The following is a 71,365-nucleotide window of genomic DNA, read 5'->3' as shown; positions in this document are numbered from 1 at the left end:
GTAAACCTGGTTTCACGAGGCTTACCTGTGCCGATGAAGAAAGGCTTCTTTGTCGGCGCATCGCGTCCAGACTGCCCCGATCTGCCGACAAACAGCTGATCGGCATATCGGGGCAGCCATTTAAATTTAAATGAAGCCGCGATTATTTTAATCGCGGCTTCATTTCCCTCTTCCGATCTGGCTAATCTACATGCCTCCGTCGAAGGAGGCATGTAGTCTAGACACACCCTTAGTCTTCCAGTCATGTCATCTGACGAAGTGGGTCTTTGCCCACGAAAGCTTATGCTCCTACACTTCAGTTAGTCTATAAGGTGCCACAGGACTCCTCGCCACTTTTGCAGATTCAGACTAACACGGCTACCCCTTTGATACATATCCTTGAAAAGGATTCCTCACTTTCACAAGCTTTGGGAGACAGGCCAAACCTTGCCTACATTCAACCCCCAAACACAGAGGTAATTATTTCTAGCAGCAACATATCATGCCTCTGAAAAGCTCACCCAGGAACCTACCCCTGCAAGAAACCCTATTGCCAACTTTGCACACATCTACACAAGTGGCACCAACACAGGACCTAACCACACAAGTCACAACATCAGAGACTCATACAACCGCACATTCTCTAATGTGATCTGTGGCATCAAGTGCCAGGAATGCCCCTCTGCCGTGTATATGGGCCAAACTGGATAGTCTCTACAACAAAGGATAAATGGACACAAGTCAGATATGAGAAATGGTAATGCACAAAAAACAAGGCTTGAACAAAAACATGAACTATTCGGGCCAGTTAAAAACCAGTTTTTCTTTCATTCAGCACAGCTAAGCATGGGATATTTTCATCCCACTGAGCCCACTGGGTCTACAACTGACAGGTATCCCCCCCTTCTTTTTCTGTTATAAATTGAGCAAGTCCCCCTTTTGCCTCCACTCTACTCATCTGAAGAAGTGCATATTACCCATGAAAGCTCATGATACTCTCTATATTTGTGTTAGTCTCTAAGGTGCTACAGGACTACTTGTTGTTTACTAAGGGACTGTATCATACCACTGTTTCCTGCACAAAGAGTTCATAGCACAAAGTATTTGGCGGGCAGTATTTGGAGCACTTCTGCTACATTTCCGAAACCGAAACTCATCAAGAAGTAAAGTTACCACTTCTCCTACCTGTAGAGATTCCAACCGTTCCGTGCTGGCTTCCAACATGCATGCACGACATCAAAGCTTGGCTTATAATATTTGTATCATGGTGACAAGGTTTTTTCACATCTGTCCATTAGCACACACATGTCAACCCATTTCCCCCTCTGATCTCTCAGAGATGATTTCTCCGGGCAGAGAGGGATCTTAGCAGTAGACTTTTCTAAGCCTGTTTGGATTTGGGGGTTGACTTTTAATACTTTTACATCCTGACTAATAAGTGTGGGCTTTTAGTACAACAAGATAGATAAGGAATGGAACTAAAAGTATTGCCTGTTGGGGGGAGGCTAACGTATGAGCATACACTTGATGACTGTGGCAGCTTCTTATTTGAAATCAAAGTCAAGCAAATGGGACAAGGGGAGGGAACAGTGGATTGCCAGATTACCGAGTCCTTGAGTAACCACGGTGAAGCATGGCACCACTTGAGAAATCCTGAGACAGGGCATCTGGGTTTTAACTCTCTGAGCTCTGGTTGAGAGCCAGATTTCTGTGTAGCTTAAATAACCTACAGTCAATCATGGACAGAGGTAGAGGAGGGTTCCCAAGATGCCCTCCAGCCCCATCACTGAGTCACCCCACCAGCCCAGCTGAGTCCTCTGCCGCTGCACAGAACAGCTGTCAGTGCAAACAGCCTGCAGCCTTTGCCCTGCACTCGGCATGTTACAGACAGTGACACCTGCCAACGTACCCAGTTCCTGCTAGAAGGGAGCCGCTGGCACCAGAGGTCTTCACCCTAAAGCACAAGGAGTCACCAGAGAGGTTGCACGGGCAGCAGGCAGTGTGTGTTCAGATAGGGAGGGAACTGCTTTTATGTATCATGTTTGTACCTTCCCTTGGGGCCACTTGACCATCAGGGAGTCTCAGCTGTCTGGCTTTGCCTGCTCCAGCTTTAACCCCGTCATGTCTGATAGCAAACTACAGAGGCCAAATCACAGGAGATGAATCTTTGTAGCAGGCAACATTTTTGGAATCCGGGCTTGTCATCACGAGTCTTATGGTTCCAATAAGACACATCGCTCCCTTGTAACTGGTGGGTGGTAACGAGGATGCTGTCGCACCTCTGACCTTTCTGAATTAAAATACAATATAATAATTATTATTAATACTACTAAGATACTGCGAAAATACTACTATTACTCCTACTATTATAGATGCAGATTTTCTCCCCAGCATCCTCATTTTCCTGCATTACAAACCCAAGGTGTAGGCTGGGGAAGGGAGATTCTACAAGGCTCCATACATGGAAATTTCCATTGGATGGTTCCAGAAGGGGACATCCTTTCCCTTCTTCCTGAAGAATAAAACAGAGGACTTAGGACCCAAGAGTCCCCAAAGTTAGGCCTAGGCTTCAGTGATCCACTTGCAGCTATGATCTTCCCTCCATCCCCCCGCATTTCTCTGTGTCCTTCCCTTTGCTAGGACTCTCTCTGGCTCTCTGCTAGCACAAGCTCAGCAGACATGTGCCTGTCACAGTAGCCACTGCCTGCGGGACTGCTGAATGGGGATGTGCAGGTTTGGGAAGAGTGTCTAGAGGAGCTGATGGGCAGAGGATCCCAGCCAACGACTGGGGGAGTTATTGTCCCTTCTCCAAATGCATCCCTAGGGTATGTCAGTGCAACCTTCATTTCTCTTGACAGAGGGAAGCAGACCAAAAACTTCCCATTTCTCTGGCACGTTGAGGAGGCTGCTGGAGGGTAGCAACCTGGCAGCTGAGCTTTCAGAGACAAATGATCCTTCTTCCATTAAAATGGACCCCCCCAAAATGGATGAAAAGGAAACACTTGAGTACAGTCATAAGTTTCTCTAGTGGGAAGGTGGAACTCTCTGTGGTCCAGCCCAGCTCTAGCTGAAACCATGAGCTCTGTCACTGGCATTATCGGACCCTACCCCTTAGTGCTACCAGACCACACTCCTGTCCTGGTCCCGGTGCTACCAGTCATGGTGCTATCAGCCCACACTCATCCTCCATTAGCCTGCCACTCACCAGGCCCTGCATATCTGCTATGGGGTCCATGTCAGCAGGGGTCACTTGGAACAGGCTTCTCTGCAGCAGCCTTTCCAGCAGTGGAGAGAATTAAGAACATAAGCATGGCCCATGGTCCGTCTAGCCCAGAATATAAAATGGTCCTCTTGGGTCAGACCAAAGGTCCATCAAACACAGTCTCCTGTCTTCTGAAAGTTGCCAATCTCAGGTGCCCCACAGAGAATGAATAGAACAGACAATCATCAAGTGACCCATCTGCTGTTGCCTGGTTCCCGTCTTCTGTCAAACATCTGCTAGTGATAACTTCCCTGCCCATCCTGGCTAATGGCCTGTTTTAATCTTGGCCTTCACAGTGTTCTCTGGCCAAGAATTCCTCACGTTGACTCTGTGAAGCAATATATTATTTAGTTTGTTTTAAACCTTCTGCCTATTAATTTACTTGGTTGAGATCTAGTTCACTTGCTGTGAAAAAGAGTAATTAAGACGTCCTTCGCTATATTCACCACACCAGTCATGATTTTATAGCCCTCTATCATATGAATCACATCATATGGCTGTATGAATCATTGCCCGGAGTGGATTGGTATCTTGGATGCAACTAGAAAAAGTTGTTACTCTCAACATTTATATGCACTCAAAACCTGCATTTGCTGCCTAAGAAATGGGATTTTCACAGAAAAACAGGATCTATGGTCTCTTTTTCTGCAAAACCTAGTCCCTTCCTGTCATTGGGGGAATATCACAATTGTTCTATTCCTTGAGCAGGATACAACACCCCATATGTGTTATATGATTATCACTAGACAGGTCTGAATGGACACCTCATTCTTTTCCGTTAGAGTGCTTGTGATCACAGATACGCAGTCACCCGTAGTCTTTTTAAAATGAGCAGGTTTATTATTCTGGGAAACCAAGGAGCTGTTGGGACCCAGGCTATCTTCCCGTCTCATGGAAGCAGCCTTTGTTAACACCTGTAGGAGTCTAGGCAAAGTCACCAAGGTGCTCAGAATCTGCATATTCTAACACGGCTACCCCTCTGATACATGGTGCTCAGCTGTGTCCGTATTACAGGGCCAGGCAGTGCAGCTGACCTTTGCCTTGACACTGCTTTCTCTCAGTCAAGCCATCTGCGATGAGGCCCCTGTGGCCATTGCTCCATTGCTATCACAGAATGCCAACCTCCCATTACACTCAGCGCCACCAATTTCCACACTTGGGTCTCTTTTCGTTACCTGGGAGCTCTTATGAATCAGAACTTGTCTTTGGATGAGCCGTTGGTCACGCCTATTGGGAAGGCAGCCACCAAAGTGGGTTGCCTCACCAAACCTGCAAGGGAAATCAAGAATCATAAAATGAAGGCTAAAATCTTGATTTGCGGAGTCTACACAGTCAGCATCCTCCTTTACTGCAGTGAGACGTGGTCTTCAGGTAGCAGGCAAGAAAAGAGACTCAATAACTTCCACCTGTGGTGCTGGAGATCCATTCTAGGCATTTCCTAAGAACACAAAATCATCAACCAAGACGTGCTAAGGAGAACACAAGTCTCCTTCCTGACAGCACAACCATCTTCATTGTTCAGAGGGTGACAGACCCAGCTGCATTTGTTGCGGAACTAGCAGATTCATCCTACCCCCCTCCTCCCATGCTGCAGGTACAGTGGTATGGCAAGAAGCCAGTTGCAGGGTTAACAATACCACTCACCTCCTCCAAAATGTTTCAGAGTTCAGGGAAAATAGCCTGCTTTTGGATCTTGGGCTCAGCATACCCCCAAATCACCAGAACACATGGCCCTTTGGGAAGTAGTTGCTATCCTGACCACTTGGCATTATGGAGAGAGCCTTGCAAGGATACAAAATGGCTGTGTCTAGACTGGCCAGTTTTTCCGGAAAATCAGCCACTTTTCCGGAAAAACTTGCCAGCTGTCTACACTGGCCGCTTGAATTTCTGCAAAAGCACTGACTTCCTACTGTAAGAAATCAGTGCTTTGCAGAAATACTATGCTGCTCCTGTTCGGGCAAAAGTCCCTTTTGCACAAAACTTTTGCACAAAAGGGCCAGTGTAGACAACTGAGATTTGTTTTCCTCAAAAAAGCCCCGATCGCAAAAATGGCAATCAGGGCTTTTTTGCGCAAAAGTGCGTCTAGATTGGCCACGGACGCTTTTCCGCAAAAAGTGCTTTTGCAGAAAAGCGCCCATGCCAATCTAGATGCTCTTTTCCAAAAATGCTTTTAACGGAAAACTTTTCCGTTTAAAGCATTTCCGGAAAATCATGCCAGTCTAGACATAGCCAATGTGTATTCAGCTCTACACCCATGTCCACCAAAATGATCTGCAGATAGCCACATGCATAGCCGTGGATGCGGATATCTGCGGGTATAAAGAGGATCTCCATGGATTTGTGCGGTTCTAATTACGGAGTTGGGGCCCAGCAAGATGGAAAATATTGGGCCAGACTCTAAAACTACCACACCCAGTTCCAGGCGCTTCTTGGATGTGGAGTGTTAAATCTGCCTAGCAACAACGACCCAGACACATCTTAGGGTCCAGCTCCAGGTCCAGGCCTGGTCACAGGGTGGAGCTTGGGGGAAAATGAAGATGGGGGGGATCAGGAGCCTCAGGGGAAGAGGAGGTGTAGGGAAAGAGCAATGAAGGAAGCAGAGGAGGGGATAGAGAGTGGACGGGGTTCCTGCATTTGTCCTGCTTTTGCCTTTTAAAAATGAGATCACCCTCCTCTGAACGGGCTGGGAGAGGACCTAGAGGGGCCTCTGTGGGGGAGAAAAGGAGCATTTCCAACCCTTTGCAGTTCTGGGGAAGCACAGACAGAGGGGTGGGCAGGGAATCTGCTTGAGTCTCCTGCCAGGACTCCTGTGTGTCAGACCCTCCCTCCCACCTTCTGCTCTCCCAGTGGGGAGCAGGCTCAGCAGGTGCACTGTGTGCAGAGCCATCAACGGGGATCCCTGAACGGCTTGTCCTGCAGCTCGTGAATTAATCCCGTTCCTGACTCGACACAGTCGCAGGCACCTGGCTGAGAGCGTAGGGGAAGGGTGAGTGTCTGTGCCTTTTGAATAGCCCCTGCCTACAGTGGGTGCAGCCATTATGGATCACGTAGCTCCCCCCCCCCCCCCCCCGAATGCTCAGAAAGGGCCAGGACTGTGACTGTACAACAGCTCTGTAGGTGTTTCATAGTCTATAAATCAAATTCACAGCCGGGACTGGACCAGGCCCAGTATCATGGGAAACAACGTCCACATCCCTTCTCTGTAGTACTGTATCAGGAGGAGTACTGAGGTCAGAGCACCCACCAAGATGGCTTATTGCAGGCTACACACCTAGCTGTCCTCTGCCTCTCCTGGAATGCTACCACTGTGTAAATGCTGCTGTTTGCCTCAGTAAATTTCCCCCATTGCAGTTTCCACCCATCCCTCCCATGGGTCTTGGCCCTAGAGCCCATCTGAACCTCTCTCTACACAGTGCTCAGTAGCTCATGTCATCTTTGATGCAAGGGCCAAGGAAGGAAGAGGTGCACAAGGACCATATTTTTCATCTCCCTCATCACCAGAGCTGGATCCATGTGATGAACTTCACTTGACTTAACAAACCTTCACTTGACAAACAGCCTGATGATCCTCGCACGCAGGGGTTTGCTTTTCACGCTGTACACGATCGGGTTCATCAGGGGCGGAACCAGCAGGTAGACGTATTCAAAGAGAATCTGAAGCCAGTGAGATGAGCTATTTCCAAATCTGTGTATCACAGACAGACCGATCATTGGTGTGTAGAAGAGTAGGACGGCGCAGAGGTGGGAGACGCAGGTGTTCAGGGCTCTGAGGCACTCTGCACGGGATGTGATGCTCAGCACCATTTTGAGGATCATCACATATGAAAGGAGGATAACTAGAGAGTCCAACCCCACCGTGGAGAGCATTATAAACAAGCCATAGATGCTGTTGACTGTGATGTCCGCACACGCCAGCTTCATGACCTCATGGTGCATACAGTAGGAATGGGAGAGGATATTGGCTTGACAGTATGGGAACCGTTTCAAGAGAAAGGGGTATGGGAATGCTAAAGCCACCCCTCTTAGCACACACACGAGTCCCATCTTGAATATTCTTGGCAGGGTCAAGATGGACGTGTATCTCAGTGGGTCATGGATCGCGATGAAGCGGTCAAAGGCCATCAACAGGAGCACAGAGGATTCAATGTATGAAAGGGAGTGGTTGAAGAACACTTGGGCAAAACAGGCATCAAAGCCGATTTCCCTAGAGTGAAACAAGAACACGCCTAGTGTTGTCGGCATGGTGGTCATTGATAAGGCAAGGTCTGTGATGGCCAACATGGAAAGGAAAATGTACATAGGTTCATGGAGGCTTGGTTCTGTTTTAATAATGAACAGAATGCCAGTATTTCCTATTATCAAAATGGCATAAATAAGGCACAAGAGAATGGAGATACAGAGATGGATGTCTTCATGTCCCTCTATCCCAGTGAGAAGGAACACTGCAGGCATGGATTTGCTGTCATTGACAGCTAACATGATGTACTGGGTAGATTCAAGGAGTTTTGAATTTTCTTTCCTGTGTGGAAAAAGAGTAAAAGACTTGACATTATTTTATTAGATATCAGTCTGCTCTTAGAAAGTAGAGGGTAGTTATGACATGAGAACCCCAGTATCTCAAGGAAGATGAGTAGAAACTCTTGGATTGACACTTCTGATAGGAAGTTAGGGGCTGCCAGATTGGGTGAGACCTGTAGTCCAGGTAGCCCAGTGTCTGGTACTAGAAACTGCAGATGAAGTGGAAGAAGTACTGGAATAGGCAGCTATGAGATGACCTGCTCCCATAAAAATTCCCCTCTTCCAAGACCCAGAAATTCAACCTATTCTGGGGTGCAAATCATGACCTTTTATTGACTGTATTATTATTTATTTGTCCCTTCACTAGCGCTATTGATTATAAATATTCTATATTTTCTTCATCCTGAACCTCCAAATTATGCCTCTATATCTCTGCAGTACATGGGATTAATTCTTTGGCTCAGGTGCTGACACCTGACTCAATAACATCACATTCAACAGTGACAGATTTATACAGATAAATTTGAACAGACCCAGTGTCACAAGTTACCCCGTCACCTCCTCCTCGGGTGCTTTATCACAGGGACTGGCCTTTTAGACCACCATCCGTGGCTCCGCTCAGGACCGGCATGTGCCCACTCTGATATTGCCTAATGGGGGCTTGACTTCCGGTAGCGGAAAGAGGGTCCGGGCCCACCCTCACTCCGAACCCCAGCCCAGGGCCCTAAGGCGAGGTCATTTGACCTGGCTCAGCAAAGGGGGTTGTTGCCCCAAACCCTCCTCTCTCGAGTTTCGTGGCCCTGCCCTGGGCTGCTTCTTCCCCCAGATGTCTCACCTATTCCCTATCCTCCATGACAGGGCCGGCCTTACCCGGCTCTTTCTCCTCCCCCGGGTCACGATCCCTGGTCGCCTCTCTCTCTAGGGAGCCATCCTGGCCCCCTTTTGAATTCCCCGCCTCTGTGTCTGTGCTCCGCCCTTCGCCAGTGTCTTCTAGGCGTCGTGCCCCCGCCCTTTGCGGGGGGACGCCAGTGATGTCACCCGCTGGCGCTGGCGCTGGCTCGAGCCGGTCTTATTATTATTTTGGTTGCCCTCCTTCATTCTCATAGGACCTGCATCCAATCCCCATGCAAGGATTTGTAGATAACTGGCACGTTAACAAACTAAGAGAGGTGGTTACTTCAGCTGAGCGAGGATTGGGGGAGTGTCAAAAACATGTAAATAGTGCAAACACCAGATTTACACTAAAATCCAGTTGTGTGTGCAAGTTACTTAAACTAGGCGGCTGTGTCTACATTGGCACCCCTTTCCGGAAAAGGGATGCTAATGTAGACTTTGGAATAGGCAAATCCATGGGAGATTTAAATATCCCCTGCGGCACTTGCATTAACATGGCTGCTGCTTTTTTCCGGCTTGGGGAAAAGCCAGAGAAAAGCGCCAGTCTAGACGTGATTCTCCGGAAAATAAAGCCTTTTCCGGAGGATCTCTTATTCCTACTTTCAAGTAGGAATAAAAGATCCTCCGGAGAAGGCTTTATTTTCTGGAGACTCACATCTAGATTGGCGCTTTTCTCCAGCTTATCTCCAAGCCGGAAAAAAGCGGCAGCCATGTTAATGCAAATGCCTATTCCAAAGTCTACATTAGCATCCCTTTTCCGGAAAGGGGTGCCAATATAGACACAGCCGGCATGTTTAGAAGGGTGATGGGATTACATAACATTTAACCTCTGTTAGTCTATGTCTACACTGCACAGTTATTTCGGAATAAGGTATTCCGGAATAGTTATTCCAAAATAGCTTATTTTGAAATAGCATGTCTACACTGCAGGGAGGCCTCAAAATTAGTCTGAGGCCGGCTTCCCTAATATAGACAGGCTACCTAGATTTACAGATCTATGAGAAATAACTTAGAATGGCCCTGGTTGAGGGGCTATTTCGAAATGACAGAAGTAAAGTGTCTACACATGCCTTATCATATATAAAGTAGCCCAGTGTCTCTGAGTCTGTAACGCCGAAATGCTGGCTGTTCTTTCTGGGGGGCACTGTTGCCTGAAATGCTGGCTGTTCTCTCTGGGTGGCACTGTTGCCTGAAATGCTGGCTGTTCTCTCTGGGTGGCACTGTTGCCTGAAATGCTGGCTGTTCTCTCTGGGTGGTGCTGTTGCCTGAAATGCTGGCTGTTCTCTCTGGGTGGCGCTGTTGCCTGAAATGCTGGCTGTTCTCTCTGGGTGGCGCTGTTGCCTGAAATGCTGGCTGTTCTCTCTGGGTGGCGCTGTTGCCTGAAATGCTGGCTGTTCTCTCTGGGTGGCGCTGTTGCCTGAAATGCTGGCTGTTCTCTCTGGGTGGCGCTGTTGCCTGAAATGCTGGCTGTTCTCTCTGGGTGGCGCTGTTGCCTGAAATGCTGGCTGTTCTCTCTGGGTGGCGCTGTTGCCTGAAATGCTGGCTGTTCTCTCTGGGTGGCGCTGTTGCCTGAAATGCTGGCTGTTCCCTCTGGGTGGCGCTGTTGCCTGAAATGCTGGCTGTTCTCTCTGGGTGGCGCTGTTGCCTGAAATGCTGGCTGTTCTCTCTGGGTGGCGCTGTTGCCTGAAATGCTGGCTGTTCTCTCTGGGTGGCGCTGTTGCCTGAAATGCTGGCTGTTCTCTCTGGGTGGCGCTGTTGCCTGAAATGCTGGCTGTTCCCTCTGGGTGGCGCTGTTGCCTGAAATGCTGGCTGTTCCCTTTGGGTGGCGCTGTTGCCTGAAATGCTGGCTGTTCCCTTTGGGTGGCCCGTGCTGCATGGGCAGTGTGGGGCCTAAACAGCCACTTGCGCCGCTTGCTCCCCTGCAGCAGCCCAGCTGAGCAGTGCAGAAGTCAGCCAAGCGCCATGGTGGGAGGCGAAGGGGGGTGGGGGGGTGACATGCGGCGTGACAGCGGCTCCAGGCCCTGCCCCTTAGTTGTGAACGTCACCGCCCCGCCCCCCTTCACCTCATGCCGTGGCGCTCTGCTGACTTCTGCACTGCTCAGCCGGGCCGCCATGTGGGAGCAAGTGGCGCAAGTGACCGTTTGGGCTCCGTGGTCCCCTGAGTGAGAGGCAGGAGGGGGAGGAGAAGAGAAAGAGAGAGACAGAGAGAGAGGCAGGAGGTGGAGGAGAGCTGAGAGAGACGGAACGAGAGACCGGAGGCTCAGGAGAGAAGACTGACGTGGAGGAGAGACCTGAAAATCCTGTCTTATGATGGGCTAATTGGCTAGTTTCAAAATAGCTGTTTTGGAATAGGCATTATTCCTCATAGAATGAGGTTTACAGAAGTCGGAATAAGCAGTCCATTATTTTCCAATTATTTCAAAATAACGGAATTGATGTGTAGATGCTTGCATAGTTATTTTGGAATAATGGCCGTTATTCTGAAATAACTTTGCTGTGTAGACACATCCTCAGAGTCTTTCCCTATACCTCAGCTCCACTCTTTTTGAAATACGCACCAGTGGTTCTGTTCTCTAAGGACTTTTTGAAAAGCCTTGCACAGGAATTGCAGAGTTAGTGACTGCGTGACCCTGAAGGTCATTTGTAGAAATGGCTTCAGCTCAGTTACTAAGGGGACAATCTCAGAGAGGTAGCCATGTTAGTCTGTTACTTTAAAAAACAAGTAGTCCTTAGCGCCTTGGACACTACATATAAAGTACCGTGAGCTTTCATGGGCTAAGCCTACTTCCTCAGATGAGCAGAGTGGAGAGATATGGGGGGGACTCACAATTTATAACAGAAGGGAGGTGCGAAAAAGTACCTGCCAATTGTAGGGCTGGTGCTAATGAGACTAAGTGATGGGACTGGAAGTGTCCCATAATTAGCTTTTGGTGTCAGTTGGGTATTGAAAGTAAGAAAAGCTGGTTTTAAAAAGACTCATCCACATAGGCCACAACATCAGAATCTCATACAACTGCACATCCTGTAATGTAATCTGTGCCATCAAGTACCAGCAATGTCCCTCTGCCATGTCTATTGGCCAAACTAGACAGTCTCTGTGACAAAGCATAAATCAACACAAGTCAGACATCAAAAATGGTAATACACATAAACCCATAGGAGAACATTTTTACCTACCTGGGCACTCATTAATGGATTTCAAAGTACCAATTGTTCTACAAAGGAATTTCAAAAACCAACTACAGAGAGAGACTGTGGGAACTGGCCTTCAAATGCAAATTTGATACTATCTCTCATGGCTTGAACATAGAAATGAACCGGATGGGCCATTATATTTCACACCCAATTGACAGCAAAAGCCAAATATAGGACACTTCCAGCTCACTCAATTAGCCTCATTAGCACCGGCACCACAACTGACAGGTATTTTCCCCATTTCCCTTCTTTTTCTATAATAAATTAAGCAGGTGCCCCTTTTCTCTCCACTCTGCTCATTAGACAGTATGTCCAGACTTCAGAATTTTGTCAGAAAATGGCCTGAGTTACGTCCACACGGCAAGCACGTTCTTTCGACAATAAATTGAAAGAACAGGGGGGTTTTGTGCAATTGGTAATCCTCATTTTATGAGGAAGAAGCCTTTTTGGTGAAAGAGCTCTTTTGCAAAAAGGCGTGTGTGGACAGGAAAGAGGGAGTTTTTTCGGAAGACGAAGGAAGAGGAAAAAGGACAGGTTGCCCTGATGGCCGTTCTGTTTATAGCAATCACTGTTTACATGCAAGAGAGCGCTCAGGCAGCCTGGACGCTCTCTTTTGCAAAAGCACTTCGCTTTTTCAATGCACTTTTGCAGTATGGATGCTCTCTTTCGCAAGAAGATTTTTCAGAAGATCTCTTCCGAAAAAAGCTTCTTGTGCAAAAAGCCTGTAGTGTAGACATAGCCTGAGGAAGTAGATTTAACCCACGAAAGCCCATGATACTGTACTTTTTTTTTTACTCTCTAAAGTGCTATAGGACTACTCATTGTTTATGAAGGGACAGTATACAACTGTTGGCCGAACAAAGAGTTCATAGCACAAACCCATTGTAGGCAGTATTTGGAGTACTTCTGCAATACTTTCAAAACCAAAACCAATTAAGTAGTAGAATTACCACTGCTGCTTCCAGTACAGATTCCAAAAATTATGCTGCTGGCTTCCGATATGCATGTATAACATCAAAGTCTGGCCTGTAATATTCCTATCATGATGAAAAGGTTTGCATGAGATTTCATCTCTCTTCATGAGCACACAAATGTCGACCCATTTTCCCCTCTGATCTTTCAGAGATGATTTCTCAGGTCAGAAAGGGATTTTAGCAGTACAGCCTGTTAAACCTGTTAGCTACGTCTACACTGGCAGGATTTTCTGAAAATGCTTTTAACGGAAAAGGTTTCCGTTAAAAGCATTTTCGGAAAAGCACATCTAGACTGGCAGGATGCTTTTCCGCAAAAGCACTTTTTGTGGAAAAGCGTCCGTGGCCAATCTAGACGCGGTTTTCCACAAAAAAGCCCCAATCGCCATTTTTGCGATCGGGGCTTTTTTGCGGAAAACAGTACTATGCTGTTTACACTGGCCCTCTTGCGCAAGTGATTTGCACAAGAGGGCTTTTGCCTGAACGGGAGCAGCACAGTATTTCCGCAAGAACACTGACGATCTTACATGAGATTGTCAGTGTTCTTGTGGAAATTCAAGCGGCCAGTGTAGACAGCTGGCAAGTTTTTCCACAAAATCAGATGATTTTGCGGAAAAACTTGCCAGTCTAGACACAGCCGTCGGGTTTGACTTCTAATACTTCTGCATTCTTACTAATATGTGTGTAGAACAAAGTCACTGTGTGGTGCATATCCAACAAGCAGATGGGATATAGTATAACAAGACAGAAAAGGAATGGAAGTAAAAGTGTTGCTGGTGATGGGGGACAGTTTAATATAGGAACACACACTTGGGGTGTGTCCAGACTCAGGGGTTTTTTCGAAAAAAGTAGCCTTTTTTCGAAAAATCTTCCCCTGCGTCCAGACTCAAGCCGCGTTCTTTCGAAATTATTTCGAAAGAACGCGGCTTTTCTTTCGATGGCGGTAAACCTCATTTCACGAGGAAGAACGCCTTCTTTTGAAAGTTCCTCTTTCGAAAGAAGGCGTTCTTCAATGTAAATAGGGCTTCTTCAAAAGAGAGCATCCAGACTCACTGGATGCTTTCTTTCAAAAAAGCAAGCCTCTTTTTCGAAATTTCTCCGTGCAGTCTAGACGCTCTCTTTCGAAAGAGGCTCTTTCGAAAGATGCTTTCGAAAGAGCGTCTTTCGAAAGAAGCCTGCAGTCTAGACATAGCCTTGATGACTGTCTCAGCTTCTTATTTCAAATCAAGCTTAAGCAAACAAGGCAGGAGAAGGGAACAGCGGATTGTTAGATTTCTGTGTATCTTGACTAACACACTGGGGAGCATGAAACCACTTGAGAAATCCTGACTTGGTGCATCAGAGTTTTAACACTCCGAGCTTTCTTTGAATGTCCGATTTTTGTGTAGCCTACAGTAAAGCATAGACAGATGCAGGGGAGGGATCCCAAGCTACCTACTGCTGCCTGATCTCCAGACCCATCACTGAGTCTCCCAATAGCCCAGGTGTCAATGCAAACAGCCTTCAGCCTTCGCCCTGCACTTCGCATTTTAAAGCCACTGAAACCTGCCAACATACCCAGGTACCTGCTAGAAGGGAGCTGCTGTCACCAGAAGTCTTCACTCTACAGGACAAGGAGTCATCAGAGAAGTAGCACAGGCAGCAGGCAGTGTGTGTTCAGCTAGGGAGGCAACTGCCTTTATGAAGCATGTTTGCACATTCCCCTGGGGGCTACTTGACCATCCAGGAGTCTCAGCTGCTTGGCTTTGTCTGCAGCACCAGCTTTAATGCTCATATTCAATAGCAAACTACAGAGGCCAAATCACAGGGGTTTCAAACTTGCTGCAGGCTCCATTCTTGGAATCGGGGCTTGTCTTCATGTTTGTCATGGTTTCGATTAGTCATATGACTCCCTTGGGGGCAGCTGAGTGGCAGTGATGATGCTGTCACATCTCTGATCTTGCTGAATTAAAATATAGAATAATAAGAAGAAATAACAATATGGTATCAGATTTCTCCTCAGCAGCTGTATTTTCTTGCATTACAAACCCAACCTCCAGACTGCGAAATTCCCAGCAGATTCCACAGTGTTTGGAAATTTCCCTTGTATTGTTGCTGGGAGCAGCCAACAAGGCACAGATTGCTCATTAATTACCCTACTTTGTACATTGCCTCTGAGGCATCCTAATATAATGAAATCACTATGATGAATATGGGGTCAAAATAGCTTTGGAAATGTCTGCACAGGCACTGTGATAAGAGTGGGCTAGATGGAACATGGACCATGCTTATGTTCTTAATTTCCTCCACTAATGGACGGGCTGCTGCAGACAAGCTTGTTCCAAGGGATCCCTCGGTTTTAGAGCTGACATGGGCCCCCTAGCAGACGGCCAGGGCCTGAGGAGTGGCAGGTGGGAGGGAGATGGGAGATGAAGGCTTCCACCTAGGGGTGTGGTCTGGTAGCACCAAACAGAGAGGCTCATGGTTTCAACTAGAGCTGGACTGGACAAGAGAGAGTTCCACCCTCGCTCCAGGGAAACTTGTGACCGAAAGTAAAATGTTTCCTTTTCACCCATTCTGGGGGTAAATTTTCATGGAAGAGGGATCGTTTGTCTCTGAAAGCTCAGCTGCCCGGGTGCTGCTCTCCTGCGGGTGTCTCAATGTGCAAGAGGTTCAGAGACACGGAGATGCTTCCCTGCCCTTCGTGGCTAACAGCGTTTCATAGAATTCTCCTCAAAATGTGTGGTGTTGTTTGATTTGATCAGTTTATACTTCTGATTTTCACAATATCCCATGGCAATGAGTTCCACAGGCTCACTGCATTGGTTGAAGAAATGCTTCCTTTGGGTTGTTCAAAACTTGCTGCCTGTTAACTTTGTTGGGTAACCTGTGATCTTTTTCAAGGGGTAACCAACATGGCCTTATTCACTTTCTGGACACCGCTCATAGTTTTATTATCTCTTTCATAACCTGGGGTAGTCCCCTTTTTTGCAACCTGAGCAGTCCTCGTCTTTTCAATCTCTCTTCACCCAGACACATTACGTTTGGAAATGAGATATAAATTTTTAACAGCAAGAGTGCTTAACCAGTGGGAGAAAAACTCCCATGGGAGATGATAGAATCTCTCAGTTGGTCCTAATCAAGCTGAGATGCCTTCACTGGAAATACCTTTTAGAAGAACAAATGTTGAGCAAATAAAAGTCATTGAACTCAAAGAGGTACTAGGGATAATTCTGCAGCCAGTGATGTATAGTGGTTCAGACTAAATGATTTTAAGTTCCATTCTGACCTAAAATTCTGTGGCTGAATAAGAACATAAAATGGCCCTATTGGGTCAGACCAAAGGTCCATCTTGCCCAGTATCCTGCTTTCCAACACCTGCCAATCTCAGGTGAATGAACCGAACAGACAATCGTCAAGTGATCCACCTGTTGTTGCCCAGTTCCCGTCGTCCATCCAACAGAGGCTAGGGACACCATATCTGCCCGTCCTGGCTAGTAGCCATTGATGGACCTATCCCCCATGAATGTATCTAGTTCTCTCTTGAGCCCTGTTATGTTTGGCCTTCATGATTTGTTTTGTTTGTTTTAAACTTTCTGTCTATTCATTTCACCCTCAAAACGATCCGCTCCATGGGTCCAGGCCTTAGAGACCATCTGAGCCTCTCTCTACAGAGTGGAGATCAGTAGTTCATGTCACCTCGGATGTCGGGGCTGTGATAGGGTGCAGTCACAGAAGACCCCTTGGGGGTGCTTCCCAGTGGGTTGACAAAGCCACTGACATTTACCTTGTTCTCTGGGGCTTCTCACCACCCTGTCCTGCTGGGCCAGATCTCCTGCTCTCCCCCAGCCAAGGCACAGAGGTGAGATCAACATCCCCCGGAGGAGCAGTCAGACACTGACGGTCTTCAAGTCTGAGGAAAATGCAGTTTCAGCCCCAGCTTCTAGGGAAACCACTCCCCAAATGGGATCAGAACCCCAAATAAATCATTCACGTGAGCACCCTTTAACAATGAAAGGAGGATGTGCACACTGATTGCTCCCACAAGTAACAATCATTCACACTGGGCTTAATAGTAAATAAAAGTGATTTTATGAAGTGCAAAGAGTAGGGTTTAAGTGGCTGCAAATGAAAACAGGCAGAACAAAGTAGGTTACAAGTTTAAAATAATAGGACTAGCAATTCATTTTCTAACACAAGCAAAGTACAAATTTCCCCTAAAACTGTTCTTATTTCAGCTAAACCTCCATTCCAGGGGAGTTCCTTCTTTCCTGGGGTCTCTGGTTCATTCTCCTAGGAGGGACATGCCAGCCAAAGACCAAGAACTGAAAAACTTTGCATCTTAAATAATCTCAATTTTTAGGTGGGAATTCTGTTTCTACATTCCACCCTTCCATGGAAAATTATCTGGTCAGACCCTACCAGTTAGGTGGGATCATATAACCTCTTAAGACCAACAACTGCTTATACTTAAAGGACAAAAGAGGCTGTTTAGAGGTGATCACCCACACATAGAGGGAAACACCCTTTATGGCTTTCATTTGCATATTTAAAACCAGAAAGCATACCCTACCCTATATCTCTAACTTTACATACAAGAATGATACATACACCAAAATAAGATATACAGATACAGCAGACTGAGACGTTAATATTGATAGGTTAAACGATGCTTTTGTACAAAGCATCTTCGATTTATGCACATAGATATACATAAGTCAATTTCATACAGCAAACAAGGGGGAAGGGCAGTCCATTACAGGGGGCCAATGATGGAAGAGGTGCATGTGACCCATATTTTCCATCTCCCTCATCACCAGGGCTGTATCCATGTAATGAACTGACTCTTCACTTGACAAACAGCTTGATTATCCTCATGCGCAGATTTTTGCTTTTCACGCTATACACGATCGGGTTCATTAGGGGTGGAACCAGCAGATATATGAATCCGAGGAGAATCTGAAGCCAGTGAGAAGAGCTATTTCCAAATCTGTGTATCATAGAAAGACCAATCATTGGTGTGTAGAAGAGCAGGACGGCGCAGAGGTGGGAGACACAGGTGTTCAGGGCCCGGACGCACTCCGCATGCGATGTGACGCTCATCACCATTTTGAAGATCATCACATATGAGAGGAGGATGAGCAAAGAGTCCAACCCCACCGTGGAGAGCATTATGAATAAGCCATAGATATTGTTGACTGTGATGTCTGCACAAGCCAGCTTCATGACCTCATTGTGCACACAGTAGGAATGGGAGAGGACATTGGCTCGACAGTATCGGTAGCGTTTTAGGAGAAATGGATATGGAAATGCTAAAGCCACCCCTCTTAGCACAAACACCTGTCCCATCTTGGCCATTCTTGGTGCGGTTAAGATGGAAGTGTATCTCAGTGGGTCACGGATCGCAATGAAGCGGTCAAAGGCCATCGACAGGAGCACAGAGGATTCAATGTATGAAAGCGAATGGATGAAGAACAACTGGGCAAAACAGGCATTGAGGCTAATCTCCCGAGAGTGAAACAAGAAAACACCCAGTGTTGTCGGCATAGTGGTTATGGATAAGCCAAGGTCTGTGATGGCCAACATGGAGAGGAAAATGTACATGGGCTCATGGAGGCTTGGGTCTGTTTTTATAATGAACAGAATACCTGTATTTCCCATTATCAATATGGCATAAATAAAGCACAAGGGGATAGCGATCCAGATATGGACGTCTTCGTGCTCTGGTATCCCAGTGAGAAGGAAAACTGCAACCATGGATTTGGTGTCATTAGCAGTTGACATGATGTACTGGGTAGATCTGGGGAGTTTTGAATTTTCCTTCCTGAGAGGATAAAGAATAGAAGACTAGACAATATTTTACTAGATAATATTCAGCTCTCAGAACGTAAAGGGTGTTTATGACACAAGAACCCCAGTAGCTCAAGGAAGATGAGCAAAAATATAGTCATGGATTTACACCTCTGATGGGAAATTAGGGGCTGTCAAGCTGGGTGAGGCCAGTAGTCCATGTAGCCCAGTATCCAGTGGCTAGTACAAGGACCTGCAAATGAAGTGGAGGAAACCCTTAATTAGATGCTACGAGATGACCTGCTCCCAGGTAAAGCTCCCCCCTCCCGAGTCTCAGAAATTAGAGTATTTTAGGGTGATAATCATGAGTGTTGATAGATCTTCAAAAGCTTCTCAGAAAATCCTCACTTGTGAAATTTGATTTTCTGGTTATCCATATAAATATCCAGCTCCTTGCTGAATCCCTGTAAGCTCTTGGCCCCATGGAAATATTGTGGCTGGGATTTCCATGGCCTACTTGAATTCTGTGTGGTTTTATAATGGTAACCTTCCCAAACCCACACTCTCTGCTTCTGCATTTCTGAGTGTGGCCCATTTTATAATGCCATTGAAAATGAATGGGGAGAATTTTCATAGAGGTTATCTGTCCTTCAGATAAATTTATTATAGATATTCCATATTTTCTCCAGTCCTGAGACTGCCAATTATGCCTCTGCATTTCTGCAGTACATGGGATTCATTCTTAGGCCCATTTTCTGGACTCAATAACATTGCATTCAAGAGTGCCGAGCTTATATGTATAAATTAGATCAGAACCAGGTTGTATTAACTTTCCCTTACCAAATGCTCCCAGTGATACCCTCTGATCCCCAAGAACCCCTCCAAGTGAAGCTGAAGTGCTTTGCCTGGCCAGTTTTTACCTGTGAATAGTGCAAACACTAGGGCTACGTCTACACTGGCACCCTTTTCTGGAAATGCTTAAAACGGAACAGTTTTCCATTATAAGTATTTCCGGAAAAAGCGTGTCTACATTGGCAGGATGCTTTTCTGGAAAAGCACTTTTTCCGGAAAAGCGTTCGTGGCCAATGTAGACGCGCTTTTTCTCAAAAAAGACCCGATCGTCATTTTCGCGATTGGGGCTTTTTTGCGGAAAAGACTACTGTGCTGTCTACACTGGCCCTTTTCCGGAACAGTTTTTCCGGAAAAGGACTTTTACCCGAATGGGAGCAGCATAGTTTTTCCGGAAAAACAATGACAATTTGACATTAGATTGTCATTGCTTTTCCGGAAAAGCAAGCGGCCAGTGTAGACAGCTGGCAAGTTATTCCGGAAAAGCGGATGCTTTTCTGGAATAAGTGGCCAGTGTAGACACAGCCTAGGGGTAGAAATAGCTTTAGCTCAGTTACTAAGGGACAGGAACATACAACTGTTTGCTGAACAAAGAGGTTACAGCACAAACCCATTGCAAGCACTATTTGGCATACACCTGAAATACTTTATAAACCAAAACCCTTTAAAGCACCATTTACGTTAATAATGTTCCTTCCTGTACATATTCCAAGAATTATGCTTCTGGCTTCTGATATGCATACATGACATCAAACGTTGGCTTGGTATATTTCTATTATGATGAAATGTTTTGCCCATGGGAGCAGGGGACTGCACTCAACCTCTCGAGGTCCCTTCCAGTCCTAGTATTCTATGATTCTATAAGATACCACATCTCTACATTAGCACACACATATCAAACCATTTCCCCGCTCTGATCTTTCAGAGAATATTTCTCAGGTTAGAGAGGGATCTTAACATTAGAGACTGTTTCTTAGCCTGAGAGAGAATTTTGGGTTTGACTTTTACTACTTCTACACCCTTGCTAATATGTGTGAAGAACAAGGATGCCATATGATGCATTTCCCACAAGCCAATGGGGTTTTTAGTACAATGAGACAGATAAGGAATGGAGCTGAAAGTGTTGCAGGTGATGAGGGGGTAGTTTAATATAGGAACACTCACTTGATGACTGTAGCAGCTTCTAATTTCAAATCAAGATTAATCAAACAGGGCAGAGGAAGAGATTAGTGGATTGCCAGATTTCTGAGTATCCAAAGTAACATATTGTGGAGCATGGCACCACTTGAGAAATCCTGAATGAGGGCATCAGGGTTTTAACACGCCAAGCTTTGTCTGAGTGCCAATTTCTATGTAGCTCACACAACCTTCAATGAATCATGGACAAATGTAAGGGAGGGACGCAAGCTCCCCAGCACTGCCTGCCCTCCAGGTCATCACTGAGTCACCCCGACAGCCCAGCAGAGTCCTCTGCCGCTGCACAGAACATCTGCCAATGCAAACAGCCTGCAGCCTTCGCTCTGCACTCGGCATGTAACAGACAGTGAAACCTGCCCACGTACCCAGTTCCTGCTAGAAGGGAGCCGCTGGCACCAGAGGTCTTCATCCTACAGCACAAGAAGTCATCGGAGAGGTTGTGCGAGCAGTGTCTTTTCAGATGGGAAGGCAACTGCCTTTATGCAGCATGTTTATACCTTCCCTTGGGGCCACTTGGCCATCAGGGAACCTCAGCTGATTAACTTTGTGTGAGCCAGCTTTAACCCCATCACACCTGACAGCAAATCACGGGGGATGGAATTTTGTTGCGGGTTCCATCCTTGGAATCTGGGTTTATCCTCATGATCCTTATGGTTCCAATTAGACACATGACTCCCTTGCAAGTGCGGTATGCCTACATTACCCCGCTAGTTCGAACTAGGAGGGTAGTGTAGACATACCCTGAGGTAGGTCAGTGATGCGTGTGGTGTAATCTCCTCTCATGTTGGTTGATAAAAGGGCTTGTAGAGGCTAGCACTGTCACCAACAAAGCAGTGTAAGATTGGGCAGCCTAGCCTGAGATTTTGGGGGCACAGCAGTTCCATGGGCTTCCAGACTGCCCCCGTGGGTGTCACAGTGGCTGGTGTTCCTCAGCTTCCTGGTTTATCGGTACTCTGCCTGGAGGCAATGCATCTGGATAGTTGTGTAAACCTAGGCTATGTCTACACTGGCACGATTCTGCACCAGAGCTATGCAAATGAGACTAAGCATGGAATATCGCCAAGCCTCATTTGCATATCTAATGAGCTGCCATTTTTGCGGAAGAGGCTCTTGTGCAATAAGGAGCTGTCTATTTTGCTCCTTCTTGCGCAAGAAAAACCCTCTTGCGCAATGCCGTTATTCCTGAAAATAATCAGCGTAACAGCATTGCGCAGGAGGGTTTTTCTTGCACAAGAAGGGGCAGTGTAGACAGTGAAGTCTGGAGAAGTGTGTGTGGGGGGGGGGAGGAGGGGCGGCTCTGGTTTTCAGTATTCCAGGCTGAGAATAGATCTTTGCAAGGGTGACCTATGTTCCTAATAGGGAGATATCTCTTTAAGAGACCCATGCGGGGGAGGTAGGAGTGAGTTGTGCCTGGGTCATTGTTGCCAGGCAGATTTAGCACTGCACAGCCAGAAGCTTCTGGAATTGGGTGTGGCAGTTCTGGGTCTCTTGGAAAGGTTCCCTGTTGGTAGGATCTTTCTCCCTGAGAGCAGGTAAGAAAGGGCAGCTGCTTTGCAGGGAGCTACCTGCGGGTGTGAGTTGGGAGGGGCTGCGTCCCAAAGTAAAAAGCAGGTTATTTCCCCAAATGCTGCATTTTGCAGCAGGATAGTGCTATTATTAATCTCCCCAAAGAGAAGCACAGGTAATGTTAATTTTAGCAAGGGCAAATTGGAAGAGGATCATAATGTCTTCCCTGTTTAATTGCATGCTTTAAATGTTGAGCCAAACTGTTAGTTCAATTGTCTCAATTAGTGTAATTCATCAACTTGCCTTAAAGGAACTAATAGGGAAACAAATAGTTTATCTTTTGCTAAGGTCGGTTTTGTGTTTTCTTGTACCAATCTTTTTGGTTATCTATACGCTTAAATGAGTGGGGGTGAAACTGTTAGCTTACTGGCCAACAGTGATTTCAGCAGAAGAAGAATCTGCTTGGATTCCAAATAAATATTCCCAAAGCAACTGGAGGGAAAATGTTGATTTAGACTCAGCAGATTGGATAGATGCGGTGCTCAAATACTCTACTTGAGATGCAGGGGAATGCTACCTTATCTTTTGAGAACTCTTAGGGTGGGTGCATAATTGGCTGGATAACCATAGTCAGAGAGTTGTTGTTAACGGTGCTAAATCCTGCTGGAAAGGGATAACAAGTGGAGTTCCACAAGGGTCTGTTTTGGGACCTGTACTGTTCAATATCTTCATCAATGATGTAGATATTGGGATAGAGAGTACGCTTATTAAGTTTGCAGATGATACCAAACTGGGTGGGGTTGCAACTTCTTTGGAGGATAGGGACATAATTCAAAATGACCTTAGCAAGTTAGAGAAATGGTCAGAGGTAAACAGGATGAAGTTTAATAAAGAGAAATGCAAAGTGCTCCACTTAGGAAGGAACAATCAGTTCCATACATACAAGATGGGAAGCGACTGTCTAGGAAGGAGCATGGCGGAAAGGGATCTAGGGGTCATAGTGGACCACAAGTTGAATATGAGTCAACAGTGTGATGCTGCTGCAAAAAAAGCAAATATGATTCTAGGTTGTATCAACAGGTGTGATGTAAGCAAAACTCGTGAAGTCATTCTGCCGCTCTACTCTGCACTAGTTAGGCCTCAGCTGGAGTACTGCGTCCAGTTCTGGGCGCCACATTTCAAGAAAGATGTGGAGAAATTGGAAAGGGTACAGAGAAGAGCGACAAGAATGATTAAAGGTCTAGAGAACATGACCTATGAAGCCAGGCTTCATGAACTGGGCTTGTTTAGTTTGGAAAAAAGAAGATTAAGGGGGGACATGATAGCGGTTTTCAAATATCTAAAAGGGTGTCACAAGGAGGAAGGCGAAAATTTGTTCCTCTTGGTTTCTGCGGACAGGACAAGGAGTAATGGGCTTAAAGTGCAGCAAGGGAGGTTTAGATTGGACATTAGGAAAAATTCCTAACTGTCAGGGTGGTCAAATATTGGAATAAATTGCCAAGGGAGGTGGTGGAATCTCCCTCTCTGGAGATATTTAAGAACAGGTTAGATAGACATCTGTCAGGTATGGTGTAGACAGAGCTTGGTCCTGCCTTGAGGGTGGGGGGCTGGACTCGATGACCTCTCGAGGTCCCTTCCAGTCCTATGATTCTATAATTCTATGATTCTATGATCTAGACTACAGGCTTTAGTCGACAGAAGTTTCGTCGACAGATACTGTCGACAAAGCTTCTGTCGACAAAGAGCATCTAGACTACATTCTGTAGTCTAGACACAACCCTAGATGCAATAACGCTTTCTGTCGACAGAACTCTGTCAACAGAAGGCGTTATGCCTCGTAAAATGAGATTTACCAGCGTCGACAAAACTGCTGAGTTCTGTCAACGTTATGTCGACAGAACTCAGCGGTAGTGTAGACGCAGGTATAGTTTTGTCGACAAAAGTCCACTTTTGTCGACAAAACGCTGTAGTCTAGACACACTCTTGGTTTCTTCTCCCTGGCTACGTCTACACCGGCAGCTTCTTGCGCAAGAACTCTTTTGCAGAAGAGTTCTTGTGCAAAAACTCTTCCAGTAGAGAGCATTTACACTGGCATGTGCTTTTGCACAAGAGATGTGCTTTTGCACAAGAGCATCAATGCCAGTGTAGACACTCTCTTGCGCAAGAAAGCTCTGATGGCCATTTTAACCATCGGGCTTTTTTGCACAAGAAATTCATGGTACCTGTCTACACTGGCCTCTTGCACAAGAACAGTTGCGCAAAAGGGCTTATTCCTGAGTGGGAGCGTCAGAGTTCTGGCACAAAAAGTCCTGATTTCTTACATTAGAACGTCAGTTTACTTGCGCAAAAACACGCGGCCAGTGTATACAGGCAGCAAGCTTTTGCGCAAAAGTGGACGCTCTTGCGCAAGATCGCACCAGTGTAGACCCAGCCGCCATGTTGCTGAGGGGTAGAGATGTTCAGACTTAGCTTGATTTCTTTATTTATGTGTATAGATGTAAGTTTGGAGACAATGACTATGGATTTTAAAATAGTCAGGTTGTGCTATAAAATGGATTATTTGTTTCTTTATCATAAAATGTCATAGTTATCTAATTCATTTCTTTTGCTCCTTGTGGGCTTTGAATGAGGGAAGGCTGGCTCTGTGCAATCCTTGCTGAAAATCCTTAGAGACTGAGCTTAGGGTCTCCAACTGTTTGTGCAGGAGCTGGGTTTTTTTAGGCGCTGGAGAAGGTCGATGAAGTAAATTCTAGTCCACCCAAAAGTGACACAAACACCCTGCGCTTCCTTCCAAGTCCCATTACAAGAGATCACGCTGGAGTGACAATCATGTGCTCGGAAGTGGCAGAGCGGGCTGTGCTCTTGGAAACCATTGCCAATAGGCAGAAGTCAGCTCAACCCCCGGGCTGCTCAAAAGTCCATTGAGACAGGCCAGATAATTAAAATACCGTATCTGGCTACATGTTTTACATATCTGCTGGCATAATAGAGAATCCAGCTGCACCTGTCACAGCTCAGAGGTCTGGGCACTGGCCTGTCACTCAGGATAGCTTGGTTTGATTCCCTACGGTGCTTGGGGCAGCGAGGGTTAGACAGTGGATTTTTGAGGGGAGTGTTATGGGGATGCTAGAAGTTTCAGCACGGTCCCTGGGCCAGTGTTTGTAAGCCCTTATGTCTGAATGGCTACGTCTAGACTGGCATGATTTTCCAGAAATGCTTCTAACGGAAAAGTTTTCCGTTAAAAGCATTTTCAGAAAAGCGCATCTAGATTGGCACAGACACTTTTCCGCAAAAGCACTTTTTGTGGAAAAGCGTCCATGGACAATCTAGACGCACTTTTGTGCAAAAAAGCCCCGATCGCCATTTTCGCGATCGGGGCTTTTTTGTGGAAAACAAATCTGAGCTGTCTACACTGGCCCTTTTGTGCAAAAGGGACTTTTGCCCGAACGGGAGCAGCATAGTATTTCTGCAAAGCACTGATTTCTTACAGTAGGAAGTCAGTGCTTTTGCAGAAATTCAAGCGGCCAGTGTAGGCAGCTGGCAAGTTGTTCCAGAAAAGCGGCTGATTTTGCGGAAAAACTTGCCAGTGTAGACACAGCCAATGTGATTAACTGACGAACAATGGAGCAACAGCCACGACAGCTTATGGACGAGGATCCGCTTCACACTTTGGCCTTGTAACTTGGACATAGCTGAGCGTTATGGCAATTGGGCCCAGCTGGACAAAAGCTGCTTCCGCAAGAATGGAGCAAACAGATAGGAAGATGCTCTCAGAGCCACAGGGAAACTGAGCTGGGTCCCAAGAGCTCCTTCACTTCCCAAAAGGCTGCAAATTGGGCCGCTTCTGCTTTCTCTATCTCCATAGCAAAGTGTTTGCTATGCCAGATGACGGGAGATGTATGCAGTGCTGTTTGCTAATGAACATTTGTTTTAAGCAGGCTGGGAATGGTTGTATACCTCAGGACCAGTGTTCCCTCTAAGCTGTGGGGCAGCACAGCTTCACAGGTGATTAATCAGCCCCACCCAGTCATAGGCTCAGGGCTCCGTGCATGGATCTAACTGAGCATAGCTTACAGGGAACACTGCTCAGGACCCAAGCACCCAAAGGTTAGAGACTGAAATATGCAGTGTGACCTGCTTGGTGATAGGCATGTAACATAGACTGAGCTTTGTACCCTGCCCAGAGAGTGTAAAAATTGTGAGATTTACCCTCAAGACAGGAAAGAATCTTGGTTAGAGGATAAAGAGACCATATATCCTGGTTTTAATATGACAATCCTGATTCTTCTTAGCCAGCACATATTTTTATCCAGTGCATATAAACATTCAGAGTAGCAATTTTCTTCAAATGTCATCCAAAAAACCAGTACCTTCAAGACAATGATTCATAGTGCTATGATATGTTTCATGTGATAAAGGTCTGTGAATTCGTGACTGGTGTGGAGAAAGTAGATAAGCAAGTGTTATAAGAAGGAGTAAATAACACAAGAACTAGATCAAGGCAGGTGTTAGTAATGGGGGATTCAATCATTAGAAACCTAGATAGCTGGGTTCGCAATGACAGGGAGAACCATATGGTGACTTGCCTGCCTGGTGCAAACATTGCGGAGCTCTCGAGACATCTAGGTAAACTTATGTGTAGTTCTGGGGAGGAGCTGGTGGTCGTGATACATAGAGGGTGTGTCTAGACTACATGCCTCCGTCGACGGAGGCATGTAGATTAGCCAGATCGGCAGAGGGAAATGAAGCCGCGATTAAAATAATCGCGGCTTCATTTAAATTTAAATGGCTGCCCCGCTCTGCCAATCAGCTGTTTGTCGGCAGATCGGGGCAGTCTGGACGCGACGCGCCGACAAAGAAGCCTTTCTTGATCGGCACAGGTAAACCTGGTTTCACGAGGCATACCTGTGCCGATCAAGAAAGGCTTCTTTGTCGGCGCGTCGCGTCCAGACTGCCCCGATCTGCTGACAAACAGCTGATCGGCAGAGCGGGGCAGCCATTTAAATTTAAATGAAGCCACGATTATTTTAATCGTGGCTTCATTTCCCTCTGCCGATCTGGCTAATCTACATGCCTCCGTCGACGGAGGCATGTAGTTTAGACGTACCCATAGATACCAGTGACATAGGGAAGGGTAGCAGAAAGGTTCTGGAGGCCAAATTTAGGCTGCTGGGAAAGATACTGAAATCCAGGACCTCTATAGTAGTATTCTCTGAAACACTTCTAGTTCCACGCTCAGGGCCGGGTAAGCAGGCAGAGCTTCAAAATCTCAATGTGTGGATGAGATGATAGTATAGAGAGGAGGGGATTAGATTTACTAGGAAAGGGAAAACTTTGGGGATAGGGAGAGCCTATACAGGAAGGATGGGCTCCATCTAAACCAAAATGGAACCAGACTGCTGGCACTTAACATTGAAAAGGTCGTAAAGCAGTTTTTAAACTAAGGGCTGCAGGAAAGCAGACAAGTGTGGAGGAGCACATGGATCAGACAGAGACATCTATTAGGGGAGGGTCTATTAATGGAGATTCTCTATGTTCCAGTCAGGAGGAGAGGATGGAAGTACGGGTCAGATCAGATGAGACACAATCAAATGAACGAGTCTGTCACATCAGGAAATGGCAGACAGATAAATAGTGACAAATTTTTAGAGTGCCTATACACAAACGCTAGAAGTCTAAATAATAAGGTGGGTGAACTAGAGTGCCTCATTTTAGAGGAGGATATTGATATAATAGGCATCATGGAAACTTTGTGGAATGAAGACAATCAATGGGACACAGTCATATCAGGGTACAAAATATATGAGAAGGACAGAACAGATGGCACTGGTGGGGGAATGGCACTATACGCGAAAAAAAATGTAGAATCAAATTAAATAAAAATTTTAAATGATCCAAAATGTTCCATAGAATCTCTAGTACGTCTACACTGCAGGCTTTTTGCGCAAAAACAGCTGTTCTTGTGCAAAAACTGCACACACGTGCTTGCGCAAGTAAATTTACAGTAAAGCGTCAGAAAACAGGGCTTCTTGCGCAAGAGTTAGTCTTCTCCCCATGAGGAATAAGCCCTCTTGCACAAGAGCTCTTCCACAAGAAGGCAGTGTGGACAAGCAACAGGGGTTTCTTGCACAAGAAAGCCCTATGGCTAAAATTGCCATCAGAGCTTTCTTGTGCAAGAGAGCATCCACACTGCCATGGGTGCTCTTGCGCAAAAGCATATCTCTTGTGCAAAAGCACATGGCAGTGTGGATGCACTCTTGCACAAGACCTTTTGCACAAGAACTCTTGTGCAAAACAGTTCTTGCGCAAAAAGCCTGCAGTGTAGACGTAGCCTATGGGTATTAATTCCATTCTCCAATAATAAGAATATAGCAGTAGGGATGTATTATCGACCACCTGATAAGGACAGTGATAGTGACTATGAAATGCTAAGGGAGATTAGAGAGGATACCAAAATAAAAAAAACCTCAATAAAAGTAGGGGATTTCAACTATCCTCATATTGACTGGTTACACGTCAGGTTGGGATGCAGAGATTAAATTTCTTGATACCTTAAATGACTGTTCAGGGTCAACCTGTGAAGCTGACCTTTGTCTGACTGCTTTCTCCCAGCCAGACCAACTCAACCAGTGGTTCTCAAACGGCGGTCAGCAGTCCACTTCTGCAGCCAACTTGCAGGGGGTTTGGCGCTCCAGCCTTGCGGTCCTTCTGTGAGGTTGCAGCACCGGTGTTGGCTTCCTGCTGGAGCAGGGGAGGGAGCAGGAGAAAGCTCCAAGCTTCCCCGCTGGATCCGCCTTACAGGGACTAAGCAGAGCCAGAAGCAGCTCCACATACTGGTGCTTTCCCTCCTCTAGTTGGGGTTACAGCAGCACGTGGATGCGCTGCCGGGACTCTTTCCAAACTGCTACAATTGGCCGGATTTTGGCCAATGGAAGTGGTGAGAAACTATGCTTGGGACATGATGCTGGGAGTGGCTGGGGGTGCAAAGGCAAGCAAGTTCTCCCTCTTCCTCTCATGCCCAGAGTCTACACCCCCCACGCACGCACCTCCAGCTGAAACCCCATATCCCCAGCCCACTCCTGCAACTTCCCCTCCCCAGAAACTCTACCCCCATCCTGCTCCTGCACCCTCCCCCATTCAGACAGCCTACCCTCTGTCTACTCCTGAATCCTCCCCCTCACAGACATCCTACTCCCTCCCTGCTTCTGCACCCTCCCCCATTCAGACAGCCTACCCTCTGTCTACTCCTGAATCCTTCCCCTCGCAGACATCCTACTCCTTCCCTGCTCCTGCACCCTCCCCCATTCAGACAGCCTACCCTCTGTCTACTCAGACCTTTCACTCTCACCTCTCCTCCAGTCCAGATCCTGCACCCCCAGACCTACCCTACTTTCTGGCAACCTCCTCTGGCACACTGTATCACACCCTCCTCTGGCACACTTTTTTGTCCCCACTCCAGAACCTCCATTTTTAAATGGGAATTCTGTTTCTATTTGCCACTCTTCCATGGAAAATTACCTTGACATCTGAAGAAGTGGGCTGTGCCCACAAAAGCTCATGATCCCATCTACATGTTTTGTTAGTCTATAAAGTGCTACCAACCCATTTGTTGTTGTTTTCCTCCTATTTAGGCGGATCCCATGACTTCCCAAAACCAAGCTATGTTTAGACTTAAAAGACAAATGAGGATCTTTACAAAACATTACTCTGGTATTGAAGGAAACACCCTTGACGGCTTTCATTTTTACATTTGAAGCCAGAAAGCATTCCATACCCTATATTTTTAACTTTACACACAAGAATGATACATACACTGAAATAAGATACACAGATCTAGCAGATTGAGACATTAAAATTGTTAGGTTACATGAGATACTTTGGCCAAAGCATCTTTGAGTTATGAATATTCGTATTCATAAGTTAATTACATACAGCATGGGGGCAGGATAAATCACAAGAGCCAATGATGGGAGATGTGCATGTGACCCATAGTTTTCTCCCGCATCATCACCAGAGATGAATCTATCTCTTGAACTGATTCTTCACTTGACAAAAATCCTGATAATCCTTGCACGCAGGTGTTTGCTTTTCACGCTGTACACGATCGGGTTCATCAGAGGTGGCACCAGCAGGTAGATGTATCCAAAGAGAATCTGAAGCCACTGAGAAGAACTATTTCCAAATCTGTGTATCACAGACAGACCAATCATTGGTGTGTAATACAGCAGGACAGCACAGAGGTGGGAGACACATGTGTTCAGTGCCTTCAGGCACTCCGTGCGGGACGTGACACTCAGCACAGTTTTGAGGATCATCAAATATGAGAGAAAGATGAGCAAAGAGTCCAATCCCACTGTGGAGAGCATTATGACCAAGCCATAGATATTGTTGACTGTAATGTCTGCACAAGCAAGCTTCATTACCTCCTGGTGCCTACAGTAGGAATGGGAGAGGACATTAGCTCCACAATATAGGAAGCGTTTCAGGAGAAAGGGGAATGGGAACGCTGCAGTCACCCCTCTTAGCACACACACCAGTCCCATCTTGGCTATTCTTGGCAGGTTTAAGATGGTAGCATATCTCAGTGGGTTACGGATAGCAATGAAGCGGTCAAAAGCCATCGACAGGAGTACGGAAGATTCAATGTATGAAAATGAGTGGTTGAAGAACACCTGAGCAAAACAAGCATCAAGACTGATCTCCCTTGAGTTAAATAGGAAGACACGCAGTGTTGTCGGCATAGTGGTTATTGATAAGCCAAGGTCTGTGATGGCCAACATAGAAAGGAAAATGTACATGGGTTCATGGAGGCTTGGATCCGTTTTTATAATGTACAGAATTCCTGTATTTCCCATGATCAAAATAGCATAGGTAAGGCACAAAGGGATGGCGATCCAGAGATGGACAGCTTCATGCCCTGATATCCCAGTGAGAAGGAACACTGCAGTAGTGGATTTGGTGTTATTGTCAGCTGACATGTTGTACTGAGTAGGTTCAAGGAGTTTTGAATTTTCCTTTCTGAGAGAAAAAAAATAGAAGAGTAGACAATATTTTACTAGACGTCATTCTGCTCTCAGAACGTAGAGGACAGTTATGACACGAAAACAAGAACATAAGAATGGTCGTACTGAGTCAGACCAAAGGTCCATCTAGCCCAGTAGCCTGTCTGCTGACATTGGCCAGCACCAGTCTGCTCTCAGGTGCCCCAGAGAGGGTGGACCGAAGACAATCATCAAGCAATTTGTCTCCTGCCATCCTTCTTCAGCCTCTGACAAAGAGGCCAGGGACACCTTTTCTATCCCCTGGATAATAGCCTTTTATGGACCTAACCTCCATGAAATTATCTAGCTTCTCTTTAAACTCTGTTATAGTCCTAGCCTTCACAGCCTCCTCTGGCAAGGAGTTCCACAGGTTGACTACACGCTGTGTGAAGAAGAACTTTCTTTTATTAGTTTTAAACCTGCTACCCATTAATTTCATTTGGTGTCCTCTAGTTCTTCTATTATGGCAAGTGATAAATAACTTTTCTTTATTCACCCTCTTCACACCACTCATGATTTTATATACCTCTGTCATATCCCCCCTCAGTCTCCTCTTTTCTAAACTGAAAAGTCCCAGTCGCTTTAAACTCTCTTCATATGGGACCCGTTCCAAACCCCTAATCATTTTAGTTGCCCTTTTCTGAACCCTTTCCAAGGCCAAAATATCTTTTTTGAGGTGAGGAGCCCACATCTGTACACAGTATTGAAGTGTCGGTGTACCATAATTTTCTACAGGGGCAGTAAGATATTCTGTGTCTTATTTTCTATCACTTTCTTAATAATTCGTAGCATCCTATTTGTCTTTTTGACCACCGCTGCACATTGTGTGGAAGTTTCCAGAGAACTGTCCATGATAACTCCAAGATATCTTTCCTGATTAGTCAAAGCCAAATTAGCTCCCATCATACTGTACGTATAGTTGGGGTTATTTTTCCCGATGTGCATTACTTTACACTTATCCACATTCAATTTCATTTGCCATTTTGTTGCCCAATCACTCAGTTTGGTGAGACTTTTTTAGAGTTCCTCACAGTCTGCTTCTTTCTTGACTATCCTTAACAGTTTTGTATCATCCGCAAACTTTACCACCTCACTGCTTACCCCTTTCTCCAGATCATTTATGAATAAGTTGAACAGGATTGGTCCTAGGACTGACCCTTGGGGGACACCACTAATTACCCCTCTCCATTCTGAACATTTTCCATTTATTCCTACCCTTTGTTTCCGGTCTTTTAACCAGTTCTCAATCCAAGAAAGGACCTTCCCTCTTATCCCATGGCAATGTAATTTACACAAGAGCCTTTGGTGAGGGACCTTCTCAAAGGCTTTCTGAAAATCTAAGTACACTCTATCTACTGGATCCCCCTTGTCCGCATGTTTGTTAACCCCTTCGAAGAACTCTAAGGGTATGTCTACACTACAAAGTTAATTCGAACTAACAGCCGTTAGTTCAAATTAACTTTCATAGGTGCTACACATGCAAACTGCTAGTTCGAACTTAATTCGAACTAGTGGAGCGCTTAACACCTCTGATAGGAAAGTAGGGGCTGTCAGATTGTATGAGACCTGTAGTCCATGGAGACCTGTAGTCCATGTAGCCCAGTATCCAGTGGCTAAATTCTAGAACCTGCAGATGAAGTGGAGGAAGCCCTGCAATAGGCAGCTATGAGATGACCTGCTCCCAGGAAAACTCCCCCGTTTCTGAGATCCAGAAATTAGACCTGTTTCGGCTTGCAAATTATGGCTATTTAAAGACCTTCCAAGATTTCTCCGCTAATCTGCATGACAGAAATTTAATTTGCTGGTTACTAATAAAAATATCCAACCTCTCTCTGAATTCCAGTAAGCTCTTGACCCCATGGAAATATTGTGGCTGGGATTTCCATTGCCTACTTGAGCACTGTGTGACTTTACATTGTTGGCCTTCCCAAACACCCAGATTGTAGCTATCCATTTCTGATTGTGGCCCATTTCAAAAAGCCATGGAAAATGAATGGGGAGAACCTTCATAGTATTTATTTGTCCTTCACTGGTGCTATGTTATAGGCATTCCATATTTTCTCCAGTCCTCCCACTCCACAGTATGCCTTTGCCTTTCTGCAGTACATGGAATTAATTCATAGGGTCAGATCTGGACTCAATAACATAACATTCAACATTGCCAGGTTTATATGTATAAATTAGATCAGAACAAGGCTATATTAACTTTTCCTTACCAAATGCTTCCAGTGTTACCCTCTAAACCCCAAGAATCCCTCCAAGTGAAGCTGAAGGGCTTTGCCTGGCCAGTGTTGACTGAATCCAGAGCTTTCAATTGTCCTACAGGCTTCTCCTCATTCTCATAGGAACAGTATCCAATCCCCATGCAAGTATTTGTAGATATTTAGTATGTTAACATACTACAACAGACAGTTACTTCATTTATGTGAGGAACGGAATAGTGTCAAAAATGTGTGATTAGTGGAAACATGAGGGTTTACACTAATATCCAATTGAGTGTGCAAGTTACTTAAACCATGCATGTATAAGAGGCGATGGGATTAAATCCCAATCAACCACTGTTCGACTCTCCTTCCCTATACCTCAGCCTCACTCTTTCCTGAAACACAGACCAGTGGTTCTGTTCTCTGAGGACTTTTTGGAAAGACTTGCACAGGTATTGCAAAATTAGTGACTGTGTAACTCTGATGTAAGTGTCATTGCTTGTGATGGATACACTAGATTCATAACCCTAGAAATGTCAGATGTCCCATCATCTCAAATATCAGCACACTTAAGCAGGATGGTCTGGTGATGTTGACTCACTCCTCAAAGCCTATGCTTTCAGCACTGCTAGCTACCTTGAAGATAGCACTGACTTCCTGAGGAAACTACAGACTATCAGTAACCCTCCTGAAAACACCATCTAGGCCACCAGGGATGTAGAAGCTCTTTACACCAACATTCCACTCAATGATGGATTATTAGTTGTGAGGAGCATTACCCCCAATCATTCCACTGCACACCTGGAGACTGAACTCTGTGACTTTGTCCTCACCCAGAATTATTTCCAGTTTTGGGAACAATTTATACCTTCAAGTCAATGACACAGGTATGGGCACCTGCATAACCCCACAATATGCCAACATCTTCATGGCTGACTTCAAACAACTTTTCCTCAGCTCTCATCCCCTAGTATCCTTACTCTATTTATGCTACATTGAAGACATCTTCATCATATGGACTCACACCATGAAGTGTATGTAGTGGGTGCTGCTTCTGAACTCATTTACACTGGTATTACACCATTGTGCTCCTGCTGATTTCAGTGATATTACTACTGATTTACACTCAGGGGAGCAAGAATTCACATGAGATCCACCTTTTTGACATTGTAATACAATGAAATGATGGCCACATTACCACTACCCTGTACAGGAAATCTGAACATTGTTCTTACCTACATGCCTCTAGCTTCCATCCAGGACCCATTGCACAATCAATTTATTTATAGCCAAGTCCTAAAATACAACTGGATTTGCTCCAATCTCACAAAGAGAGAAACTCCTACAGGATCTTTCTCAGAAATTCTTAAAACTTAAATATCCACCTGAGGAAGTGAAGAAACATTAACAGAGCCAGATGAGTACCGTGGAATCTGCTTCTTCACGACAAGCCCAACAAGGAAAATAACAGAACACCAGTAGTCACCATTTACAGCCCCCAACTTATCACTGACAGTCTAAAACCTATCCTGGAAAATGATCCCTCATTCTCACAGATCTTAAGAGACAGGCCAATCCTCACATAGGATATGTCTACAGTAGCTCGTTAATTTGAGTTAGGTAGGCAAACGAGGGCAAGCGGAGTTCCAAATGAAGCCTGGGATTTAAATATCCCAGGCTTCATTTGCATCTTCCCGGGCGCCGCCATTTTTATATCCCCCTTAGTCCGAACTCCGTGCCCGCAGCTACTCGCAGCACGGAGTAGGTAGTTCGAAACAGGATCTCATGCATGCATAAGATTTCATATCTGTATATTAGCACACACGTCAGCCCATTTTCCCCTCTGAACTTTTAAAGATGATTTCTCACGTCAGAGGGACCTTAGCAATAGAGCCTGTTTCTTAGCCTTAGAGAGAACTTTGGGTTTGATTTTTAATACTCCTACATCTTTACTAATATAAGAACAAAGATGCTGTGTGATGCATTTCCCACAACCAGATGGGGCTTTTAGAATGCTGGGACAGATAAGGAATGAAGCTAAATGTGTTGCAGGTGAGGGGGGAAAGTATTACAAAAGCACCCACTTGCTGACTGAATCGGCTTCTTATTTCAAACAAGGTTAAGCAAACAGAGCAGGGGAAGGGATTAGTGGATTGCCAGATTTCTGAGTACCTTGAGTAATATATTGTGGAGCATGGCACCACTTGAGAAATCCTGACATCAGGGTTTTGACATTCAGAGCATTTTTTGAATGCCAGCTTTCTGGCTTAAATAACCTTTAATGAATCATGGGTAGATATAGGGAGGGGTTCCCAAGATAGCTAGCAATAGCTGACCTCCAGCCCATCAATAAGTCACCTGAACAGCCTAGCTGTGTTCTGAGTTTGCTGCCCAGAATATCTGCCAATGGAAATATCTTGTAGCCTTTGCCCTGCACTTCACATTTCAAAGACAGTGAAACCTGCCAACCAACATACCCAATTCCTGATAGAAGGGAGCCGCTGACAACAGAGGTCTTCGCCCTAAAGGTCAAGGAGTAAGCAGAGAGTTTGCACAGGCAGCAGACAGTGTGTGTTCACATAGGGAGATACCGGCATTTATGGAGCATGTTTGTACCTTCCCTTGGGTCCACCTATCCATCAGGGAACCTCAGTTGTTTGGCTTTGTCGGCAGCAGCTTTAACCCTGTCACGTCCGATAGCAAACTGCAAAGGTCAAATCACAGGGGATACAACCTTGCTGTAGGCTCCATTGTTGGAATCCGGGCTTGTCGTCATGGTTCTTCTGGTTCCAATTAGATGCATGACTCCCTTGGGGGGTTGCTGAGTGGTAACAAAGATGATATCACAGATGTGATCTTGCTGAATTAAAATACAAAATAATAACAATAAATAATTAATAATAAAAAGGACCAGATTTTGCCTCGGCAGCCTCATTTGTCTGCATTACAAACCCAATGTCCAAGCCGGAGAAGGGGGAAAAATTGTTCTCCTTGGCCTCTGATAGGACAAGAAGCAATGGGCTTAAATTGCAGCTAGGGAGGTTTAGGTTGGATATTGGATATGAGGAAAAACTTCCTGTCAGAGTGGTTAAACACTGGAATAAATTGCCTAGGGCGGTTGTGGACTCTCCATCATATTTAAGATCAGGTTAGACAGACACCTGTCAGGGATGGTCTAGACAGTATTTGGTCCTGCCATGAGGGCAGGGGACTGGACTCGATGACCTCTCGAGGTCCCTTCCAGTCCTAGTATTCTATGATTCTATGATGTAGATGGTGCTTGGTACTGCTGTGAGGGCAGAGAACTGGACTCGATGACCTCTCAAGGTTCCTTCCAGTTCTATGATTCTATGAGATTCCACAAGGCTCCATGTATGGAAATTCCCCTGACATGGTTCCAGGAGGGGAGGTGCCTGCCCTTATCTCCGAAGAATAAAACAGGAGACCCGGGAACCAGGGATCCCCAAAGGTAGGCTCAGGCGTCAGTGATTCACTGGCATCTATGTCCCTCTCCTAGTTTCTCTGTGTCCTCCACTTTTTTAGGACCTTCTCTGGCTCCCTGCTCACACAGGCTCATCAAGGATGTGCTTCTGCAGCCTCTCACAGTATCCACTGCCCACAGGATCGACTGAAGGGATCTGTACAGAGTTGGGAACAGTAGCCAGAGTGGCTGATGGGCACAGGACCCCAGCCATAGCCTGAGTAGGAGATTTTGCCTCATCCCAAAATACATCCATTGATTATGTCAGTGCAGCCTTAACAAAGAGAAGCAGATGAAAAACTTCCCATTTCTCTGGCACTCTGAGGCAGATGAAGGAGAACAGCATCCGGGCAGCTGAGCTTTCAGAGACAAATGATCCAAAATGGATGAAAAGGAAACATTTTAGTTTGCCACAATTTTCTCTGGGGGAAGGGTGGAACTCTCTGTTGTCCAGCCCAGCTCTAGCTCACAATCATAAGCCTCTGTTGTTGTTGTTACCAGACCACACCCCTAGGTGGCAGCACTCACCCCCATCAGCCTCCCACTCACCAGGCCCCTGGAAAACTCCTAGGCTATGTCTAGACTGCAGGCTTCTTTCGAAAGAGCCTCTTTCGAAAGATCGCGTCTAGACTGCAGGCGGATCTTTCGAAAGAGAAATCCGCTTTTTCGAAAGAGAGCACCCAGCCAGTCTGGATGCTCTCTTTCGAAGACGGCCTCTTTACATTGAAGAACGCCTTCTTTCGAAAGAGGAACTTTCGAAAGAAGGCGTTCTTCCTCGTGAAACGAGGTCTACCGCCATCGAAAGAAAAGCCACGTTCTTTCGAAATAATTTCGAAAGAACGTGGCTTGAGTCTGGACGCAGGGGAAGTTTTTTCAGGAAAAGGCTACTTTTCCCGAAAAAACCCCTGAGTCTGGACACAGCCCTAGGGAGCCCATGTCAGCTCTAAATCCAAGGGATCCTGTAGAACAGGCTTGTCTACAGCAGCCCATCCATCAGTGAAGAAAATTAAAAATATAAGCATAGCCAATGGTCCATCTAGCCCAGCGTCCTGTCTTATGACAGCACCGGGGCAGATACGACTAAAGCTATTTTGACCCTGTCCCCCATATACATCACAGTGGTGTCACTATGTTCGGATACTTCAGAGGGAATGAACAAAAATACTTATTGCTTATTCATGAGCAATAAGTATCCTGTAGTCTACTCCTAGCTTCCGAAATTAATGTTTCAGGGACATGGGTTTGCTTCGCTGCCCTTAGTGGCTAATAGCCACAGATGGAACTCTCCTCAAATTGTATCCAATTGGTTTTGATCAATTTTACTTCGGACTTTCACAGTATCCCGGTTCAATGAGCAGCGAGGAGTCCTGTGGCACCTTATAGATTAACTGAAGTGTTGGAGCATAAGCTTTTGTGGGCAAAGACCCACTTCGTCAGATGCATCAGTTCAATGAGTTCCACAGACTCACTGTGCATTGTTCGAAGAAATAGTTTTGTTGGTTTGAAACCTAATACCTCTTAACATTCTGGGGTATCCCTTACTCTTTTCCAAGCAATAAACAAAATCTCCTTATTCACTTTGTCCACAACACTTAGGCTACGTCTACACTGCCGAGTCTTGCACAAGAACATATGCAAATCAGGTGCAGCGATAAATATTGCCACACCTCATTTGCATACTTACTGAGCCACCATTTTGGGCAAGGGGCTTTTGCGCAAGAGCTGTTCTGCCTGAAAATAAGCAGCAGAATGGCTCTTCCACAAGAGGGGGTTTTTGCACAAGAAGAAGCAGTGTAGACTGCTCCTTCTTGAACAAAAAGGCCCCTTGCTCAAAAATGGTGGCTCATTAAGTATGCAGATGAGGCACAGTGATATTCATCGCCACACCCCATTTGCATACGTTCTTGCGCAAGACTCGGCAGTGTAGACGTAGCCTTATGGTTTTATTATGTCTGTCATATCTTGCCTTGATCCTCTCTTTTCCAAGATTAACAGCCCTGGTGTTTTCAATCTCTCTTCAGCCAGACACATTACATTTTGAAATAAGGCATCAATTTTAAAAAGAGAAGGTCCATGTAGCCCAGTATCCTGTCTTCTGACAGTTGCCAATCTCAGGTGCTTCACAGAGAATAAACTGAACAGGTAATCATCAAGTGATCCACCTGCTGTTGCCCAGTTCCTGTCTTCTGTCAAACAGAGGCTAGTGACAGCTTCCCTGCCCATCCTGGCTAATAGCCAATGATGGACCTATCCTCCATGAATTCCTCTAATTCCCTGTTATATTCTTGGCCTTCATAATGTCCTCTGACAAAAAAATTCCACAGGTTGACTGTGTGAAGCAATACTTTATTTTGTTTTAATCCTTCTGTCTATTCATTTCCTTTGTTGAGATATAGTTCATTAGTTGTGGAAAAGAGTCATTAATGATTCCTTCTCTATTTTTACCACATTAGTCTTGATTTTAAAGCCCTGTATTGCAGCAATCAGATCATATGGCTGTGTGAATTTTTGTGTTGAGTAGATTGCTAATATGGACACAACTAGAAAAAGTTGTTACTCTCAATATTCATATGCACTCAAAACCAGTATTTGCTGCCAAAGGAGAAATGGGATTTTCACAGAGAAACTGAGGGTATGTCTAGATTGCAGGGGGGTTTCAGGACACCGGAGGTATCTCAAAAAAACCTCCACCGCTTCCAGAGAACACGTTTGCTCTTCCGCTTTTTTTTTGTGGAAGAGCAGAAGCACTCATTTGGAAGCCCTGTTGGTACGTCTACACTAGCTCGTTAGTTCGAGCTAGGCAGGCAAATGAGGGCAACCGGGGTTGCAAATGAAGCCCGGGATTTAAATATCCTGGGCTTCCATTTGCATGTTCATGGAATGAGGAGTAAAAGTTAATTCGAGCTAAGGAGTTAGTTCGAACTAACGTTTAACTGCCGCATCTAGCTGTGGGCAATTAGTTCGGACTAAGAGGGATTTAAAAATGGCGGCGCCCGGGAACATGCAAATGGAAGCCCAGGATATTTAAATCCCGGGCTTCATTTGCAACTCCGGTTGCCCTCATTTGCCTACCTAGCTCGAACTAACGAGCTAGTGTAGACATACCCTCTCTTCCTCATTCCACAATCTTCTGAAAGAGGGTTTTTTTCCCCGAAATTTGGCCTAGCGTAAACAGACCAAATTTCAGAAAACCCTCTTCCCCCAAAAAGGCAGAAAAAGGTATGCAAAATGAAAAAAGGTGTAGTCTAGACATAACCAGAGATATATAGTCTCTTTTCTCTCAAAACCAGATCCCTCTTTGTCATTGGGGGACTATCACAATTGCCCCACTGTTGGGGCGGGGTATATCACTTCATCTGTGCTAAATGATTATTACTAGACAGGTCCGAAAGGACACCTCATTCTCATCCCTTCCAGAGCTTGTGACCAGAGAAACACAGTCACTGATAGTTTTCTTAAAACAAGTAGGTTTATTAATAACAAGCACAAAGCATTAGAGTAAATGGTTGTAAATAGCAACTGTTGCCTATCTCACCTATGACAATAAGCTAAGTTAGGCAGGCCTTGATCAGGCTATACAGAAACAGAACAGGCCCAGTTTACTTTCTTTTAGGAAAACAAAGAGCCCTTGGGACCCATCTTAGTTTCCCCGTGTCTCTGAGAGCATCTTCCCGTCTGTTTGCCCCTATCCCATGGAAGCAACCTTTATTGAAACATGTGTGAACCTTGACCCGCTCACAGTAGGGCTCAGCCATGTCCCTCTAGTGAACCATGGTGTGTAGCTGACCTTTGCCCTCAAACAACTTCCCCCCTGCCAGACTATCTAAGATACATCCCCTGTGGCCACTGCTCTGTTGCTAGTCAGTTAGACTCTTTAGAATATTCCCTTTAAAAACTTTCAGAGCAAGTTCCTTCTAATTAAGTTCCATATTGTCATGGAAAGGAGTTTGAGGAGCTTTGCAAGGCATCCAATTTATTGAATTACTCTGTACCGACTGGATCTACTAAGTGCATCACAAGCTTTGGTCCGGTCCAAGAAGGCAATAAGAAGTGGTTTCCCTTTTTCTCTACTTTTCCCCTGGGGTGTTTGAAATATTTGATTCAGTTCCTTTGAGCGAGGCATTCAAAAATGCAGAAGGTGATGTTTTTCTTCATACACGATCAGATGAGAAACTGTTCTACCTTTCTGCACTGATAACAGAGACCAAAGTGCAAGTGGTTGCTCTCAGAAAATCCCTTTATGCTGACTTTGCTGCTCTTGTGACGAGGAGTCCTGTGGCACCTTATAGACTAACTGAAGTGTAGGAGCATAAGCTTTCGTGGGCAAAGACCCACTTCATCAGATGCATGTCACGAAGTGGGTCTTTGCCCACGAAAGGTTATGCTCCTACACTTCAGTTAGTCTATAAGGTGCCACAGGACTCCTCGTCACTTTTGCAGATTCAGACTAACACGGCTACCCCTCTGATATTTGCTGCTCTTGTCTCTCATAGTGAAGCTCAGCTACAAGAGCTCGTAAATATCCTCTAGGAGGCATGTAGAAAGTTCTCACTCACCGTAAGTGTGAAGAAGACAGTATTCATGAGGCAAGGCACAGAATGCCAGCCTCTCATTACACTCCACAATACCAATCTCCACACAGTGGGCTCTTTTTGTTACCTGGGAGCTACTATTCACAAGAACTTGTCATTGGATGAGCTGTTAGACATGCCAATTGGGAAGGCAGCCACCAATCTTGGTTACCTCACCAAGGGTGTGTCTAGACTACGGACAAAACTATACCTGCGTCTACACTACTGCCAAGTTCTGTCGACATAACGTCAACAGAACTCGGCAGTTTTGTTGATGGTGGTAAACCTCATTCTACGAGGAATAACGCCTTTTGTCCACAAAGTTCTGTCGACAGAAGGTGTTATTGCATCTACACTGTCCTTTGCGTCTACACTCTCATGTCAACAAAACATCTTGCTTTGTCAACAGAACTGAATGTAGTGTAGATGCTCTTTGTTGACAGAAGCTTTGTCAACAGTATCTGTCGACAAAGCCTCTGTCAACAAAAGCCTGTAGTCCAGACGTACCCCAAGTGAGCATGGAAGATCAAGAAGCTTATGATGAAGACTAACATCTTGACTTTTGTAGTGAGACGTCACAGTCAGCATCCTCTTTTCCAGCAGTGAGACATGGACATCATATAGCAGGAAGGAAACGATATTCAGTAGCCTTCATCACTTGTGCAGGAGATCCATTCTAGCTATGTCCTGTGAAGACATTAACCAAGGAGTACTAAGGAGGGCACAAGTCTCCTTCCTGACAGCACAAACATCTTCATTTCTTAGAGGGGGACATTTGCTTCGGCTCTAGCAGAGTCATTCCTCCCTCCCTGCCCCATGCTGCAGGAAGTGTTTATGGCAAGAAACAAGTTACAGGTTTAACAATACCACTCACCTCCTGCAAAATGCTTTAGAGTTAGGGAAAACAGTCTGCTTTAAGATCCTGGACTGAGTGTATACCAATTTGTGCAGAACACATGGCCCTTTGAAAAGCACTGTCCTTATCTCTTGCCATTACGACCAGAGCTCTAATTTGTATCCGCCTCCACACCCATCTCCACGGATATAGAGATTTTCACAGATTTGCAGGGCTCTAATTATGGAGTCTGTGCCAATCAAGATGGAACGTATTGGAGCAGATTCTTCTAAATCAACCACAACCAGTTCCACGTGCTTCTGGGCATAGGGTGCTAAATCTGCCAAGCAAAAATGACCCAGACACAACTCACTCCTATCTCCACGCTTGGGTCTCTTAAAGACCTGCCTATTCGGAATATGGGTCACATGTGCAATGACTCACTCCAGCTTCAAATACTGAAAACCAGAGCCCCCCTTATGTGGTCATAGGAATTTAGTTTTCCCATGATGCAAAGTCTCCTCTTCCCCAGCCCAATCTTCCTCCTTGATTCAGGATGCCCACCGTCCTGCATGCTGGGGTCAGTGTTCATTCAGCCCTGTCACATCTCCTGCTCCTACTTTTCCCCTGAGATCTGACCCCATGCAGTTTCTTCCCCTGTAGCCCTGTTCACCTGCCCCTCCTCTTCCCCTGAGGTCTTGGTTCCCTGCAGGGCCAGAAACTGTCCATTTTAGGAGCTGCCCAGGGAAGCCAGCCTGCGGTGCAGAGCCCCAAACTCTCCACATTCCCATGGGGGTGTGCCTTGGGGGAAAGAAGATGGTCTAGAGGCTGCTCTTGTGCCTGCTAACCTCCATCCAAGGCAGGTGGAGGATCCTGAGTCCCTGGGCAGCTCTTACCATGGCCTAGTTCCAGATTGAAGCCTGGTCAGAGGCCAGAGCTTGGGGGAAGGGGAGGAGCAGGAGGGTCAGAAGCCTCGAGGGGAGCGGAAGAATAGGAAAAGAACATGAAGGTGTCATGGGATGGGACAGAGAGTAGATGGGGTTCCTGCATGAGTCCCACTTTTTCAAAAATGATCACTGTACTCAGAATGGGCTGGGCTGGGAGATGACCTACAAAGGCTTTTTTGAAGTAGAAAAAGAGAATTTCCAACCCTTTTCATTGCTGGGGAAGCACAAATGGAGAGACTGGGGAGGGAATCTGGGCTTGAATCTCCTGCCAGGACTCCTGTGTGTCAGACCTTCCTTTGCACCTTCTACGTTCCCTGCGTGGGTGGGATCAGCAGGTGTGCTATGTGCATAGCCATCAGTGGAGACCTCTATTGGCTTGTTCTGTAGCTCCTGCATTAAGAAAGTCTCTTTCAAGACTCCGTCACTAGAACCTAGCTGATGGCATAGGGGAAAGGTGAGTGTCTGTGCATCTTGAATAGCTCTTGTCCATAGCGAGTGCTGCTATTTTGGCGCATGCACAACCCAGAGTCCTCAGAAAGGGTCAGGACTGTGATGGCACAAAAGCTCTATAGGTATTTTCATAGTCTGGGCATGAGATCCACAGATGGGACTGAGTCAGGGGAGGTGTCATGGGAAACGAGGAATCCAGAGGTAAGAGCAGCCACCAATAAGGCTTTTTAGAGGCCAACTAATTAGACATCCAGTTTCCACTTTAAACACTACCCGTCCCTTGGGTCCAGCCCATCTGAACCTCTCTCTGCAGAGTGGAGCTCAGTAGATCATGTCATCACAGATGTTGGGGAATGGATGGAAGAAGTGCATGTGATCCATAATTATCTTCTCCTTCATCATCGCACCTGGGCCCATGCAATGAGCTGACTCTTTACTTGACGAACATCCTGATGATCCTCACACGTAGCTGCTTGCTTTTCATGCTGTACACAATCGGGTTCATCAGGGGTGGCACCAGCACGTAAATGTATCCAAAGAAAATCTGAAGCAAATGAGATGAGCTATTTCCAAATCTGTGTATCACAGCCAGACTGACCATTGGTATATAGAAGAGCAGGACGGCACAGAGGTGGGACACACAGGTGTTCAGGGCCCTGAGGCTCTCCATGCGGGATGCAATGCTCAGCACTGTTTTGAGAATCATCACATATGAGAGGAGGATGAGCAAAGAGTCCAACCCCACCGTGGAGAGTATTATGAAAAAGCCATAGATATTGTTGACTGTGATGTCTGCAGAAGCCAGCTTCATGACATCATTGTGCATACAGTAGGAATGGGAGACGACATTGACTCGCCAGTATTGGAAGCGTTTCAGGAGAAAGGGGAATGGGAATTGTAAAGCCACCCCTCTTATCACACACACCAGTCCCATCTTGGCTATTCGCAGTGGGGTTAAGATGGACGCATATCTCAGTGGGTCACGGATTGCAATGAAGCGGTCAAAGGCCATAGACACGAGCACAGAGGATTCAGTGTATGAAAACGAGTGGATGAAGAACACCTGGGCAAAGCAGGCATCAAGGCTGATCTCTCTAGAGTTAAACAGAAATATGCCCAGTGTTGTCGGCATGGTGGTTATTGATAAGCCAAGGTCTGTGATAGCCAACATAGAAAGGAAAATGTACATGGGCTCATGGAGGCTTGGATCTGTTTTTATGATGAACAGAATACCTGTATTTCCTATTATCACAATGGCATAAACAAGGCACAAGGGAATGGAGATCCAGAGGTAGACATCTTCATGGCCCACTATCCCAGTGAGAAGGAACACTGCCGTAGTGGATTTGGTGTCATTGACAGCTAACATGATGTACTGGATAGATGCAAGGAGTTTTGAATTTTCCTTCCTGAGTGGAAAAAGAGTAGAAGACTTGACATTATTTTAGCAGTCATCATTCTACTCTGAGAACATAGAGCATAGTTATGACACGAGAACCCCAGTAGCTCCCAGAAGATGAGCAAAAACATAATCTTGGATTGACACCTCTTATAGGACATTAAGTGCTGACAGCAATGTTCCCTTCAAACTGCACAGCAACACAGCCCCATGCACAGATCCCTGACCCTTTGACTGGGTGGGTCTGATTAATCAACTGTGGGGCTGTGCTGCCATGCAGTTCAGAAGGAACACTGGCTGTCCAATTGGGTAAAACCTATGGTCCATATAGCCCAGTTTCCAGTGGCTTGTATTAGAACCTCCAGATGAAGTGGAGGAAATTCTGAAATAGGCAGCTATGTGATACCTCATCCTAGGAAAGCTCCACCCCACCCGAGAACCAGAAATTAGACCTATTTTAGGGTGCAATTCACAACAATTTATAGATTTTCCAGGACTCCACAGAAAATTCTCATGACTGGAATTTGACTTATTGGCTACCCATATAAATATCCATCCCCTCCTCGAATCCTGGTAAGCTGTTGACCCCAGTGATACATTGTGGCTCGGATTTCCATGTCCTGCTTGACCACAGTGTGGTTTTTACAGTCTTGACCTTCACAAACCTACAATTTCTAGATCTCCATTTTTGAGTGTGGTCCATTGTATAATACCATGGAAAGTGGATGGGAAGAACTGTCATGGTATTTATGAGTCCTTTTTTAGAGCTGTTTATCATAGATATTCTAATATTTTCTCCAGTCCTGAAATTCCCAGTTATGCCTCTGCCTCTCTTCTGTACATGGGATTAATTCTTAAGGTCAGCTTCTGGACACAGTAACATTACATTCAGCAATGCCAGGTTTATACATGTAAATTTGATCAGAATAAACTTCTATTAACTTGCCCTTATCAAATACTCCCAGTGATACACTGTTACCCTCCAAGAATCCCTCCAACTCAAGCTGCTGGGCTTTGCCTGGCCAGTGGTGACTGAAACCAGAGCATTCAATCATCCTAACAGTTTCTCCTCAGTCTATATCTAATCTCCATTCCGGGATTTGTAGGTATCTGGCATGTTAACAAAAAACGAGACAGACGGTTGCTTCAGCTGGGTGAGGAATGGGATAATGTCAGAAATGTGTGAATAGTGCAAACACTAAGTTTGCCCTAATACCCAGCTGAGTGTGAACATTACTTAAAGCAGGCTCGTTTAACAGGTGATGGGATTCAATCACATTCAACAACGGAGAGATTCTCCTTCCCTGCACCCCCCGTCCACTGTTTGCTGAAACACAGACCAGTGGTTCTGTTCTCTGAGGACTTTTTGAAAAGACTTACACAGATATTGCAAAGTGAGTGACTGCGCAACCATGGATGTAAGTGTGCCACTGTCTGAAAAGGATATAGTAGATCCCGAAAATCCCAGGTGTCCAACCATTGCAGACATCGGCACTCTTACAGCAAGATTATCTCTTGATGTCGACTCTTTCATCCGACCCCATGCCTTCAGAACTCCTAGCTGCCTTCCAAATACCACTTGATCCTGTTAATATATTGTGGCTGGGATATCAAGGAGCAATGGTGTCAAGTTGTGGTGGGAGAGGTCCAGGTTGAATATTAGGAAAAACTATTTCACTAGGAGGATGGTGAAGCACTGGAATGGGTTACCTAGGGAAGTAGTGGAGTCTTCATCCCTAGAGGTGTTTACGTCTCGGCTTGACAAAGCCCTGCCCAGGTTGATTTAGTTGGAATTGGTCCTGCCTAGAGCAGGGAGCTGGACTTGATGACCTTCTGAGGTCTCTTCCAGTTCTATGATTCTATGATTCTATCGATGTCCTACTTGAGCACTGTGTGATATGCAAATGATAACCCAAACATACCATTTCTAGTTCTCCATTTCTGAGTGTGGCCCATTTTATAAAGCCATAGAAAATGAATCAGGAGAACTGTTATGGTAGCAGCAGGATGATCTGGTTACGTTGACTCTCTCATCAGACCCTGTGCTATCAGCACTCGTAGAGACCTTCCAGACACCGATTTCTTGAGAAAACTACAGATTATCATTAATTCTCTTGAAACACCATCCAGGCCACCGTGGATGTAGAAGCTCTTTGCACCTGCATTCCACATGATGATTGATTACTAGCTGTGAAGAAAAATATCCCTGATGATGCCACAGCACACTTGGTGACTGAGCAACATGACTTTGTCCTTACCCACAACTATTTACAATTTGGGGAATAATTTATATCTTCAAGTCTGTGGCACAGCTATGGGTACCTGCATGGCCCCACAATATGCCAACATCTTTACGACTGACCTAAAACAACATTTCCTCAGCTCTCCTCCCCAGCACTCTTCCTCTACTTACACTACATTAACGACATCATATGGACACACTAAAAGGAGACATTTAAAGAATTCCACAGGGATTTTCACAACTTCCACAACCGTAGCCTGGTCAAAGCCACACAAAAGATTTACTTCCTTGACACTACATCATTAAATGATGGCCACCTTATACCGAAAACCTACTGACTATTATTTTTGCCTACCTTCCTCTAGCTTGCATGCAGGACACATCATACAATCAATTGTTTAGAGCCAGGCCCTTAGATACATTCAGATTGGCTCCAATCCCACAGAAAAAGACAAACACCTACTGGATCTTTCTCAGGCATTCTTAGAACTTAAATACCCACCTCGGCAAGTGAAGAAAAACATTGACAGAGCCAGACAAGTACTCAGAATCTACCTACATCAAGACAGGGCCAACACCAAAAATAAGCGAACACCACTAGCCATTACCTATGGCACCCCAGATTAAACCTCTCCAACACATCACTGACAATCTCCAACCTATCCTGATAAAAATATCCATCATTTGCACAGGCCTTGGAAGACAGGCCAGTTATCACCTACAAACAATCCCCTAATCTGAAGTAAATTATTTCCAGCAGCCACACACCACAACTCAAACACTTTCATCCTACAATACACACGTTGCCAACTCTGTCCACATATCTATACAAGTGAAACTATCACAGGACCTAACCACATAAGCCACCACATCAGAGGCTCATACAGCTGCACATCCACTACTGTGATCTAAGTCACCAACTACCAGCAATGCCTCTCTGCCATGTATATTGGCCAAACTGGAGCATCTCTACGACAAAGGATAAATGGACACTTGTCAGATATCAGAAATGATACTACATAAAGCCATGGCTTGAACAAAGACATGAACTGGATGGGCCATTACAAAACTTGTTTTACTTACATTCAACACCCGGTTGACATCAACATCTAAGTTTGGGACACTCAGTTAGCCTCATTAGCACCAACACTACAATTAACAGATACTTTTCCCTCCTCTCCTCTTTTCCTTATAAATTAAAAGAGCCTCCCTTTTCTCTCTAAGGTGCCAGAGGGCTACTTGTGGTTTACTACATGACAGTACCATACAACTGTTGGCTGAACAAAGAGTTCATAGCACAAACACACTGCAGACAGTATTTAGAGTACATCTGCAATATTTTCTAAACCAAAACCCATTAACCAGCAACGTTACCACTTATCCTTCCTGTAGAGATTCTAACAACTCTGCTGCTGGCTTCCAATATGCATGCATGACATCAAAGTTTGGCTGGAAATATTACTATTATGATGACAAAGTTTGGCATCTGATTTCACATCTGTACATGAGTGCACACCTGTGAACCCAATTTTCTCTCAGATCTTTCAGAGATAATTTCTCAGGTCAGAGTGAAATCTTAGCATTAGAGTCTGTTTTTTAGCCTGAGATAGAATTTTTGGTTTGGCTTTTAATACTTTCATGTACTTACTAATATGTGTGAAGACCAAAGATGCATTTCCCACACCCAAATGGGGCTTTTAGTACAGTGAGGTAAGTAAGGAATGGAACTAAAATTGTTGCAGGTGAGGGCACTTTAATGTCTGAACACACACTTGATGACTGTCTCAGCTTCTTGTTTCAAATCAAGGTTCAGCAAAGGACGGGCAGGGAACAATGAATTGCCAGATTTCTGTGTACCTTGAGTAACCCACTATGGAGCATGGCACAACTTCACTCAGGGCAACAGGTTATCAATACTCCGAGATCTGTGTGAGTGCCAGGTGTCTATGTAGCTTAAATAACCCTCGGGGTAAATGCAGGGAGGGCTCCCAAGCTGTCTAGCACTGCCTGCCCTCCAGCCCCATCACTGAGTCACCCCAACAGCCCAGCTGAGTCCTCTGTCACATTTGCCAATGGAAACAACTTGCAGGCTTTGCCCTGCACTTCATATATTACAGACAGTGAAACCTGCCAACGTACCCAATTCCTGCTATAAAGGAGCTGCTGATACCAGAAGTCTTCACCGTAAAGAGTAGGAGTCATCAGAGAGGATGCACGAGCAGCAGGCAGTGTTTGTTCAGACAGGGAGGCAATTGCCTTTATGCAGCATGTTTGTACCTTCCCTTGAGGCCACTTGGCCATCAGGGAACCTCAGCTGCTTGCATTTCTTTGCATCATCTTTAACACCATCACATCAAATAGCAAACTACTTAATCCAGCTCACAAGGGATGCCACTTTGCTAGACTTCATTCTTGGAATGCAGGCATGTCATCACAGTTCCAATGGTTCCAATTAGTCCCATGATTCCCTTGGGGGCAGCTGAGTAGTAATGGTGATGCTGTCACAACTCTGATCTTGCTGAATTAAAATACAATATAAGAATAATAATGAATAATAAAAATATAGGACCAAATTTCTCCCTTGCAGCCTTATTTTCCTAGATCGCAAACCCAAGGTGCAGGCCGGGGAAGGGAGATCCTACAAGGCTCCATATACGTATATTTCCCTCAAAACATTGATAGGAGCAGACAACAGGCACAGATCACTCAATAATTATCCTATTTTGTTAATTCCCTCTTAAGTATCCTAACATAATGACACCACTATGATGAATATGAGGGTACGTCTAGACTACAGGGTTTTGTCGACAGAAGTTTTGTCGACAGATACTGTCGACAAAGCTTCTGTCGACAAAGAGTGTCTAGACTACATTCAGTTCTGTCGACAAAGCAAGCTGCTTTGTCGACATAACAGTGTGGACACAAAGGACAGTTTAGATGCAATAATGCCTTCTGTCGAAGAATTCTGTCGACAAAAGGAGTTATTCCTCGTAAAATGAGGTTTACCAGTGTCGACAAAACTGCTGAGTTCTGTCAACGTTATGTCAACAGAACTCAGCGGTAGTGTAGATGCAGGTTTAGTTTTGTCGACAAAAGTGGACTTTTGTCGACAAAACCCTGTAGTCTAGACACACCCTAAGAGACAGTCAAAATAGCATCAGAAGTATCGGCACAAGCACTGTCATAAGACAGGACACTGAGCTAGAAAAGTCATTGGCCATGCTTATGTTCTTAATTTATTGCATGGTGGACGGGCTGCTGCAGACAAGCCTGTTCCAAGGGACCCCTTGGTCTTAGAGTTGATACACGCTAGCTAGCAGATGTCCAGGGTCTAGTAAGTGGAAGGTTCATGCGAGGTGAGTGCTGCCACCTAGGGGTGTGGCCCAGTAACACCAATGATAGAGGTTCATGGTTTCAGCTACAATTGGGCAGGACAACTGAGCGTTCCACCCTCCGCCTAGAAAAACTTGTCACCGAAACAAAAATGTTTCCTTTTCATCCATTTTGGGGGTACATTTTCATGGACATGGGTTGCTTCCCTGTCCTTCGTGGCTAATAGCCACTGATGGAATTCTCTTCAGAATTTATCTATTTTTTTTTTAATCAATGTGTACTTTTGACTTGCACAACATCCCATGGCAATGAATTCCACAGGGTCAATGTGCATCGTCAGAAGAAATACTTCCTTTCGTTTGTTGGAAATCTGTTGCATATTAGCTTTTGGGGATAACCCTGGATGTTTTTGAAGGGGTAAACAACATTTATTCACTTTCCCCTCACCACTCACGGTTTTATTACCTCTATTGTATCCCACCTTTATCCTCTCTTTTCCTGCTGATCAGTCACAGTCTTTTTAGTTTCTCTATACCTAGACCAGTGGTTCCCAACCTTTTTTATGCAGGAGACCGGCAAACGGATTCATAAACCTTTGGCGGACTGGTAACATTGTATTTGCATATTTACATATTGATATTGCAAATAATAAATATGCAAATACAATGTTACCTCACCACCTACCCCAAACCCAGTCCCTTGCTCCTCAGTGCCTAATGCCCTTTGACGCCATTCCTATGCCCCATGTCCTTTGACCTTTACCCTCAGACTCCTATAGCCTGTGCCAACACTCTCTTGCCCCATGACCCCACCACGCCCTCATCCAACACACCTTTGCCCCCCCTACACCAACAGTCCCCAGAATGAGGCTACCCACTAGGGAGCATGGTGGTCAGTGCTGGCTGGCTGTCAGATTTGGGGGTTAACACAGATTTCACTGGTTGTCAGATTGGGTGAGACCTGTGGCCCATGTAGTCCTGTATCCAGTGACTAGTACCAGAACCTGAAGATGAAGTAGAGGAAGCCCTGCAGTAGGCAACTATGAAATGACCTGCTCCCAGGAAAGCTCCCCCTCTCCCAAGACTCAGAAATTAGTTTTCTCACACAGACAGAGTGGAGGTGGCGGGTGCTGAGGGGCTGGGGTGCACTCCTGGCTCATCCTTCCCAGTCTGGGGAATTGGGCTGCACATGCCGCACCAGTTTGCATCACACAGGCCCAGGAGGCTGCCTCTGAGCACCCCTGGGCTCCTGCTCACAGGAAGCTGAAGCCTGCCACACTTCAGACACCGGGAGGGGACACCCTCCCACCACAACCCACAGCTAGAAGGAGGCTGGGGACAAGGACGCGCATGCACACAGGCTCTGGAATGCCTGCATGCTTGAAGCAGCCCACGCTCCCGGGGACAGCTCTCCCAGGTGTAGGTGTGTCTGCTACACACGCCATCCTGTACCTCCACACCCTCATCTCTTAGGGTATGTCTACACTACCACCCTAGTTCGAACTCGGGTGGTTAATGTAGGCAACCGAAGTTGCAAATGAAGCCCGGGATTTGAATTTCCTGGGTTTCATTTGCATATTGCCGGGCGCCGCCATTTTTAAATGTCCGCTAGTTTGGACTCCGTGCCCACGGCTCCACCTGGCATGAACTAGGTAGTTCGGATTAGGCTTCCTATTCCGAACTACCGGTACACCTCGTTCCACAAGCTTCATTTGCAACTCCGTTTGCCTACATTAACCACCCTAGTTCGAACTAGGGTGGTAGTGTAGACATACCCTTATATCCCAGCATCCAAGGATACAAGTTCTCTCCCCTTGGGATGCCACCACTGCCTGGACTGCACAGCACTGAGTCAAGCAAAGCCAGACCAAGCCCCTCCCCGTGCCCACTGGATCCCAGTATAGCTGGCAACTTCCCATGCCTGCTTGTCCCTGGGATGTGGGGAGGGGAGAAGCATGCTCCAAGGACATCAGCTTCCTCTGCCCCCGTAACTGTTGGTCTCGGCTCACATATGAGAGCAAGGCTTCAGGGATAGTGTCTTCAGGAATGACTGACTATCTCTTTCTTCTCCCCAGCTGGACCAGCTGTGACAGGGGGGCAGGCAACACCACCCGAGATAGACCAGGGGAGCTGCACACACTGGAGGATCCAGGAAGACCTGATGTGGGAACACATCTCCATACTCCGGGTCCTGCACGACATGCTGGTCCAGAAGGTCCGGGAGGACATGCAGTGGAGGAGAGAGACGTGGATGGAGTTGCTGTAGCAGGACGGAACACGTGCACGACCATGCAGACGCTCCTCACCCACCCAGAGCCAACTCCTGCTGCCGCTCCTGCCCCAGTCCCAGTTCCTGGTCCTGCCCCCACTCCCATGCTTGACCTTGCATCCCCCCATGCCAGACCCTGCTCCAGCCCACCTTCCTGCTTCTCCCAGTAGTCTCCCCAGACCTCTCCATCCCCATGGTCACTGAATTCCCCACACATGAGGCAGAGAAACTACCTGAGCCATGTGCCACTCACAGCCCCAGCCCTGAGCCTCTCCTCCCCCTTTCAGCTCCCTCTATCCCTTTCTGCTCCCTCTCCCCTCCAAGGTGATCATCCCCACTCCTCCCCCCTCTCCCCTCCCCATTTCCAGGTTCTTTCCCTGGTCCTTCTCCATTGACTTCTAGCCCAAATAAATAACCAAACAGTACTTTTTTTTCAAAACAAAACAGTTTTTTTAATGGTCTCTGCAGAGGAGAGGGGTAGAGGGGGAAGGGAGGGGTTGTTGGAGGAAAGGCAGAGAGGGGCATGGCACACACCCGTAGTGGGGAGGCCCTGGGGAGAGTGTGAGAGACTCTTTCTTGGGGCCCCCTGGATCCACGCCCCCCACCTGATGGACCTGATGGACGGCAGCTGTGCATGGCGGCTCGAAGGTCCTTACTTCCTGGCTGGCCTCAGCCCTCCAACCTAAAAGGAAGGCCTCCCCCTTCCTCTCAACTGTGTTGCCGAGCACACAACACACGGACACCACCTGGGGGATGTTCTGCTCCCGCACATCCAGGTAGGTCAGGACACATCTGAACGATGCCTTGAGATACCCAAAGGTGCACTCCACCTGCATGCAGGCCCTGCCAAAGCAGGTATTAAAGCAGCCTTTGTTGGGTTCAAGATGTCCAGTATATGGCTTCATTAGCCACGGCATGAGAGGGCAAGTTGTGTGCTTCTTCTTTTCTCCTGAGATCTGACCCCATACCATTTCTTCCCCTGAAGCCCCCTCCCTCTGCCCCTCCTTTTCCCCTGAGGTCCTGGTTCCCTGCAGGGCCAAAAATTGTCCATTTTAGGAGCTGCCCAGGGAAGCCAGCCTGTTGTGCAGAGCCCCAAACTCTCCACATTCCCATGGGGGTGTGCTTTGGGGGAAGAAGATGGTCTAGAGGCTGCTCTTGTTCCCACTAACCTCCATCCAAGGCAGGTGGAGGATCCTGAGTCCCTGGGCAGCTCTGACCATGGGCTAGTTCCAATTTGAAGCCTGGTCAGAGGGCAGAGCTTGCGGGAAGGTGAGGAGCAGGAGGGCCAGGAAACTTGCGGGTAGAGGATGAGTAGGAAAAGCGAATGAAAGTGGTAAGGCAGAGGATAGAGAGTAGATGGGGTTCCTGCATGGGTCCCACTTTTGCCTTTTTCAAAAATGGTCACCATACTCAGAATGGGCTGAGCTGGGGGATGACCTAGAAAGGCCTTTGTGAGGGAGAAAAAGAGACTTTCCAACCCTTTTCATTGCTGGGGAAGCACAAATGGAGACACTGGGCAGGGAATCTGGGCATGAGTCACCTGCCAGGATTCCTGTGTGTCAGACCCTCCCTCACACCTTCCACTCTCCCTGTGGGGGTAGGATCAGCAGGTGTGCTATGTGCATCACACAGGCCCAGGATGTACATAGCCATCAGTGGAAACCTCTATTGGCTTGTCCTGTAGCTCCTGCATTAAGCAAGTCTCTTTTATGACTCGGTCACTAGAACCTGGCTGAGGGCATAGGGGTCCTCTAAAATAGCCCCTGTCCATAGAGAGTACCACCAGTTTGGATCATACACCATCCAGAGTCCACAGAAAAGGACAGGACTGTGATGGCACATCAGTTATCTGTGGGTGAGACACAGAGATGTTATCAGTGAAGGTGTCATGGGAAACAACATACAAATCCCTTCTCTATTTTGCTGTATCAAAGAAGAATCCTGAGGTAAGAGCAGCAGCCAATATGGCTTTTTGTAGGCCAACTAATTAGCCATCCAGTTTCCACCCTAAAAACCACCCCTCCCTTGGGTCCAACCCATCTGAACCTCTCTCCATAGAATGGAGATAAGTAGACCATATCATCACGGATGTTGGGGAAAGGACGGAAGAGGAGCATGTGGTCCATAATTATCATCTCCTTCATCATCGCACCTGGACCCATGCGATGAGCTGGCTCTTTACTTGACAAACACCCTGATGATCCTCACACGTAGTTGTTTGCTTTTCACGCTGTACACAATCGGGTTCATCAGGGGTGGCACCAGCACATAGATGTATCCAAAGAAAATCTGAAGCCAGTGAGTTGAGCTATTTCCAAATCTGCGTAACACAGCCAGACTGACCATTGGTATATAAAAGAGCAGGACGGCACAGAGGTGGGAGACACAGGTGTTCAGGGCTTTGATGCGCTCCCCATGGGATGCAACGCTCAGCACTGTTTTGAGAATCATCACATATGAGAGGAAGATGAGGAAAGAGTCCAACCCCACAGAGGAGAGTATTATGAAAAAGCCAAAGATATTGTTAACAGTGATGTCTGCATATGCCAGTTTCATGACATCATTGTGCATACAGTAGGAATGGGAGACAACATTGGCTCGCCAGTATTGGAAGCGTTTCAGGAGAAAGGGGAAAGGGAACTGTAAAGCCACTCCTCTTATCACACACACCAGTCCCATCTTGGCTATTCTGGGCAGGGTTAAGATGGAAGTGTATCTCAGCGGGTCATGGATTGCAGTGAAACGGTCAAAGGCCATTGATAGGAGCACAGAGGATTCAACGTATGCAAGCGCGTGGATGAAGAACACTTGGGCAAAACAGGCATCGAAGCTGATCTCCCGGGAGTTGAACAAGAATACGCCCAGTATTGTCGGCATGGTGGTCATTGCTAAGCCAAGATCTGTGACAGCCAACATGGAAAGGAAAATGTACATGGGCTCATGAAGGCTTGAATCTGTTTTTATAATGAACAGAATACCTGTATTTCCTATTATCAATATGGCATAAATAAGGCACAAAGGGATAGCGATCCATATATGGATGTCTTCATGCCCCTCTAGCCCAGTGAGAAGGAACACTGCAGGCATGTATCTGGTATCATTGAGAGCTAACATGATGTACTGGATAGATTTGAGGAGTTTTGAATTTTCCTTCCTGAGAAGAAAAAGAATAAGAGTTTAGATAATATTTTACTAGCCGTCACTCTGTTGTGAGAACGTAGCGGGTAGCTGTGACACAAGAATCCCAGTATCTCAAGGAAAATGAGCAAAATCGTAGTCTTGGATTGACACCTCTGATAGGAAGTTACTGACTCTCAGCAGTGTTCCCTCCCAGCTATGCATCAACACAGCCCCACATACAGAGCTTTGAGCCTCTGAGTGGGCGGTGCTGATTAATCAGCAGGGGGGCTGTGTTCTGGCTCCACTTGGAGTGAACACTGGCTGACAGGTTGGGTGAGACCCATTGTTCCTGTATCTATTGGTTTGTACTAGAACCTGTATATGAATTAGAAGAAGCTCTACAATAGGTACCTATGGAATGACCTTCTCCAAAGAAAGCTCCCTCTCTCCCGAGACTCATAAATTTCAGCTATTTTGGGAGGCAAATCACAACTGTTGATAGACCTTCCTGGACTCCTCAGAAAATCTTCTTAAATTTGATTTACTGGTTACCCATATAAATACCCAGCCTCTCTTTGAATCCCCATAAACTCTTGACCCCATTTATATAAGGCAGTCCCCGGGTTACGTACAAGATAGGGACTATAGGTTTGTTCTTAAGTTGAATTTGTATGTAAGTCGGAACTGGCTCCAGATTCAGCCGCTGCTGCTGAAACTGACCAGGGGCTGACTACAGGAAGTTGGAGGCAGAACAGAGGCAAACACCGACAGGATCTTAGTCAGGCATTCTTAAAATACCTATCCGGAGAAGTGAAGAAACAGATTGTTAGAGACAGACGAGTAGCCAGGCATCAGCTTCTTCAGGACAAGCCCCATAAGGAAAATAACAGAAGACCATGAGTCATCGCTTACACCCGCAGCTCAAACCCCTCCATTGAATCAATGACAATCTACACCCTGTCTTCACTCTCATAGGCTTTGGGAAACAGGTCAGTCCTCACCTATAGACAACCTGTTAACCTGAAACAAATTCTTTTCAGCAACCACGCATGACACCTCAATCGTACTCACCCGAGAACCTATTCCGGCAATAAACCCTAGTGCCAACTCTGTCCACACATCTACACAAGAGACAACATGAGAGGGTCTAACCACATAACCCACAAAATCAGAGGCTCATACAATAGCACATCCTCTAATAGTGATCTGTGCCATCTACTACCGGCAATGCCCCTCTGCCATGTATATTGGCCAAACTGGCTAAATGACAAAGGCTAAATGGACACACATCAAGTATCAGAAATGGTAACACAGAGAAACCTGTAGGAGAAACTTTTACCCTACCTGGCACTCATTAATGGATTTTAAAGTTGCCATTTTACTACAAAAGTATTTTCAAAGACCAACTCCAGAGAGAGAGTGGCCTTAAACAAAGACATGAGTTGAGTGGCCATTATAAAATCTGGTTTCCTAACATTCAACACCCAAACAACATAAAAAATTAAGTATGAGACCCTTTCTGCCCATTCAGTTAGTCTCATTAGCACCAACTCTACAGTTAACAGTCACTTTTTTCTCCCTCTCCCTTCTTTTTCTCTTATAAATTGAGAGGGTCCCCGCTTTTCTCTCCACTCTGCTCATCTGACAAAGTGGGTTTTGCTCATGATACTATGCATATATATTTTTTAGTATCAAGGCATTACAGGATAAGTCATTTACTACGAAACACTATCATACAACTGTTGGCTGAACAAAGAGTTCATAGTACCTGGCAAATTAGTCAAATTAATAGTAAAGAAGAAAATTGTGAGGCATATAGAAGAACATAATTTGTTGGACAAAAGTCAACATAGTTTCTGTAAAGGGAAATCATGTCTTACTAATCTATTATAGTTCTTTGAAGGGCTCAACAAACGTGCGGCAAGGGGGATCCAGTAGATAGAGTGTACTTAGATTTTCAGAAAGCCTTTGACAGGGTCCCTCACCAAAGGCTCTTGTGTAAATTACATTGCCATGGGATAAGAGGGAAGGTCCTTTCTTGGATTGAGAACTGGTTAAAAGATAGGAAATGAAGGGTAGGAATAAATGGTAAATTTTCAGATTGGAGAGGGGTAACTAGTGGTGTCCCCCAAGGGTCAGTCCTGGGACCAATCCTGTTCAACTTATTCTTAAATGATCTGGAGAAATGGGTATGCAGTGAGGTGGTAAAGTTTGTGAATGATACTAAATTGTTTAAGATAGTCAAGACAGAAGCAGACTGTGATGAACTTCAAAAAGAACTCACCAAACTGAGTGATTGGGCAACAAAATGGCAAATGAAATGTAATGTGGATAAGTGTAAAGTAATGCACGTTGGAAAAAATAACCTCAACTATACGTACAGTATTATGGGGGCTAATTTGCTACAACAAATCAGGAAAGAGATCTTGGAGTTATCATGGATAGTTCTCTGAAAACTTCCACACAGTGTGCAGCAGCGGTCAAAAAGGAAAATAGGATGTTAGGAATTATTAAGAAAGGGATAGAAAATAAGACACCGAATATCTTACTGCCCCTGTATAAAACTATGGTACGCCCACATCTTGAATACTGTGTACAGATGTGGTCTCCTCACCTCAAAAAAGATATTTTGGCCTTAGAAAGGGTTCAGAAAAGAGCAACTAAAATGATTAGAGGTTTGGAACGGGTCCCATATGAAGAGAGGCTAAAGTGACTGGGACTTTTCAGTTTAGATTAGAGGAGACTGAGAGGAGATATCATAGAGGTCTATAAAATCATGAGTGGTGTACAGAGGGCTGATTGGTGTGGAGAGGGTGAATAAAGAAAAGTTTTTTATTAGTTCCCATAATAGAATAACTAGAGGACACCAAATGAAATTAATGGGTAGCAGGTTTAAAACTAATACAAGAACATTCTTCTTCACACAGCGTGTAGTCAACCTGTGGAACTCCTTGCCAGAGGAGGCTGTGAAGGCTAGGACTATAACAGAGTTTAAAGAGAAGCTAGATAATTTCATGGAGGTTAGGTCCATAAAAGGGTGTTAGCCAGGGAATAGAAATGGTGTCCCTGGCCTCTGTCAGAGGCTGGAGATGGATGGCACGAGACAAATCACTTCATCATTGACTTTGATCCACCCTCTCTGGGGCACCTGGTGCTGGCCACTGTTGGCAGACAGGCTACTGGGCTAGATGGACCTTTGGTCTGACCCAGTATGGCCATTCTTATGTTCTTATGTTCATAGCACAAACACATTGCAGACAATATATTTAGCGTACATCTGCAATATTTTCTAAACCAAAACCCATTAAGCAGCAAAGTTACCACTGATCCTTCCTGTAGAGATTCTAACAACTCTGCTGCTGGCTTCCAATATGCATGCATGACATCAAAGTTTGGCTGGGAATATTTCTAATATGATGAAAATGTTTGGCATATGATTTCACATCTTTACATGAGTGTACACACATCTACCCATTTTCCGCTCTGATCTCTCAGAGATGATTTCTCAGGTCAGAGAGGGTTCTTAGCATTAGAGTCTGTTTTTTAGCCTGCGATAGAATTTTGGGTTTGAAATTTAATACTTTCGCATACTTACTAATAAGTGTGAAGAACAAAGATGCCGGGTGGTGCATTTCCCACACCCAGATAGGGCTTTTAGTACAATGAGACAGGTAAGAAATGAGACTAAATGAGTTCACTTGATGACTGTCTCAGCTTCTTATTTCAAATCCAGGTTAAGCAAAGGAGGCAGGGCAAGGGACAGTGGATTGCCAGATTTCTGTGTACCTTTGGAGCATGGCACCACTTGACTGAGGGCATGAGATTATCAGCACTCCGAGCTATGTGTAAGTGCCCGAATTCTGTGCAGCTTAAATAACTTAGGCTATGTCTAGACTGCAAGCCTCTTTCGAAAGAGAGCATCTAGACTGCACGCGGAACTTTCGAAAAAGAAAGCCGCTTTTTCGAAAGAGAGCACCCAGGCAGTCTGGATGCTCTTTTTCTAAAAAGCCCTGTTTGCTTTAAAGAACACCTTTTTTCAAAAGAGCACTTTCAAAAAAAGGCGTTCTTCCTTGTGGAATTATGTTTACCGCCACCGAAAGAAAAGCTGCGTTCTTTCGATTTAATTTAGAAAGAACGCGGCTGCAGTCTAGACGCAGGTGAAGTTTTTTCGAAAAAACCCCTGAGTCTGGACACAGCCTTACAGTGAATCATGGGGTAGGGGTAGAGGTAGGGGAGGGTTTCTTAGTTTCCAAGTACTGCCTACCCCCCAGCCCCATCACTGAATTACCCTAACAGCCCAGATAAGTCCTCTCCCGCTGCACAGAACAGCTGCCAATGCAAACAGCCTGCAGCCTTCGCCCTGCACTTGGCATGTTACAGACAGTGAAACCTGCCAACGTACCCAGTTCCTGCTAGAAGGGAGCCGCTGACACCAGAGGTCTTCACCCTACAGCACAAGGAGTCGCCCGAGAAGTTGCACAGGAAGCAGGCAGTGTGTGTTCAAGTAGGGCAGCAGCTCCCTTTATGCAGCATGTTTGTACCTTCCCTTGGGGCCACTTGGCCATCAGGGAGTTTTAGTTGTTTGGCTTTGTCTGCAGCAGCTTTAACCGTGTCACGTCTGATAGCAAACTAAAGAGGCCAAGTCACAGGGGATACAACCCTGCTGCAGGCTTCATCTTTGGAATCCAGGTTTGTCTTCATGGTTCCTATGGTTCTGATTAGTTACATAGCTCCCTCGGGAGCAGCTGAATAGGTAGCAATGATGCTGACAATTTCTCTAATCTTGTTGAATGAAAATACATGATAATTATAACCACAACAATTATAATGATAATAATAATGTAATATGAGAGTATAAATAATAGCAATTATAGAGGACAAGATTTTTCCCTAGAAGCCTCATATCCTGAATTACAAACCCAGGGTGTAGACCAGGGAAAAGAGATTTCAAGGCTCCATGTACGGAAATTTCCCTTGGATTGTTCCAAAAGGGGAGGTGCCTTCCCTTCTCCCTGAAAAATGAAACAGAAGAGCCAGGTTCCAGGGATCACCAAAGTTAGTCACGGGCTTCAGCGATCCCTTGGCATCTCCTCCTCCCTAGTTTCTCTTGTGTCCTCTATTTTTCTAGGACCCTCTCTGGCTTCTTACTAGGTTAGGCTCAGCAGTAGCCACTGCCCACAGGACTGCTGACGGGGGCTGAACAGAGTTGGGAAGAGTGGATAGAGGAGCTGATGATCACAGGACCCCAGCCATAGCCTGGGCAGGAGATATTGTCCCTTCCCAGAATGCATCCCTGGGATTATGTCAGTGAAACCTTCATACGTCAAAATAACTGTTTGGCTGTGTCTACACTGGCCCCTAAAAATGGAAAAGGGATGCAAAGAAGGTAAGTCAGAATAGGGAAATCCGCGGGGGATTTAAATATCCCCCGCGGGATTTAAATAAACATGTCCGCGGCTTTTTTTTCGGCTTGGAGAAAAGCCGGAAAAGAGTGTCTAGACTGGCCCGATCCTCCGGAATAAAGCCCTTTTCTGGAGGATCTCTTATTCCTACTTCAAAGCCGGAAAAAAAGCTGCGGACATGTTTATTTAAATCCCGCGGGGGATATTTAAATCCCCCGCGGATTTCCCTATTTTGACTTACCTGCTTTGCATCCCTTTTCGGTATTTAGGGGCCAGTGTAGACACAGCCTTTGTGTGTAGATGCAGACTTAGGGTACATCTAGACTACAGGCTTTTGACGACAGAAATTTTGTCGACAGATACTGTCGACCAAGCTTCTGTCCACAAAGAGCATCTAGACTACATCCAGTTCTGTTGTCAAAGCAAGCCGCTTTGTTGACATGAGACAGTAGACGCAAAGGGCAGTGTAGATGCAATAACGCCTCCTGTCACCAGAACTCTGTCAACAAAAGGCGTTATTCCTCATTGAATGAGGTTTACAGCCATCGACAAAACTGCTGAGTTCTGTCGACGTTATGTCGACAGAACTCAGCAGCGGTGTAGACACAGGTATAGTTTTGTTAACAAAAGTCCACTTTTGTTGACAAAACCCTGTAGTCTAGACACACCCTTAGTTATTTCAGAATAACGTCCTTCATTCTGAAATAATGCTGCTGTGTTGACATAGCCTCAATATTTATATGCACTCAAAAAAAGTGATTTGCTGAGTAAGAAAAAAAATGGGATTTTCAAAGATAAACAGGGATTTGTAGTCTCTATACCCTCTAGGTCAGTGGTTCTTACCTGGGGATGATTACCTCTCAAGCAGTAATTTAGGACATTTCCAGGAGTAATAAGCTGGTCAGGTACACACACTTCTCATAGAGTAACATCAGCGAGGGAAGTTATTCATTAATTATATTAAATTTAACTAATGCAAAGTAACGGCAACCTCAGTAAATTGTTTAATTTACTTTATTCAGCAATGTTTTATTATCGTTCCTTCCGAGTTGATGCAGTATGAGTCATCATTAACAGTGTGCATTGCAGCACGGCTTGATCTGACCTGCAGCAACATGTTCTACTCTGTTACCATCCAGCTCCTATAAAACCACTTGCAAAACCAATGAAAGACCATCTTCAATTCAGCCTTGGTAGGGAAATCTCTCTCTACAATAGTGTCTGTCATTCTGGAATCCTGGTCCACTCCCCTTAGCCAGTTCCCCCTGCCACCCATGGTGGAGCAGTCTCTGGGGCTGGGACTTTCAGTTGATGGTGGCAACGCCACCGCATCTTGTTACCTACTCGTGGCCACCTCCCTCTCCAGGAAACAACCTCCCCTCCCCACACATGCTGTTCCGCTCGCACCAGCTCCCAGCAGCAGTTCAGGCTCCTGCCTGCAGAGAAAGGGGGGTGCATACTGCTGGAGGCAACAGGGGATGCTCTGACTCTGGGGATGCCCCCGCCCCAGGCTTGTCTGCTGTAGGCATTGAGCCACTCCCCCTCCTCACCCTCTCCCTCCTCTGGGACTTGAGTGGGATAGTTCCCGGCAGTTGCGGGTGGCATGTCCCAAGCCAGAGGGCTATAACTGCAGTCTGCTAGCATCTTGGCTGCCTGGCCTCCTCTTTCACTCCTCCCTGGTGCTCCAGGGTGGTGGAAGCGACATAGCTTCCTTCCCCAGGGAGACGGAAACCATGTGGCCTATCCTTCCCGCAGGGAGGCGGAAGCTGCATCCACTCCCCACACCACCAGCTCCCTCACATATCCCCTCCACCAAAACCCTGAACCCCGGCCCCCTCACTCACACCCCCAAAATAAGACCCTGCATCCCAAGCCCCCTCCACTGAGATCCTGCACCCCTAGCTCCCTCATTCACCCCTTCCACTGAGACCCCCCACCCTCTGCCTGCTCCTGCACCTTCTCCCTAGTCAGACACCTATCCCCCAGAGAGAGGGGGATTGGCAATCATAGTAAGTAGGGGCGCAGCCCCCTAGTAATGGTTAATCATTAAATCAAACGAAGTTGTTACTTGAGGTAAATCAATCTTTATTACTATTTCATTAAATTTTAGATTAATTATAAATTAATGTTCTTGCTTTTCTCTTTTTTTAGACTTATTGCAATATACATTAATGAGGTTATTACCTTTTTCAATATAAAATTACAGATAAGAGTAACACACGAAATTATAATTTTATATTACATTTAAATTATCGTGAGTTAATTAGCAATTTATAATACAATGCATATTTTAACATAGTATTATGCAATTTACAATCTGGTGAATAATCATATTTGTTTTTCAAATTATAATCCATAATAATTAAAAAAAATAATTAAAAAAAACCCATAGGTTCGTGTCGTCTTGCCTTAAAACTGACCATTGCACAAAAATCCAGCTTTTATACAGAATGACAGATGGCCGTTGGAGTTTTTTTTTCAAATAAAGGCATGAAAACTCTTCTCGGCCTCCCACTAAATTCTATTGGTCCGGTCTCAAGGGCGGAGATGAAATTCTATTGGTTCCGCCTAACGGTCGGCTTGCCGCCTAGGGTTCTCCATCTGGCCTCCGGCCAGTCCCTCTTTCAGCCCCTGCGGGTTGTGGTGGCCATCACGGATGTTGGGGAAAGGACGGAAGAGGAGCATGTGGTCCATAATTATCATCTCCTTCATCATCGCACCTGGACCCATGCGATGAGCTGGCTCTTTAGTTGATGAACACCCTGATGATCCTCACACGTAGTTGTTTGCTTTTCACGCTATACACAATCGGGTTCATCAGGGGTGGCACCAGCACATAGATGTATCCAAAGAAAATCTGAAGCCAGTGAGTTGAGCTATTTCCAAATCTGCGTAACACAGCCTGACTGACCATTGGTACATAGAAGAGCAGGACGGCACAGAGGTGGGAGACACAGGTGTTCAGGGCCTTGATTCGCTCCCCATGGGATGCAACGCTCAGCACTGTTTTGAGAATCATCACATATGAGACGAAGATGAGGAAAGAGTCCAACCCCACCGTGGAGAGTATTATGAAAAAGCCATAGATATTGTTAACAGTGATGTCTGCATATGCCAGCTTCATGACATCATTGTGCATACAGTAGGAATGGGAGACAACATTGGCTCGCCAGTATTGAAACCGTTTCAGGAGAAAGGGGAAAGGGAACTGTAAAGCCACCCCTCTTATCACACACACCAGTCCCATCTTGGCTATTCTGGGCAGGGTTAAGATGGAAGCGTATCTCAGCGGGTCATGGATTGCAGTGAAACGGTCAAAGGCCATTGATAGGAGCACAGAGGATTCAACGTATGCAAGCGCGTGGACGAAGAACACTTGGGCAAAACAGGCATCGAAGCTGATCTCCCGGGAGTTGAACAAGAATACGCCCAGTATTGTCGGCATGGTGGTCATTGCTAAGCCAAGATCTGTGACAGCCAACATGGAAAGGAAAATATACATGGGCTCATGAAGGCTTGAATCTGTTTTTATAATGAACAGAATACCTGTATTTCCTATTATCAATATGGCATAAATAAGGCATAAAGGGATAGCGATCCATATATGGATGTCTTCATGCCCCTCTAGCCCAGTGAGAAGGAACACTGCAGGCATGTATCTGGTATCATTGAGAGCTAACATGATGTACTGGATAGATTCGAGGAGTTTTGAATTTTCCTTCCTGAGAGGAAAAAGAATAAGAGTTTAGATAATATTTTACTAGACGGCATTCTGTTGTGAGAACGTAGCGGGTAGCTGTGACACAAGAATCCCAGTATCTCAAGGAAAATGAGCAAAATCGTAGTCTTGGATTGACACCTCTGATAGGAAGCTACTGACTGTCAGCAGTGTTCCCTCCCAGCTATGCGTCAACACCGCCCCACACACAGAGCTCTGAGCCTCTGAGTGGGTGGTGCTGATTAATCAGCAGGGGGGCTGTGTTCTGGCTCCACTTGGAGTGAACACTGGCTGACAGATTGGGTGAGACCCATTGTTCCTGTATCCATTGGTTTGTACTAGAACCTGTATATGAATTAGAAGAAGCTCTACAATAGGTACCCATGGAATGACCTTCTCCAAAGAAAGCTCCCTCTCCCCCGAGACTCATAAATTTGAGCTATTTTGGGAGGCAAATCACAACTGCTGATAGACCTTCCTGGACTCCTCAGAAAATCTTCTTACCTAAATTTGATTTACTGGTTACCCATATAAATACCCAGCCTCTCTTTGAATCTCTGTGAACTCTTGACCCCATTTATATATTGTGGCTGGGATTTTCATGGCCTATTTGAGCACAATGTGATTTTACAGGGCTACCTTCCCAACTCCACAATTTCTAGCCATCCATTTGTGAGTGTGGCCTATTGTATAATACCATGGAAAGTAAATGGAGAGAAGTGTCATCGTATTTATGAGTCCTTCTCTACAGCTATTTATTACAGATATTCTATATTTTCTCCAGTCCTGAGATTCCCAATTATGCCTCTGCTTCTCTTCAGTACGTGGGATTAATTAGGCTCAGGTTCTGTACTCACTAGCATAACATTCAACAGTGCCAGATTTACATATATAAATTTGATCAGAGCCTCCCTCTATTAACTTGCCCTTTCCAAATGCTCCCAGTGATATGCTTTAACCCTCCTAGAATCACTCCAAGTGAAGCTGACGGGCTTTGCCTGGCCAGTGTTGACTGAACCAGGGCATTCAATCATCTTACAGGCTTCTCCTAATTATCATAGGACCTGCATCCAATCTCCATGCAAGGACTTGAAGATATCTGGCACGTTAACAAACTGAGACAGACCATGACTTCAGCTGGATGAGAAATGGGATTATGTCAAAAGTGTGTGACTAGTTCAAATACTAGGTTTGCACTAATATCCAGTTGAGTGCACACGTTACTTAAAGCAAGCTCATTTAACAGGTGACAGGATTTAATCACATTCAACCGCTTTTGACTCTCCTTCTCTACATCCCAGCTCCAGTATTTGCTGAAACACAGACCACTAGTTCTGTTCTGAGGACTTTTTGGAAAGACTTACACAGGTATTGCAAAGTGAGTGACTGTGTGACCATGAATGTCAGTGTGCCATTGCCAGAAATGGATACTGTAGATCCTGGAAATCCCTAACGTCCCATCATCTCAAACATCAGCACACTTACAGCAGGAGATTATCCCTTGATGTTGTCTCTCCTCTGACCCTATGCTCTCAGAACTGCTAGCTACCTTCCAGACACCCGACTTCCTGAGGAAATTACAGAATATCAATAATCCTCCTGAAAACAGCATTCTGGGTATCATTTTTACCTACCTTTCTTTAGCTTCTATGCAGGACACATCACATGATCAATTGTTTACAGCCAGACCCTTAGATATGCTTGGATCTGCTCCAATACCACAGACAGAGACCAACACCTACAGGATCATTATCAGGCATTCTTAGAACATAAATACCCACCTGGGGAAGTGAAGAAACAGATAAACTGAGCCAATAGAGTACCCAGAAGTCACCTACATCGAGATGGGCCATCACAGAAAATAAGAGAACACCACTAATCATCACCTATAGCACCCCAGTTTAAACCTTGCCAACATATCATTGACAATCTCAAACCTATCCTGGAAAACTATCCCCTGCTCTCACAGGCCTTGGGAGACAGACCAGTCATCGCCTACAAATAACCCTCAACCTGAAGCAAATTCATTCCAGCAACGACACTCCACACCTCAAACACACTCACCTAGGAACCTACTCCTACAATATACCCTTTTGCCAACTCTGTCTACATTCTATACAAGTGAAACCACCACAGGCCCTAAGCGCGTAAGCCACTACATCAGAGTCTCATACACCTCTACTGTGTTCTATGTCATCAGCTACCAGCAATGCCACTCCGCCATGTATATTGGCCAAACTAGACCGGGTCTATAACAAAGGATAAATGGTCACAAATCATATATCGGAAATAATACTATACAAAAACCATGGCTGGAATAAATGTGTGAACTGCATAGGCCATTACAAAACCTGTTTTTCTTCCATTCAACACCCCACTGACATCAAAATCTAAGTTTGGGAGACTTCCAGCCCACCCAATTAGCCTCATTAGCACCAGCACTTTAATTGACAGGTACTTTTCCCTTCTCCCTACTTTTTCTGTTATAAATTGAGACGGTCCCTATAAGAGTTTTTGCTCAATCCTGTGCTTGGGCCTGTACTTCCTAGCTTGGTGAGCCCTTTAAAACCAGGGTCCCGAAGGCAGGTAGGCAAATAAATATTCTCAAAGTTCTAATGGTGGCCCAGGCTGGTTCAGGGTGGGGCAGGCAAACAAACAGCTTTTGTGGCACAGGTGGGAAGGGGGAGACTGCCACCCAATATGGAGGTAGCAGGGGGGATGCAGGCCCAGGGCCCTAGCAGTGGCAGCCCTGGCGGCCACTGGGGTTAGCAAGGAATCCATCCTGGAGCATGCTGACATGCCTTAAAGGGTGATCAGGTCCACCTGACCGTCCTCTGCTTCCCCTGGGACATTTCCAGACTCCCCCTCAGAGTATGTACCTGGCTCCCAGGCAGTGGCCGGTTCACAGGGTCTGGCTGGTCCAGGTGTAGGCGTAGGGAGAAAAGGGTTTCCTCCTCAAGGCCTGGGCCAGTTGTCCACCTCGGCCAACTCCTCAGCATCCTCAGGGAAGGCCTTTCCAACAGCTGGCCCCCCTACTGAGCTTTTATACTTCCTTCCCCTCCCCCTAGGTCTCTATGGGCTTAAAGGGGAAGGCTCCATCTCAGCCCACCCAGGCTCCGAGAAGGGTTCTTCCTCTTCAGGGTCAGTGAACGGCCGCCCCTGCTCACTGCAATCCCCTTTTTCTCTCCACTCTTTTCACCAGAGGTGGTGGATAGGGCTACTCTTTGTTTACTAAGTGACTATCATACAGCTATTGGCTGGATTTTTTCCAATCCCACAGAGGCAAACACCGACAGGACCTTAGTCAGGCATTCTTAAAATACCTAGTCGGAGAAGTGAAGAAACAGATTGTTAGAGCCAGACGAGTAGCCAGGCATCAGCTTCTTCACGACAAGCCCCATAAGGAAAATAACAGAACACCATGAGTCATCGCTTACACCCGCAGCTCAAACCCCTCCATTGAATCAATGACAATCTACACCCTGTCTCCACTCTCATAGGCTTTGGGAAACAGGTCAATCCTCACCTATAGACAACCTGAAACAAATTCTTTTCAGCAGCCACGCATCACACCTCAATCGTACTCACCCGGGAACCTATTCCGGCAATAAACCCTAGTGCCAACTCTGTCCACACATCTACACAAGAGACAACATGAGAGGGTCTAACCACATAACCCACAAAATCAGAGGCTCATACAACAGCACATCCTCTAATAGTGATCTGTGCCATCTACTACCAGCAACGCCCCTCTGCCATGTATATTGGCCAAACTGGCTAAATGACAAAGGCTAAATGGACACACATCAAATATTAGAAATGGTAACACACAGAAACCTGTAGGAGAAACTTTTACCCTACCTGGCACTCATTAATGGATTTTAAAGTTGCCATTTTACTACAGAAGTATTTTCAAAGACCAACTCCAGAGACAGAGTGGCCTTAAAAAAAGACATGAGTTGAGTGGCCATTATAAAATCTGGTTTCCTAACATTCAACACCCAATTGACATAAAAAATTAAGTATAGGACCCTTTCAGCCCATTCAATTAGCCTCATTAGCACTGACACTACAATTAACAGTCACTTTTTTCTCCTTCTCCCTTCTTTTTCTCTTATAAATTGAGAGGGTCCCCGCTTTTCTCTCCACTCTGCTCATCTGACAAAGTGGGTTTTGCTCATGATACTATGCATATATATTTCTTAGTCTCAAGGTGCTATAGGATAACTCGTTTACTATGTAACAGTATCATACAACTGTTGGCTGAGCAAAGAGTTCATAGTACTGGGCAAATTAGTTGAAACAATAGTAAAGAAGAAAATTGTCAGGCATGTAGAAGAACATAATTTGTTGTACAAAAGTCATTATGGTTTCTGTAAAGGGAAATCATGTCTTATTAATCTATTAGAGTTCTTTGAAGGGCTCAACAAACATGTGGACAAGGGGGATCCAGTAGATATAGTGTACTTAGGCTATTCAGAAAGCCTTTGACAAGGTCCCTCACCAAAGGCTCTTGTGTAAATTACATTGTCATGGGATAAGAGGGAAGGTCCTTTCATGGATTGAGAACTGGATAAAGACAGGAAACAAAGGGTAGGAATAAATGGTAAATTTTCAGAATGAAGAGGGGAAACTAGTGGTGTCCCCCAAAGGTCAGTCCTGGGACCAATCCTGTTCAACTTATTCATAAATGATCTGGAGAAAGGGGTAAGCAGTGAGGTGGTAAAGTTGGCGGATGATACAAAACTGCTTAAGATAGTCAAGACAGAAGCAGACTGTGAGGAATTTCAAAAAGATCTCACCAAACTGAGTGATTGGGCAACAAAATGGCAAATGAAATTGAATGTGGTTAAGTGTAAAGTAATGCATGTTGGAACAAATAACCCCAACTATACGTACAGTATGATGGGGGCTAATTTGGCTATGACAAATCAGGAAAGAGATATTAGTGTTATCATGGATAGTTCGCTGAAAACTTCCACACAGTGTGCAGCGGCGGTCAAAAAGTCAAATAGGATGCTAGGAATTATTAAGAAAGGGATAGAAAATAAGACCCAGAATATCTTACTGCCCCTGTATAAAACTATGGCATGCCCACATCTTGAATACTGTGTACAGATGTGGTCTCCTCACCTCAAAAAAGATATTTTGGACTTAGAAAGGGTTCAGAAAAGGGCAACTAAAATGATTAGGGGTTTGGAACGGGTCCCATATGAAGAGAGGTTAAAGCGACTGGGACTTTTCAGTTTAGAAAAGAGGAGACTGAGGGGGGATACGATAGAGCTATATAAAATCATGATTGGTGTGGAGAGGGCGAATAAAGAAAAGTTATTTATTAGTTCCCATAATAGAAGAACTAGAGGACACCAAATGAAATTAATAGGTATCAGGTTTAAAACTAATAAAAGAAAGTTCTTCACACAGCGCATAGTCAACCTTTGGAACATCTTGCCAAAGGAGGCTGTGAAGGCTAGGACTATAACAGAGTTTAAAGAGAAGCTAGATCATTTCATGAAGGTTAGGTCCATAAAAGGCTATTAGCCAGGGTATAGAAATGGTGTTTCTGGACTCTGTTTTTCTGAGGCTGGAGATGGATGGCACGAGACAAATCACTTGATCATTGTCTTCGGTCCACCCTCTCTGGGGGACCTGGCACTGTCCACTGTCAGCAGACAGGCTAATGGGCTAGATGGACCTTTGGTCTGACCCAGTACGGCCGTTCTTATGTTCTTATGTTCTTAGTACAAACACACTGCAGGCAGTATTTAGAGTACATCTATTTTTTCTAAACCAAAAACCCATTAAGCAGCAAATTTACCACTGATCCTTCCTGTAGAGATTCTAACAACTCTGCTGCTGGATTCCAATATGCATGCATGACATCAAAGTTTGGCTGGGAATATTTCAATTATGATGAAAATGTTTGGCATATGATTTCACATCTGTACATGAGTGCACACCTGTGAACCCAATTTTCTCTCAGATCTCTCAGAGATGATTTCTCAGGTCAGAGTGGGTTCTTAGCATTAGAGTCTGTTTTTTAACCTGCGATAGAATTTTGGGTTTGAAATTTAATACTTTCGCATACTTACTAATAAGTGTGAAGAACAAAGATGCCGGGTGGTGTATTTCCCACACCCAGATAGGGCTTTTAGTACAATGAGACAGGTAAGAAATGAGACTAAATGAGTTCACTTGATGACTGTCTCAGCTT

General features: G+C 45.6%; 6 protein-coding genes and 1 long non-coding RNA gene across 7 annotated transcripts; 1 reads left to right on the top strand and 6 right to left on the bottom strand.

The window, feature by feature from the left end:
- Window positions 1–6,784: 6,784 nt before the first annotated feature.
- LOC102462377 (olfactory receptor 51G2-like) lies at window positions 6,785–7,720 on the bottom strand. The gene has a single exon (XM_014578286.2). The coding sequence runs from the start codon at window positions 7,718–7,720 to the stop codon at window positions 6,785–6,787; it is 936 nt and encodes a 311-aa protein (XP_014433772.2).
- Window positions 7,721–17,646: 9,926 nt separating this feature from the next.
- Window positions 17,647–18,582, bottom strand: LOC102462134 (olfactory receptor 51G2-like). The gene has a single exon (XM_006132547.1). It carries the CDS (start codon window positions 18,580–18,582, stop codon window positions 17,647–17,649), a length of 936 nt encoding a protein of 311 aa, XP_006132609.1.
- An 11,473-nt stretch (window positions 18,583–30,055) lies between these two features.
- LOC102461911 (olfactory receptor 51G2-like) lies at window positions 30,056–31,148 on the bottom strand. Its single transcript, XM_006132546.2, has one exon. It carries the CDS (start codon window positions 31,116–31,118, stop codon window positions 30,183–30,185), a length of 936 nt encoding a protein of 311 aa, XP_006132608.2. The 5' UTR covers window positions 31,119–31,148; the 3' UTR covers window positions 30,056–30,182.
- Window positions 31,149–36,744: 5,596 nt separating this feature from the next.
- LOC142827238 (uncharacterized) lies at window positions 36,745–53,336 on the top strand. Its single transcript, XR_012901835.1, has 2 exons — window positions 36,745–36,854; window positions 52,718–53,336. It is a non-coding gene; the product is annotated as an uncharacterized LOC142827238 (long non-coding RNA).
- Window positions 44,103–45,038, bottom strand: LOC102461668 (olfactory receptor 51G2-like). Its single transcript, XM_006132545.3, has one exon. The coding sequence runs from the start codon at window positions 45,036–45,038 to the stop codon at window positions 44,103–44,105; it is 936 nt and encodes a 311-aa protein (XP_006132607.3).
- Window positions 53,337–55,089: 1,753 nt separating the features above from the next.
- On the bottom strand, window positions 55,090–64,148 carry LOC102461430 (olfactory receptor 51G2-like). The gene is made up of 2 exons (XM_075924116.1): window positions 64,018–64,148; window positions 55,090–56,065 (listed from the first exon to the last, which is right to left on the bottom strand). Exons 1-2 carry the CDS (start codon window positions 64,146–64,148, stop codon window positions 55,090–55,092), a joined length of 1,107 nt encoding a protein of 368 aa, XP_075780231.1.
- A 31-nt stretch (window positions 64,149–64,179) lies between these two features.
- On the bottom strand, window positions 64,180–65,115 carry LOC102461187 (olfactory receptor 51G2-like). The gene has a single exon (XM_006132543.2). It carries the CDS (start codon window positions 65,113–65,115, stop codon window positions 64,180–64,182), a length of 936 nt encoding a protein of 311 aa, XP_006132605.2.
- Between the last annotated feature and the right edge of the window lie 6,250 nt (window positions 65,116–71,365).

Source organism: Pelodiscus sinensis, chromosome 1 (assembly GCF_049634645.1).
Source record: "Pelodiscus sinensis isolate JC-2024 chromosome 1, ASM4963464v1, whole genome shotgun sequence".
Taxonomy (NCBI): Eukaryota; Metazoa; Chordata; order Testudines; family Trionychidae; genus Pelodiscus; species Pelodiscus sinensis.
Note: the sequence above shows the minus strand (reverse complement) of the source record. Positions and strands in the feature narration are given on the sequence as shown.

Coding starts and splice junctions, on each gene's coding strand:
- LOC102461911 (XM_006132546.2), bottom strand. CDS start 31,118: ATGTCAGCTGACAATAACACCAAATCCACTACTGCAGTGTTCCTTCTC.
- LOC102461668 (XM_006132545.3), bottom strand. CDS start 45,038: ATGTTAGCTGTCAATGACACCAAATCCACTACGGCAGTGTTCCTTCTC.
- LOC102462377 (XM_014578286.2), bottom strand. CDS start 7,720: ATGTTAGCTGTCAATGACAGCAAATCCATGCCTGCAGTGTTCCTTCTC.
- LOC102461430 (XM_075924116.1), bottom strand. CDS start 64,148: ATGATGAAGGAGATGATAATTATGGACCACATGCTCCTCTTCCGTCCT. Junction 56,066..64,017: donor CAGATGGAGAACCCTAGGCG/GCAAGCCGACCG, acceptor TTTTCTTCTCAG/GAAGGAAAATTCAAAACTCC.
- LOC102462134 (XM_006132547.1), bottom strand. CDS start 18,582: ATGTCAACTGCTAATGACACCAAATCCATGGTTGCAGTTTTCCTTCTC.
- LOC102461187 (XM_006132543.2), bottom strand. CDS start 65,115: ATGTTAGCTCTCAATGATACCAGATACATGCCTGCAGTGTTCCTTCTC.